This window comes from Salvelinus fontinalis, chromosome 18 (genome assembly GCF_029448725.1).
Source record: "Salvelinus fontinalis isolate EN_2023a chromosome 18, ASM2944872v1, whole genome shotgun sequence".
Classification (NCBI taxonomy): Eukaryota; Metazoa; Chordata; class Actinopteri; order Salmoniformes; family Salmonidae; genus Salvelinus; species Salvelinus fontinalis.
In genome coordinates this window covers 1,622,598-1,694,686 of record NC_074682.1, presented here as the reverse complement: position 1 = coordinate 1,694,686, position 72,089 = coordinate 1,622,598, and the positions used below count along the sequence as shown (strand labels likewise).

Sequence of the window (72,089 nt, the reverse complement as noted above, 5' to 3'; positions counted from 1 at the left end):
TACTTCTAATAATGTACAGCCATATTATTTGGGAAAGTGTCAGAGATTTCTCTCTGTGTTTTTTGTTACAATATACAGAATTTTTGCTGTATGGTCCTACACCTTTAACAATAAGCTGACAGTATTTGGCCACATACATGGTCACAGTCTTTGGCCCCTCTCGTCAATAGTAATGGTCTTACCAGCCACCACTTCAGGGCCAGGGGGTCCATGTTGTTGTCTCCGTCTGTGAGGAAGGGCTGCTGCTGGGGGTCGTAGTGCTGAGCGAACCACGCAGAAACCTTCATGTCCGCTATGCAGGACTGGCACCCGCATATCCTGTCTGGACTGGGTGTTGCCCGTGTTCGGTTAACAGCGGTGCCTGGCACAGTCCTGGAGTTGGTATGGGTCTGCGTCAAAGTCATAGACAGGATGTTGTTCTTCTGAATGGTGATCATGACAAAGAGAATCCCACCGACCAGAGAAAACAAGCACAACTTCCTCTTGAAGAGCATGACTGGATGTTATGAGGTAGGTCGATTGGTGTACAGTCAGTGCCCTGGGGAAAAGGCAGTCCGGTGATAGGCGTCAGCACCAGGAGTTTCAGTGGTGGAACCCAACTTAGGCAGTCCAGTGTTATTGTCTTGGCTTATATACTTAGTGGTTCTGGATTGAAAGGCAAGAACCAGAAACATTCAGCAACTACTTTCTGATGTTCTATCTTCCTGCTGTTCCAGCCAGAGAAATGGCACACTTCTTAAAATCACAGGTAACACAAACATGCAGAAGAATTGGTTGATACCTGAGTTTATAAAGGAAAGACGGTGTTAGCTGGATTGTGACTCTGGCCTGATGTGTCCTAGTTTGATCGAGGAGAATAAGTCCCATGAAACAATTCGACCCAAAAAATGTTGTCTGCCGCTTACGAGGGAGACTGCCTTGCTCTGCTCAAGGCAATCGGCGAGGAAATATAAAAGAGGAAGGAAATAATATAGCTTTCGGTTTCCAAATTCCCTACCCAAGCCTAAGAAGGCCTCTCATTGGTAAAACCTCCATGTTTCTCTCCAGAGCTCCGGTCTGAAAGCGCTGCACAGCTTCCTGCTTCTAGAATACACAAACACACAGAGATATCAGCATCAATGCAACGATTCAGAAAACAAAATCAACATCAACCAAGCTGCTTACGTAACAAATAGGAGATGGGGAGAGAAATCAATACTCCAAGAGCCACATACTGAACAGTCAAAGGCAGCTTTTGATAAACTGCCCATCAATGTAGGGCTAAATACATACCGTATCTTGAAAACATCCATCAAAATGATACTGTGTGGATGGCCATCTGGTATTTACAGTATTTGCACTGAATATATGCGCTCAGTACTAACTCCACTTTTTATCAGCACGATCGATAACAAAGCTTGCACAAATGTAACAGAGTTACCCTATTGGCTGTGAAACTTCCTACGTTAGCACCCCTCTTTCCTGTGTGTGCAGAAAGAGGAAATCCTGCAGAACTGATAACGTGCAGCCTTTTTTTTTCACCTTGAGTTCTCAGAGCATAACACTACAATCGCAGGAGTGGAAAGCCAAAACAACTGTTGCCTCTCGCAGAGGCATACAACTGAGCATGAGCGTCCACTCTGCAACACACAAGTTTAAAAATAAAGTCACACGCTGGCTCTGCATTACTGCATCTCCCATAGATACAGTGCCTGCATAAACACACATAGACACACATCGCCTGTGTCGAGAGACCATTGAGCGAGGCTTTCAAATTGAGGGATGTCAAACATACCATCCAATACCCCCTCACCCCCTTTGGGGCCAGACTCAGTGACACCAGAGATGCTGAATCACTTGCATTGAAATCACTTGCATTGAATAAGCCACCCTGCTGACTTCCCTCACTGGGATCCTGCTAGCAACAGAGACTCCCAAAAGCCACAGTGGATAAAGGATCCCGAGAGAGGAGGGGGTGGATGGGAGAATTCCCAGGGATCAGCTGATCGTCAGCTGATGGAGTGGAAGAGTTCTTTTAGATGAGAACGAGATCATATCGGTGTATCCCTGCCTGCTTGTCTGTCTGCCTCTCTGGTCCTGGTGCAGAACAAACATCCCTGCATCTTATCCTCAGACCAGCGCAACAAAAGACCCAGGCCCAACCGACAGGCCAAGGCCCAGACACTTCACATTCATTATTCAATCAAATGAAGCCAGGGAATCGTGAATTAAAATGGCAGGGCAAGAGAGAGAACACCCACATAGGGATACACACAGGGCATCACAGCAGAGTTGGCTTTGTAGGTGCCAAGGCATGTACCGTACACATATGCTTAAAAGGAGGAGCTACAGTGCCTTCAGAAAGTATTCATAACTTGTGACTTACTCCACACTTTGTTGAGTTACAGCCTGAATTCAAAATGGTTAAATGTTTCTGCACACAATACCCCATATAATGGGTCAATACTTTGTAGAAGCACTTTTGGCAGTGATTACAGCATTGAGTCTTTCTAGGTAAGCCTGTAAGAGTTTCCACTCCTGGACTGTGCGAAACATTAGCCCATTAGTCTTTGCAAAATTCTTAAAGATCATTTTCAGGTCATGCCATAGATTTTAAAGTAGATTTAAGGTGCTGTGGCAAAGTATTTGCCCTCTTCCTGATTGTATCTAATTTTGGGCATATTTTTATACTGAATGTTATCAAATCTTCAACCAAAACCTAATATTAGATATGGGGAACCTGAGTTAACAAATAACAAAAAATATATAATTATTTTATTTATTGAATTAACAAAGTTATGCAGCACTCAATTACCATGTGTGAAAATGTAATTGCCTGCTTACACTTAAGTGGTAGTCCCACCTTTAGCTGCAATGATTGCAACCAAATACTTCCACATCCCTGGGTTGCTCCTCATTTCAGTTCGCTGCAGCTAGCGACTGAATTGAGCTGCAACAAACACTCAAGCTGCACAGTTTTATCTCAATCTCTTCATTCAAAGACTCAATCATGGACACTCTTATTGACAGTTGTGGCTGCTTTGTGTGATGTATTGTTGTCTCTACCTTCTTGCTCTTTGTGCTGTTGTCTGTGCCCAATAATGTTTGTACCATCTTTTGTGCTGCTACTATGTTGTGTTGCTACCATGCTGTGTTGTCATGTGTTGCTGCCTTGCTATGTTGTTGTCTTAGGTCTCTCTTTATGTAGTGTTGTGTTGTCTCTCTTGCTGTGATGTGTGTTTTGTCCTATATTTATATGTATTTATTGATTGATTTATTTTAATCCCAGGCCCCCATCCCCGCAGGAGGCCTTCTGCCTTTTGGTAGTCTGTCATTGTAAATGAGAATTTGTTCTTAACTGACTTGCCTAGTTAAATAAAGGTTAAATAAAATAAAATAAATAAAGTTGTTGGTCAGTCTCTCACATCGCTCTGGAGGAATTTTGGCCCACTTTTGCATGCAGAACTGCTTTAACTCAGTGACATTTGTGGGTTTTCAAGCATGACTGCTTGTTTCAAGTCCTGCCACAACATTATTGTTGTCTATCAACAATGACAAGCCACCGGGGTCTGACAATCTGGATGGAAAATTACTGAGGATAATAGTGGACGATATTGCCGCTCCTATTTGCCACATCTTCAATTTAAGCCTACTAGAAAGTGTGTGCCCACAGGCCTGGAAGCTAAAGTCATTCTGCTACCCAAGAATAGTAAAGTCCCCTTTACTGCCTCAAATAGCCGACCAATCAGCCTGTTACCAACCCGTAGCAAACTTCTGGAAAAAAACTGTGTTTGACAAGATACAATGCTATTTCACAGTAAACAAATTGACAAAAGACTTTCAACACGCATATAGAAAAGGACACTCAACAAGCACAGCACTTACACAAATGACTGAAGATTGTCTGAGAGAAATGTATGATAAAATGATTGTGGGGGCTTGTTAGACTTCAACGCAGCTTTTGACATTATCCATCATAGTCTGCTGCTGGAATAACTGATGTGTTATGGCTTTACACCGCCTGCTATAATGTGGTTAAAGAGTTATATGTCTAACACAGAGGGTGTTCTTTAATGGAAGCCTCTCAAATATAATCCAGGTAGAAGCAGGAATTCCCCAGGGTAGCTGTTTAGGCCCCTTGCCATGACTACATGGAACTCTATTCTACATTATGTAACTGATGCAAAGCAGTAGAATCAGATTTAAAAAGCAGGTAAAAATACATCTTATGGAACATCGGGGACTGTGAAGTAACACAAACATAGACACATGTACACACACACACACACACGATAACATGTGCACTATTGTAACGGTCGTCTTTCGGTGAGAGAGTGGACCAAGGCGCAGCGGGTGATGAATACATAATGATTTATTTGACAAGACGAACACTGACACGAAATACACTTGATAATTTACAAAATAACAAACGCACGTAGACAGACCTGAACTAACGAACTTACATAAACACGAAGAACGCATGAAACAGGTACAGACTACATAAACGAACGAACAAACCAAAACAATCCCGTGTGGTGCAACATACACAGACACAGGAGACAACCACCCACAACAAACAATGTGAAACAACCTCCCTATATATGGTTCTCAATCAGAGGAAAACGTAAAACACCTGCCTCTGATTGAGAGCCATACAAGGTCAATTAAACCTGACACTTAACATAGAACAAACAACACAGACTGCCCACCCAGCTCACGTCCTGACCCACTAAACACAACTATACAAAAGGAAAACAAGGTCAGGAACGTGACAACTATACACACAAGTACACATGGATTTTGTATTGTAGATATGTGGTAGTGGAGTATGGGCCTGAGGGCACACACTTAGTGTGTTTTGTGAATTCTGTAATGAATGTATTGTAATGGTTTTAAAATTGTATACCTGTCTTAAATCTGCTAGACCCCAGGAAGAATAGCTGCTGCCTTGGGGATCCATAATAAATACAAAAATACAACATCTAAAGGGGACTTTGACTCGGCCATTCCAAAACGTAAAATGTGTTGCATTTTAACTATTTTCATGGAGACTTGATTGTGTGTTTTGGATCATTGTCTTGCTGCATTACCCATCTGCTCTTCAGCTTCAGCTCACACATGGATGACCTGACATTCTCCTGTATAATTTTCTGATACAGATCAGAATTCATTGTTAGGCAAAAAAATAAAATAAAATGTGGCTAATCCTTAATAGAAGTATTAAGGATTAGCCACACTTTATTACATTTTTTTGCCTAAAATGACATACACAAATCAAACTGCCTGTAGCTCAGGCCCTGAAGCAAGGCTATGCATATTGTTGGTACCATTTGAAAGGAAACACTTCGAAGTTTATGGTAATGTGAAAGGAATGTAGTAGAATATAACACATTAGATCTGGTAAAAGATAGTACAAAGAAAAAACCAACTGTTATTTTGTATTTTTTTGTACTATCATCTTTGAAATGCAAGTGAAAGGCCATAATGTATTATTATAGCCCAGGTGCAATTTAGATTTTGGCCACTAGATGGATTCAGTGTATCTGCAAAGTTTTAGACTGATCAAATGAACCATTGCATTTCTGTTCAAGACTGCCCAAATGTGCATAATTTGTTTACTAATAACTTTTCATGTTCAAAATTGTGCACTCTCTTCAAACAATAGCATGGTATTCTTTCACTGTAATAGCTACTTAAAATGGCACTGGAAGAAATGGCAGCAGTTTTACGGGCGTCCAACCAATTGTGCTATGTGTTTTTTTTTCGCGTTATTTTGTACATAATGTTTCTGCAACCGTATCTTATGGCAAAAAAGAGCTTCTGGATATCAGGACAGCGATCACTCACCTCGTATTAGACAAAAACAAAATCTTCAACAAGCAGAAAGCACAGGACATTCTCCAAACACCCGACAGGGCCAACATCCCTGTTATTTGCAAGAGGAGAAGACGCAGGTATAGAGGACACAGAACGGGATGCCTCGTGAGGACCCGCAGGAGGCGAGTGGGAAAGCTGTTACCGTCAAAATTACTCGTCAATGTGCAATCATTGGACAACAAATTAGACGAGGTACGATTACGATGTAGGGGGATATAGGCTGCACCAGCAACATAGAACAGCACACTTCGGTAAGATGGGGGGGGGGGGTCTGTGCATATTTGTAAACAACAGCTGGTGCATGAAATCTAAGGAAGTGTCTAGATTTTGCTCACCTGAAGTAGAGTATATTGTGATAAATTGCAGGCCACACTACTTGCCTAGAGAATTTTCAGCTATACTTTTCGTGGCTGTTTATTTACCACCACAGACAGATGCTGGCACTAAGACCGCACTCAGTCAACTGTATAAGGAAATAAGCAAACAGAAAACCACTCACCCAGAGGCGGTGCTCCTAGTGGCCAGAGACCTTAATGCAGGGAAACTTAAATAAGTTCTACCAAATTTCTATCAACAGGTTAAATGTGCAACCAGAGGGAAAACAATTCCAGATAACCTGTACTCCACACACAGACGCGTACAAAGATCTCCCTCGCCCTCCATTTGGTAAATCCGACCAAAACTCCATCCTCCTGATTCCTGCTTACAAGCAAAAATTATAGTAGGAAGCACCAATCACTCGGCCTATAAAAAAGTGGTCAGATGAAGCAGATGTTAAACTACAGGACTGTTTCGCTATCACAGACTGGAACATGTTCCTGGGTTCTTCAGATGGCATTGAGGAGTACATCACATCAGTCACTGGCTTTATCAATAAGTGCATCGAGGACGTCGTCCCCACAGTGACTGTATGTAGATACCCCAACCAGAAGCCATGGATTACAGGCAACATTCACACTGGGCTAAAGGGAAGAGCTGCCACTTTCAAGGTGCGGGACTCTAACCCGGAAGCATAAGAAATCCTGCTACGCCCTGCGACAAACCATCAAAAAGACAAAGAGTCAATACAGGGCTAAGATTGAATCATACAACACCGGCTACGATGCTCGTCTGATTTGGCAGGGCTTGCAAACTATTACAGACTACAAAGGGAAGCACAGCCACGAGCTGCCCAGTGACACGAGCCTACCAGATGAGCTAAATCCCTTCTATGCTCGCTTCGAGGCAATCAACACTGAGGCTTGAATGAGAGCATCAGCTGTTCTGGACGACTGTGTGATCACGCTCTCCATAGCCGACGTGAGTAAGACTTTTAAAAAGGTCAACATACACAAGGTTGCGGGGCCAGAAGGATTACCAGGACCTGTGCTCCGGGCATGTGCTGACCAACTGGCAGGTGTCTTCACTGACATTTTCAACATGTCCCTGATTGAGTCTGTAATACCAACATGTTTCAAGCAGACCACCATAGTCCCTGTACCCAAGAACACGACGGCAACCTGCCTAAATGACTCCAATTTGCATACCATCCAAACAGATCCACAGATGATGCAATCTCTATTGCACTCCACAATGCCCTTTCCCACCTGGACAAAAGGAACACCTATGTGAGAATGCTATTCATTGACTACAGCTCAGAGTTCAACACCATAGCACCCTCAAAGCTCATCACTGAGACTAAACACCTCCCTCTGCAACTGGATACTGGACTTCCTGAAGGGCCGCCCCCAGGTGGTGAGGGTAGGTAGCAACACATCTGCCACGCTGATCCTCAACACTGGAGCTCCCCAGGGGTGCGTGCTCAGTCCCCTCCTGTACTCCCTGTTCACCCACGACTGCATGGCCAGGCACGACTCCAACACCATCATTAAGTTTGCAGACAACACAAGGTCACCGACAACGATTAGACAGCCTATAGTGAGGAGGTCAGAAACCTGGCCGGGTGGTGCCAGAATAACAACCTATCCCTCAACGTAACCAAGACTAAGGAGATGTTTGTGGACACCAGGAAAAGGAGGACTGAGCACGCCCCCATTCTCATCGACGGGGCTGTAGTGGAGCAGGTTGAGAGCTTCAAGTTACTTGGTGTCCACATCACCAACAAACTAGAATGGTCCAAACACACCAAGACGGTTGTGAAAAGGGCACGACAAAGCCTGTACCCGCTCAGGAAACTAAAAAGATTTAGCATGGGTCCTTAGATCCTCAAAAGGTTCTACAGCTGCAACATAGAGAGCATCCTGACTGGTTGCATCACTGCCTGGTATGGCAATTGCCTGGTATGGCAATTGCTCTGCCTTCGACCCCAAGGCACTACAGAGGGTAGTGCGTACGGCCCAGTACATCACTGGGGCTAAACTGCCTGCCATCCAGGACCTCTACACCAGGCGGTGTTCAGAGGAAGGCACTAAAAATGGTCAAAGACCACAGCCACCCCAGTCAGAGACTGTTCTCTCTAGTACCGCATTGCACTCGCTACCGGAGTGCCAAGTCTAGGACAAAAATAATTTTCCTAGAGGAAAGTTACACCCCTCGGGGGCGGCTTTACTCCCTGTCAGGGCCGGACACCAAGGCTATGGGGGACTACATTGAGAACTAACTTGTTGCAGGGAGTATTCGCCCATTGGCCTCCCCTGTCGGCGCAGGGTTCTTTGTGGAGAAGAAGGACCAAACCCTGTGCCAGTGTATCGACTATAAGGGCCTTAATTCTTGCAACTATAGGGGGTGCTGTTTCGCATTAGCATAATTTGCTCTACAGATTAAACTGCCTAGTACTCAATTCTTGCTCGTACAATATGCATATTATTATTATTATTGGATAGTAAACACTCTCTAGTTTCTATAGCCGTTGGAATTTTGTCTCTGAGTGAAACAGAACTCAATCTACAGCACTTTTCATGATAGGGAGTCAGATTTCAGACATCTTGGCCCCTGATCTGGAGTCAGTTTAAAGGTCCGTGTAAATGCTATGGAGAAACAGACACTTCTTACGTCTTCCCCTGGATGTCAGTACGTGATCACGCTTTGAATGGAGTCGATTGCGCAATCAGTGCCTCTATAAATCACCAAATACCGGAAGTAACTTTCTTTGGCTGCCTGCGCCTGGCGCGCGAAGGATGTCGGACTCGCCTCCTTCCAAGCTGTTGTTTAGCCAGTAATATTTCTCCGGTCATATTTTTACTCGTTATAGGTGTTAACAACATCATAAGGTAGTTAATTTGAACCGTTTTATAGCAATTTATATTCGTTTAGTGCGATTTTGAGGCATTGCTTTGTTGTGCACTTTGAAGCGCCGGGCACGTTTCGGGGTCCCAGTCGAATGTTAGTGGGCATTTCGACAGACAAGAGGACATCTTTCGACCAAAAGAAGATTAGACCCAAGAAAGGATACATTGCCCAAGATTCTGATGGAAGATCACCTCATAGTAAGAAATATTTAAGATGATAAATCGTTGTTCTGTAGAAAAATGTTAAACGCACGTTCCGCCATTTTGTTAGGTGTAGCTTCGCTTGGCGCAACCTGTATTGAAAAGTAAGGATAATTTAAAAAATGTAATTCCGCGATTGTATTAAGAATTAAATTGTCTATCAATCGCTGTCCACCCTATATTTTTTAGTCAAGTTTATGAGTATTTATGTATAAGACTAGATCACTGTCTAATATGGCGCACGACATTTTCTGACCAGCTGGGCTACTTTTATCATTGTCTAACCATGATTTTGGTGGCTAAATATGCACATTTTCGAACAAACTCTATATGTATGTTGTAATATGATGTTACAGGAGTGTCATCGGAAGAACTCTGAGACGGTTAGTGAAAAAATTAATGTATTTTGGCGATGATAACGATATCGCTCTCTTTGGCTTGAATCAGTGCTCGGGTAACGTTTGCATATGTGGTATGCTAATATAACGATTTATTGTGTTTTCGCCGTAAAACACTTAGAAAATCTGAAATGTTGTCTGAATTCACAAGATCTGTGTCTTTCCATTGCTATGTGCTGTGTATTTTTAAGAAATGTTTTATGATGAGTAAATTGGTAATACAAGTTGCTCTCTGTAGTAATTCTAGTCGCTTTGGTGAGATTTGTGATGGTGGCTGCAATGGCAAACTATGATTTATACCTGAAATATGCACATTTTTCTAACAAAACCTATCCTATACCATAAATATGTTATCAGACTGTCATCTGATGAGGTTTTTTCTTGGTTAGTGGCTATCAATATCTTAGTTAAGCCAAATTGGTGATCGCTACTGGTGGAGAGAAAAAATGGTGGACAAAGAAAAAGGGTGTCTTTTGCTAACGTGTTTAGCTAATAGATTTACATATTGTGTCTTCCCTGTAAAACATTTTAAAAATCTGAAATGGTGGCTTTATTCACAAGATCTGTATCTTTCATTAGGTGTCTTGGACTTGTGATTTAATGATATTTAGATGCTTCTATTTAATTGTGACGCTATGCTAGCGATGCTAATCAGTGTGGGGGGGGGGGGTGGGGGGTGCTCCCGGACCCGGGGTAGAGGCTCGTGAAAGGTTAATGACATCAAGGTCAAAAAACATTACCCTTTACCCATCATCTCCTCGGCTTTCGAACCACTTCAGGGAGCGACCATCTTCTCCAAGTGGGACCTTCGGAACGCCTACCATCTGGTTCGGATACAGGAAGGAGATGAATGGAAGACTGCCTTTAACATGGCTAGCGGGCACTATGAGTACTGAGTTATGCCATTCGGGCTGACCAACGCTCCTGCTGTGTTCCAGGCCCTGGTCAATGATGTGCTCCGGGACTGCTGAACCGGTTCGCGTTTGTGTACCTCGACAACATCCTGGCAATTTCCCGGTCAGCTCAAGAACACTTCCAACAAGTCCTTCATCGTCTCCTGGAGAACAAGCTTTTCGTTAAAGCGGAGAAGTGTGAGTTCCATCGCTCCACTATCTCCTTACTTGGATACGTTGTCACTGCATGGACATATACAGATGAATCCAAACAAGGTGAGATCGGTGGTGGATTGGCCTCAACCCACATCCAGAGTGCAGCTGCAACATTCCCTGGGGTTTGCTAACTTCTACCGCGCTTCATCTGGGGTTACAGCATCCTGGCTTCCCCCCTCTCAGCACTCACCACTCCCAAGGTTCCCTTCACATGGTCGCCAGCAGCTGACCAGGCATTCTCGGACCTCAAACGTCGATTCACTTCAGCCCCCATCTTGGTCCATCCAGACCCGTCAGTTTGTGGTGGAGGTCGACGTCTCGGATGTCGGAGTGGGGGCCGTCCTGTCCCAGCATTATGCCCAGGACCAAAAGCTGCACCCCTGCGCTTTCCTCTCCCATCGTCTTACCCCTGTTGAGGAGAACTATTATGTGGGAAATTGAGAACTCCTCGCCGTCAAGATGGCGTTGGAGGAGTGGAGGCACTGGTTGGAAGGGGCGGAAGTGTGGACTGACCATAAGAACCTGGAATATCTCTGCACCACCAAGTGCCTCAACTCTAGGCAGGCTCGTTGGGCTCTGTTATTCACCCGGTTCAATTTCACTATCTCCTACCGCCCAGGGTCCAAGAACGTGAAACCGGACGCACTCTCATGGTTGTATTGACCCGCTGCTACTCTGTCTGACCCCGAGACCATCCTCCCTACCTCCTGTCTAGCGGCTGCAGTCGTCTGGGGTATAGAGAGCCTGGTCCGTAAGGAGCAGTGTTCTCAGCCAGAAACCGGATGTTTGTCCCAGACTCTGTCCATTCCCGGTCATTGACACACATTCCTCCAGACTGACCTCTCATCCATTCTCCCGTCGGACTTCCATGGTGCCGGATGTTTGCGCATTCGTCACTGCCTGCACGGTATGTGCACAAAATAAGACTCTGTGGCAAGCTCCGACTGGCCTTCTCCAACCACTCCCTATTCCTCACTGCCCCTGGTCCCATATATCCCTGGACTTTGTTACTGGGCTTCCCCTGTCAGACGGCGGTGGTGCATAGGTTTTCTAAAACCGGCCATTTTGTTCCCCTTCCCAAGTTCCCCTCAGCCAAGGAGACGGTTCAGCTCATGGTGCAGCACGTCTTCCGGATCCATGGACTTCCGGTCGACATGGTCTCCGATCGGGGTCCCCAGTTCTTGTCCCAGTTCTGGAAGGTGTTCTGCACCCTCATTGAGTTGTCGGCCAGCCTGTTCTCTGGTTTCCACCCCCAATCTAACGGCCAGTTGGAGCGAGCCAATCAGGACCTGGAGTCGGCCCTTCGTTGCCTCGTCTCCCCCAACCCCACCACCTGGAGCCAGCAACTCATGTGGGTGGAATGCGCCCGCAACACCCTTCCTTGCTCGGCCACTGGTCTCTCGAGTGTTCCTTGGGATATCAGCCCCCGCTCTTCCCCTAGCAAGAGGAAGAAGTCAGCATACCCTCTGCCCAAATGTTCATGTGCCGCTGTCACCATACCTGGAAGAGAGCCCGGGCCTCTCTTTTGAAGACCACATCCAGGTATCGGCGACAAGCAGATCGCCACCGGACCCCTGCTCCCCTCTATCGGCTCGGGCAGAAGATACGGCTCTCCACTCGGGACCTGCTCCTCCGGGTGGAGCCCCGTAAACTTTCCCCGTTTCATCGGCCTGTTCCCCATCTCTAAAATCCTTAGCCCCTCTGCTGTTCACCTTCTGTTGCCCCGCACCCTCCGTATCCATCCTACGTTTCTTGTGTCCAAGATAAAACATGTGTCTCACTGTCCTTTGTCTTCTGTTTTTTTTGTTAGGTTTAACTTATAACCAGAGAGTGTCCCAAGACCTTGCAGCATGTCCAAGAGATAGGGTATAGACTCCACAGGGTTAGAAATGTATAAAAGAAGACTGTCTGCATATAAAGACACCTTGTGAGTTATGTCATCCCTTAGTCTTCCCTCAATCCTCTCCTCCGCCCGCAGGGCAACAGCAAGAGGCTCAATAGCCATATCAAATTGGAAAGGGGATAAACAGCAACTCTGCCTGGCCCCCTTTGAAGAGGGAAGTAGCTGGAGGTAACATTGTTGGTGCGAACAGAAGATACTGGGGACGAGTACAAAATCTCAATCCAGGAAAGGAATGATGGGACAAACCCAAATCTCTCTAGTACTATAAATATATATTCCAGAATAAAGAACATTAAATAGCCGGTGCATATTTCAATTTTTAATAACGACATGCCACTAACTTTGAGTAAAGCCAGAGTGTCTATGAATGCGGATGACTCAACACTATACACGTCAACTACTACAGCGACTGAAATGACAGCAACACTCAACAAAGAGCTGCAGTTAGTTTCAGAGTGGGTTGCAAGGAATAAGTTAGCCCTAAATATTTCTAAAACTAAAAGCATTTTATTTGGAACAAAACACTCACTAAACCCTAAACCTCAACTAAATCTTGTAATAAATAATGTGGAAATTGAGCATGTTGAGATGACCAAACTGTTTGGAGTAACCCTAGATTGTAAACTTTCATAGTCAAAACATATTGATGCAGTAGTAGCTAAGATAGGGAGAAGTTTGTCTATAATAAAGCGATGCTCTGCCTTGTTAACAACTCTGTCAACAAGGCAGGTCCTACAGGCCCTAGTTTTGTCGCACCTTGACTACTGTTCAGTCGTGTGCTCAGGTGCCACAAAAAAGGACCTTTGAAAATTGCATTTGGCTCAGAACAGGGCAGCATGGCTAAAATTAATAATATGCACATCAATCTCTCCTGGCTGAAAGTGGAGGAGAGATTGACTTCATCGGTACTTTATTTATGAGAGGTATTGACATGTTGAATGCACCGAGCTGTCTGTCTAAACTACTGGCACACAGCTCGGACAGCCATGCATACCCCACAAGACATGCCACAAGAGGTCTCTTCACAGTGCCAAAGTCCAGAACAAACTATGGGAGGCACACAGTACTACATAGTGCCATGACTACATGGAACTCTATTCCACATCAAATAACTCATGCCAGAAGTAAAATTACATGTAAAAAAACGATTAAAAAAACACCTTATGGAACAGCGGGGACCGTGAAGCAACACAAACATTGGCAAAGACACATGCATACACACACACACACACACACACGATAACATACATACACATGGATTTAGTACTATAGATATGTGGTAGTGGTGGAGTAGGGGCCTGAGGGCACACAGTGTGTTGTGAAATCTGTGAATGTATTGTAATGTTTTTAAAATTGTATAAACTGCCTGTGGCTCATAGTCGCTTGGGTAATTGTCTGTGGCAGTTTCTGTCTCGAAAGGATTTCATTGTACATTGAGCTGAGGATAGGGGATAGTTTAGAGGAGAATGCTTTATAAAATTCAATAGGGAAGCCATCAGGCCCAGGGGCTTTACTGCTCTGCATGGACTGGATTGCCAGAGTAGCTTTATCATCACTTATTGAGGCATCCATGATGGTTTGATCATCTGAATTTAGACAGGGGATGTCCAGATTGTCTAGAAATGCATGCATACGAGATGTGCCTCTGACGAGTAAAGAGCAGAGTAGAATTGCTTAAATTGATTTCTTTGTGATGGGTAGAAGTCGAATCAGCTGCAACACAGGTATGGTGCTGCTGGCAGCGGATTGTCGAAGCTGGTGAGATAACATTCCGATTGGTGTAGCAGTCTCTCTTTGTAGAGTTCAGGAGTCGGAGAAGAGGCATATCTGTTGTCCACGTCTAGAATCAGTTGAGAGGGGATAGTTTAGAGGAGAATGCTATCGTGCTGCAGGCAGCGGCTTGTCGAAGCTGGTGAGATAACAACTTGCCAGCTTTCTCTCCGTGTTCATAAAATGTCTGCCTCGACTTAAACAGAAGCTGCTCCGTTTGTTTAGTGGAGAGATTGTCAAAATCCAATTGGTGTAGCAGTCTCTCTTTGTAGAGTTCAGGAGAAGAGGCATATCTGTTGACCACATCTAGAATGAGTTGAGATAGCTCCGATAAGCGTTTAGTGCACTGTTTGTTGTCGTACGCTGTGTATGAAATAAGTTGGGACCTTAGATAGTGGGTCAGTGAGTAGTGGGTCATGTCGCCACGCGCGTTGTGACAGTACTGTCTGGAAAGCAGATATCCAGCTGGACAGGGCTATGGTCTGAGATAACCATGCTGTAATATTGGCTATTCGTTACAAAAGGAATAATTCTATTGTCCAGCAGTAAAAAGTCAATACTAGAGTATGAGCGGTGGACTGGAGAAAAAAAGGGTACTGTTTAGCTCCTCCTCCATGGATCAGACAAATTATAGGATTCTAGAAATGAGCTGATTACTGCACCTGATTTAGAAATGACATTGTTGGGCTTCGGTCTGGATCTGTCTAGACTTGGATGCAATACACAATTGAAATCTCCGCCCACTATCAAGTGATGAGAGTTAAGGTCGGGAAGTACTGCAGTGAAGTCAGAAAAAAAATTCAGCGTCATCCCAATTAGGACCATAGAGGTTAGCCAGAATAACCTGTGTGCTAAACAATTTCCCCATCACTATAATATATCTGCCATTAGTATCTGAAATGACTTTGGAGGAGACAAACAGGGTGCCTTTTCTGATAAGGATGGTTGCCCCTCTGGCCTTAGCATCAACTTTTGTATGAAATATTTGGTCTACCCGTCCTCTCTTTAGTTTATTATGGTCGCTGGACCGGGAGGTGGATCTCTTGGAGAAAAAAAATGTCCGGACTTAAAGACTTGAAGATGAGCAAACACTCGGCTACGCTACCACATGGGTAATTCCTTTTAAATTCCCGCTGTCAAAGCAAGTGGAGCCTAGAGTAGGTGAATTAGGCAAAGTAATTAGAAATGAATGTTAGTACAATCACATGGCCAGTGTGCTGAAAGGTCAGAGTAATAAATATAAAGAAAAAAACTGCTAAAAACAATAAAATACCCAGAAGAAAAACTTGGACCCCTATGCTGGCCTTCCCCCTGTTGGAAGGCTGCATCTACCTCTCCTAGACTACAGCAAAATACTACCATGTTAAACCGAACCTCAGTAGTACTCTTTCCCAGGGTGAACATAATCAAGTTTACACATAGCGAAGGGATTCAGGAGGGAACCACCTCAGTCCTCCAATGTATCTTATGCAATATGTATATTTGAAGGATAGTAAAACAATATACAAAAAAGGAGGTACACTACCGGTCAAAAGTTTTAGAACACGTACTCATACAAGGGTTTTCTTTATTTTTTACTATTTTCTACATTGTAGAATAATGGTGAATACATCACAACCATGAAATAACACATATGGAATCATGTAGTAACCAAAAAAAGTGTTAAACAAATCCAAATATATTTTATATTTGAGATTCTTCAAATAGACACCCTTTGCCTTGATGACAGCTTTACATACTTTAGTTTGGGGGGGCATAGCGGGATTTCTTGTAAGCTTCTGGGTTAGAGTCCCACTCCTTGAAAGTGGCAGCTCTAGCCTTTAGCTCAGTGTGGATGTTGCCTGCAATCCATGGCTTCTGGTTGGGTTATGTGCGTACAGTCACTGTGGGGACGACGTCATTGATGCACTTATTGATGAAACCAATGACTGATATGGTGTACTCATCAGTGCCATAGGAAGAATCCCGGAATATATTCCAGTCTGTGCTAGCAAAACAATACTGTAGCTTAGCATCTGCTTCATCTGACCACTTTTTTATTGGACGACTCACTGGTGCTTGCTCCTCTTAGTGCCAGCATCGATCTGTGGTGGTATGTAGACAGCTACGAAAAATACACATGAAAACTCTTTAGGTAGATAGGGTGGTCTACAGCTTATCATGAGATACTCTACCTCAGGCGAGCAAAACCTCAAGACTTCCTTAGATATCATGCACCAGCTGTTGTTTACATGTATGCATAGTCCGCCACCCCTTGTCTTACCAGACGCCGCCATTCTATCCTTCCGATACAGCGTATAACCAGCCAGCTGTATGTTGATAATGTCGTCGTTCAGTCACGACTCCGTGAAGCATAAGATATTACAGTTTTTAATGTCCCGTTGGTAGTTTAATCTTCCTCGTAGGTCGTCAATTTTATTTTCCAATGATTGCACGTTAGCTTCTCAGAAGTCAGCTTGACCTCCATCCTCCTTTTCTCCGTCGTCTCTTCACGCAAATGACAGGGATTTGGGCCTGTTCCCGGGAAAGCAGTATGTCGTTCACGTCGAACTCGTTAAAGGAAAAAAACGTTTCTGCCAGTTCGTGGTAAGTAATCGCTGTTCTGATGTCCAGAAGTATTTTCAGTCATAAGAGACGTAGCAGCAACATTATATACAAAATAAGTAAAAAAATAAAGTTACAAACATCACAAAAAAACGAACATAAAAACACAATTGGTTAGGAGCAAGTAAAACGTCAGCCATCTTCTCCGGCTCTGTCTAATCAATAAGTTATCACTTGGCTCGTGTAAATAATTCTGTAGTTGTCCCTTTAAACATCCTAAGGTCAACATCTCCATAGTGTTCACATTTCTCTCATGTAAATGTTGTAGCTACATAATAAGATTAAACAATTTATTTTGGAAATATCCAGTCTTTGCTATTTTCTTCATTACCATGCTGATGATTTCAAGTTGTATTGGATTTATTTTTTGTCTGGTAAAGACATAGAGTACATGTTGTTTAGTATATTTACTACATTTAGTGTGTTGAATTTTTTTCTGAAGTAAGTTAATTTAAAGTTATGTGATTTGATTTATGTAAATACATTTAAATGTTGTTTCACACACAGTAACCAAAAACCGGATTTAATTTATATATTCATACTGAGTTTGCAGCAAACAGAATGTTCGTAAGAAGTTTCCCAGAATTGTTTGCCAGAAGTTCACAATTTGCCAGAAATTTACCAGAACATTTTGCCACAAAACTAATTTGCATGTGAAAATATGCGGCAAATTGGCCAAAGATTTTTTTGGTAAGGTTTGATATGATTCTCAATGTTCAAATAGCTAGCAATAATGACAAGAATCTGCCATGTGGGAAATCGTAGGTGGCTCGTTTCAGCGTGTTGTATCTTGTTATTGATACCATGTCTTGTTTTGAGGTGTTTTGACTGAAGTCATGTCAATGCTAATTCAGCTGAAATTCGCCTGTTAGCTAACCAACAACTGTAACGATGTATTTGAGAGACAAGTGTTCATTGTGAAAATGTATTTGTTTTCAATAAACATTGAGACTAAATATAGTTTTCATGTTGTCAGCAGTTGCGCACGCTTTTGTTGCTAAACAACCAACCCGTGTATGGAGAAAGGATTTCTTTCGAAAAAAATCCTAACACCAAAGTAAATATTGTTCCACTTGGAACCGATAGGTTGCACGACCTTATTCATAATTTCATCACGAGTAAAATTGGTGGAATTATGAAGGAATTTAGTCAAGGTCAGAATACGCACCTTCATTTGTTTGATTTTCACCCCAAACGAATAGCGGGTGAAGAGCATGATATTCTCATGCTTAAGTTCAAGGTCAGAATACGCATAGAAAGTATTCACACCCCTTGACTTTTTCCTAATTTTGTTGTGTTACAGCCTGAATTTAAAATTGATTAAATGTTGATTTTAAAAAATTCACTGGCGTACACACAATACCCCATAATGTCAAAGTGGAATTATATTTTTCGAAATGTTTACAAATTAATAAAAAAACTGAAAAGCTGAAATATCTTGAGTCAATAACTATTTAACTCCTTTGTTATGGCAAGAGTAAATAATTCAGGAGACATTTTTTGCTAAACAAGTCACATAAGTTGCATGGATGCCCTCTGTGTGCAATAATAGTGATTATCATGATTTTTTGAACGGCTACTTCATTTCTATACCACACACATACAATTATTAGGTTTTCCAATGCTTCCAAAGAAGGCCACCTATTGGTCGATGGGTAAAATAAAAAAAAGTAGACATTGAATATCGCTTTGAGCATGGTGAAGTTATTAATTACACTTTGGATGGTGTATCTATACACCCAGTCACTACAAAGATACAGGCGTCCTTCCTAACTCAGTTGCCGGAGAGGAAGGAAACCGCTCAGGGATTTCACCATGAGGCCAATGGTGACTTTTAAACAATTTGCAACAAGGCACTAAAATAATACTGCAAAACATGTGTCAAAGGAATTAACTTTTTATCCTGAATACAAAGTGTTATGTTTGGGGAAAATCCAATAAGGACATTACTGAGTACCATTCTCCAGCTTTTCAAGCATAGGGGTGGCTGTATCATGTTATGGGTATGCTTGTAATCGTTAAGTACTGGTAAGCTTTTCAGGATAAAAAAAATGGAATGGAGCTAAGCACAGGCAAAATCATAGAGGAAAAACTGGTTCAGTCTGCTTTTCAACTGTGAATGTTCCTGAGTGGCCGAGTTACAGTTTTGACTTAAATCTACTTGACAATCTATGGCAAGACATGATCAACAACATTTTTGACAGAGCTTGAAGAATTTTGAAAATAATAAGTGGCAAATGTTACACAATCAAGGTGTGGAAAGCACTTAGTCTTACCCAGAAAGACTCACAGCTGTAATCACTGTCAATGGTGCTTCTACAAAGTATTGACTCAGGGATGTGAATACTTATGTAAATGTATTATTTCTGTATTTAATTTTCAATACATTGGCATGTTTTCATTGGCATTATAGGGCATTGTGTGTGGAAGGGTGAGATTTTTATTTATTTAATCCATTTTGAATTCATGCTGTAACACAACAACATGTGGAATAAGTCAAGGCATATGAATACTTTCTGAAGGCACTGTATCCCAGTTTGCTTTCAGAATTAAGAACCATGGAAAGTGAGGTCATTTCCTGCCGTATTCAGTTGTCAGTCCAAGTGCAATACTTTCTTGGCAGGCCTTCTCCATATGTTTTTGAGGTCACACAGTCATACTGTAGGATGGGCCCATCGGGTTACTGGAAATACTGATCTATAAATCAGCAGGCAAAAGACATCAAAACCTAATGGTGCTTATCTCCTTGCTTGGCTTCCTTCCTGTGTCTGGTTTGTGTAGTGCCCAGATAACAATCCATTAAATGTAGAGGTACTGTTCTAAGTGCAAGGGTTACCCAAAATGAATTAGCTTGACGTTAATTTGAAAGATAAACTGACTGCATAGAGAAGTACACAGGGCCTTGTCTGACCAATACATCTTCTCCGTAATGAAGTACCATGCCATACAGTTTGGGGAACATAGGGGTTTGTATTACATTTTTGGGACATCATATACTGTTCTCTGTATTTAACTTTGTATTTGCATACAACTGTTACACACTGTTGAACAGGATGTGTTCTATCTGATGAACTGTGCTTTCTCACAGCTTTATGATTAGAAAGAAACAGATCTAATAGAGCTCAGATCCCACTAGCATTTCCTGTTTGCTGTCCAAATTATATTTTTGAACCCCTGCCCTTTCACTTTGTTCTCTTAATACAAAGAAAGAACCATTTTAAGATTGGATGGGACACTTTGAAAACGTTCAAATTACAGTTGAAGTCGGAAGTTTACATACACCTTAGCCAAATACATTTAAACTCAGTTTTTCACAATTCCTGACATTTAATCCTAGTAGAAATTCCCTGTCTTAGGTCAGTTAGGATCACCACTTTATTTTAAGATTGTGAAATGTCAGAATAATAGTAGAGAGTGATTTATTTCAGCTTTTATTTCTTTCATCACATTCCCAGTGGGTCAGAAGTTTACATACACTCAATTAGTATTTGGTAGTATTGCCTTTAAATTGTTAAACTTGGATCAAACGTTTCGGGTAGCCTTCCACAAGCTTCGCACAATAAGTTGGGTGAATTTTGGCCCATTCCTCCTGACAGAGCTGGTGTAACCGAGTCAGGTTTGTAGGCTTCCTTGCTCGCACATGCTTTTTCAGTTCTGGCCCACAAATTGTCTATATGATTGAGGTCAGGGCTTTGTGATGGCCACTCCAATACCTTGACTTTGTTGTCCTTAAGCCATTTTGCCACAACTTTAGAAGTATGCTTGGGGTCATTGTCCAATTGGAAGACCCATTTGCGACCAAGCTTTAACTTCCTGACTGATGTCTTTCAATGTTGCTTCAATATATTCACATAATTTTTTTTCTGAGGTCTTGGCTGATTTCTTTTTATTTTCCCAAGATGTCAAGCAAAGAGGCACCGAGTTTGAAGGTAGGCCTTGAAATACATCCACAGGTGCACCTGCAATTTACTCAAATGATGTCAATTAGCCGATCAGAAGCTTCTAAAGCCATGACATCATTTTCTGGAGTTTTCCAAGCTGTTTAAAGGCACAGTCAACTTAGTGTATGTAAACTTTTGACCCACTGGAATTGTGATACAGTGAATTATAAGTGAAATAATCTATCTGTAAACAATTGTTGGAAACATTACTTGTGTCATGCACAAAGTAGATGTTCTAACCGACTTGCCAAAACTATAGTTTGTTAACAAGAAATTTGTGGAGTGGTTGAAAAACGAGTTTGAATTACTCCAATTAAACTTCCGACTTCAACTGTAGATAAATGACTACCTAGGGATAACACTGTTATGTGTCGTCCACACTTGGCACCTGTTTTGATTGACAATGATAAAGTGAACGAATATGATGATAATCATTGTCCATTTTCTGTGTTGAGTAACTTAGTCACACAATCCAAATAAGTCCTAATAATATTCATCATATTACAATCAAAATGCCAGCTTCACCATAATAGAAATGGAAACAGTTGAGAATACACCATCTAATAGAGATTTTGTCTTTCTCCCCCTTGGCAAGAAATAGCAGCTGAACCAAAACCTCTGTGTACTTCTATGATGAAACTTTGGGTGGTTTGCCTGCTATTCCCAAGAAGAAAGCAACACACAGGAAATTACTCATGTTCAAAATTCACAGACATGCTTTTTAGTCAGTTTGTCTGAGTGAGAGAGAGAGAATGTGAAAGTATGACTCATTCTAATCAACTTGAATATATGTATAGAATGTCAAAAGAAAGAAAAAGAACTGTTCTTTTTGTTTGAGAAAGAGAGAAAAAGAGAGGCATGGTTACCTTGTTTGATGCCTGATAATGGGAGTCCTGGCTGTAGCTCCAGTCTGGCTGTATGTCCCATTCCTTGCGCTGTGGGGGAGTGTAATCTGCACAAAATGGTTTAGATTATGACGTGAGGGGGCATGTCAGTATGTGAGAGGCTCTTTTTTCTATACAAAGAAGTGGAGCAGAGCATTTTTTGTCCACTTCAGTTCACTTTCAAAAGACTAATGCACGTCCCAGTCCCAAGCTTCATTCATACCTGGTTCTAATATGTGTCCTGTGTCCTGATCCTGTCCACATTCTAATTGTTCCCACATTTTCAGACATGCGGCTACTCATGGTATTAAAATGTGTCTCTTATCCGTCCATTGTGACCAGATTTCCTGGTCCCTCCCTGTACGCAAATCATTTGACAGGTATTCTTTCAAAATAATATTGATTTTGACACATATTGATGCCATAAATTAAATGGTGCCACCTGTCAATGATTTTAGATGGTGGAATTATGATTAAAATGGTTTTACTGTGCAGATCCGTCTACACTTGTAAGATATCCAGACAATGTGTGCCTGACTACCTCGAGAGGTGGGCAGGAAGAACTGATCACAATCAGATTCCAATTTGTCTTTTGGTTGTCTACACCTGTCTAAAAATGTCAATTCAAATTCCCTGAGGGAACATTTTGTGTGGTGCCGAATTGGTCTATACAAGACACATTGGGGCGGCAGGTAGCCTAGTGGTTAGAGCGTTGGACTAGTAACCGGAAGGTTAAAAGATCGAATCCCCGAGCTGACAAGGTAAAAATCTGTCGTTTTGCCCCTGAACAAGGCAGTTAACCCACTGTTCCTAGGCCGTCATTGAAAATAAGAATTTGTTCTTAAACTGACTTGCCTAGTTAAATAAAGGAAAAATAAAAATAATAACATAAAACATATGAGGTTCAAACTTAACTGCCCACGGTGTCAATGTGTTTTGGTGCAGAGATGGAGCGGTTTTAGGATTTGCCATCAGCCAGTGGAAGATGATAAGATGGAAGTGGTTATGGGTAAGATTTGTCGTTCTTTTGTGTGGAGAGACGGCAACGTGTACAGCCATGTCTGTGTCTCAGTCACGTCACATTACTCTAATACTGCTCTTTCTCTCCCTCCAGATCCATGGAGCCTTGACATGCTCTCTCCACTCTGGCACATTTAGGTTTGGCATTGAACATAAGAAAAACAGATTTGATCAATACTTAGGCTAATCATCTTTCAGTCAGATTTCTTGGCCAGAATGCAAAGACCCATACCCAATCCAGAGAGATGCCATGATAAATGAGTTCTCGTGTGTGTGTGTGCGAGTGCGTGCGTGCGTGCATGAGCATGTGCATGTGTCTAGTTTGTGAAAATTCTGGTACGGCCAAACAAAGAGCTTTCACATAGGAGTTGTAAAATGAACCATATATCAGTTTCCAGTAAACAAACATCGACATGTCTCGACAAATCTTGGCATCCAGTTGCATAACCAGAGGGAATTGGGATGATGTATTATATCTGGTATTGTGTCGTTAAATTAATGATAATAAGGATTGGGATGAATTCCTCATCAGTCATCCCATAGAGCACACAGGAAACATTGGTATGTTCCTCAAGGAATAACAACAGAGATATACAACGAGGGTGATGAATGATTCAAAACACATTGGAATGAGTTTGTAAAACTGAATTGTCATGCTGATTTACTGCTTGTATGTTTCTTTTCTTCCAAGAAAAAAGGGAAAATTCCACTTAAAACCCATAAGCTACAATTATGTGAAGTATAATGTACATGGATGTGAACCATGGTACACTTCCTCTAATTATTTCACAGAAAAGCCTAAGGCAAACATGAGCGTGTGATGTTGACTTGACATCATCAACTTTAATTCACTCTGAACTTTGTCTTCCTTCCTATTCAGTGTACAGTCAGTCGCCCATTGGTTACATGTCTTCAGATCGACCATGACTGTAATTGTTCTCTTCCATTTTGGAAGAGCTAATGTAACCCAGACAACTGTAAAATGCTACCCAGAGGAGGTGGAACGAGTGAGGGGGGGTCAATGAAGACTCTGCTTCAATGAGCACTGCTCTGTGGTATTTTTGTTATGTTTGGGAGTGAAGGTACCCGAGCCAAGAAAGCTCGAAAGATAGACATTATAACTGATATAACTATTGCGAGCGGACCAAGTAATTGGGCGTCACTCTAAAGCGGGAAGGTGGAACAAACGAGTCAGGAGTAGGTTTTCTTGATTGAACAAAGTTCTATATTGAGGGCATTTGGACAACACAAACACTCCAACAGAATCAATGAAACTCTCCAAAGGAAAAAACATATATCTTCTTCTCCAGAGCAAAACAGGAACACAATACGATTGTCTTTAAATTACCACAAAAAGTCACGACATTGTCACCTTCTTAATGGTTCTTCCTAGATAGCTCCTCTGTCTCGGTAGCCATCTTCCAGAGATAGTTCCCCCCCTTGCTGGTTCCATACTCTCTCTTATAGGGGAAGGAGAATATCTCATTAGTTGTGTCAGCTGTGCTTAATTGCCTCTGGTTCACCTGTCTCCCATGCCTTGTTGGGCTACCATCCGTGAGCCCAGCCTGCCCTCTGGTGGTCCTTCCACATACCTTCCCCCTCAGGACCGAACCGGAGGGTCGGGCGCCAGACGCACCGTCTTAGTCGCGTCGGGACAGCGCGTCTGCATTCCCGTTCCTCGATCCGGCCCTGTGGATGACATGGAAAGAGAACGGTTGTAAAGACAAAAACCATCTGGCTATTCTGTTGTTATTGTTTCTCTTACCAGCCATCCACGTGAGGGGCGCATGGTCCGTAACTAAAGCAAACCTCCGACCCAGTAGGTAGTACCGGAGATAATCGAGGGCCCACTTAATGGCTAAGGCCTCTTTCTCTACAGTAGCATACCTCTGTTCCCGATCGCTGAGCTTCCTACTTATGAAGAGAATCGGCTTCTCTGCTTCGCCTTTACCCTGAGCTAGTACGGCCCCGAGCCCTGTATCCGAGGCGTCGACCTGCACAATGAACTCTTGTGAGAAGTCCGGAGCCTGTAGGACGGGATCAGAACACAGGCCATCTTTTAGCGATTGAAAGGCCTCTTCCGTCTCGTCTTTCCACTCTACCTGGTTTGGCAAGTTTTTCTTGATGAGGTTTGTGAGGGGATTGGCATTCCCGCTTGGTCCGTGGTCGCGGCCAGTCCCGAATTGCCCTGGTCTTCTCTGCCTGTGGGCGTATTTTCCCATTCCCCACGGTGTACCCCAGGTATTCCACTTCGGACAGACCCAGGCAGCATTTATTTGGATTGGCCGTCAACCCTGTGGCTTCCAAACTCACGAGCACCGCCCGTAATCGCAGGAGGTGACTATCCCAGTCCTCGCTGTGGATAACCACATCGTCTATGTACGCCGCTGCATACTCTTGATGGGGCCGTAGAATGGCATCCATGAGGCGTTGGAAAGTTGCAGCGGCACCATGCAGTCCGAAGGGCATCCTCACATACTGGAAAAGCCCCTCTGGTGTGGCGAAGGCAGTCTTTGGGCGATCCTCCGGAGCCACCGGCACTTGCCAATATCCCTTCGTCAAATCCAGGGTGGTGATGAACTTGGCCTTTCCTAAGCGCTCCAAGAGTTCATCCACGCGGGGCATGGGATACGCATCGAATGTAGAGATGGCATTCACGGCCCTAAAATCGTTGCAGAGTCTCATACTACCATCGGATTTGGGGACCAGGACTATGGGACTGGACCACTCACTCGTCGATGGCTCGATCACACCCATCCTCAACATCTCCCTTACCTCGTTCTTAGCGATGACTCGGCGAGCCTCAGGAATCCTGTAAGGGCGGATATGCACCTTCTTGCCGGGTTCAGTGTGGATATGGTGGAACAGGACATCTGTTTGTCCTGGGAATGGAGAGAATATTCTACCGAAGTTCATAATCAGCTTGTCTAGCTGTCTTGACTGCTCCGGCAGAAGAGTTTGACCACGGCGCACCGGTGGTAGAGCCTCCTCTTTTCCTTTTCCCTCCAGGGCCATCAAAGCCACCTCCTCCTCTCTTCCATGGTACGGCTTTAACAGATTTATGTGATAGAGTTGGACCTTCTTCCTTCTATCAGGTTACTTGATGAGGTAATTGACCGGTGAGACCCTTTTCATTACCTCGTAGGGTCCCCTCCACTGTGCCAGCAAGCGATGTTCGGCCGTGGGCACGAGCACCATCACTTTCTCTCCCACGGTGAACTCACGGGGGGTCGCGGACTTATCATAGGCCCGGCCTTGGGTCCTTTGTGCCTTCTCCATATGCTCCTTGACTATGGGCCACACTGCTGACAGGCGGTCTCTCATCAGGGTAATATGTTCTATTGTGGATCGAAAGGGGCATGGTTGGGTCTCCCAGGTCTCCTTGGCTAAGTCGAGGATCCCTCGACAGGGTCTGCCATAGAGCAATTGAAACGGAGAGAATCCAGTGGATGCTTGGGGTACTTCTCGCAGGGCAAACATTAAGTGTGGGAGAAGCATGTCCCAGTTTTTCCCGTCTCGGGACACCACTCTTCTCAACATGCTTTTAATCGTTTTGTTCAAGCGTTCACACAACCCGTCTGTTTGAGGGTGAAATATGCTTGTACGTATCTGTTGAACCTGATACAACCGACACAAGTCCTTCATCAACCGCGACATGAATGGGGTTCCCTGATCAGTTAAGATCGTCTTGGGGAGGCCCACCCGAGAGAACATCATGAATAATTCCTTGGCAATTCCCTTTGACGACATGTTACGCAGGGGTATGGCCTCCGGGAACTTGGTAGCGTAATCTATGACCACTAGGATGTACTCGTGTCCTCTGGCGGATTTTGGGAGTGGTCCTACGAGGTCCATAGCTATGCGTTCAAAGGGAGTCTCTATGATGGGGAGAGGAATCAAAGGGTTACGCAGGTGTGGCCGTGGAGCTGTACGTTGACATTGATCACACGTCCTACAATACCTGGCCACATCCCGGGTGACCCGGGGCCAATAGAATCTCTGCATGATTCTGTCAATAGTCTTGTCTCGTGCCAGCTGTCCTCCTAGGACGTGGGAATGGGCTAACTGTAGAACTGTATCCCTGTATGGTCTAGGCACCATTAGTAATTCCTGGTTTTCCCCCCTTCGTCGTACGACCCAGTATAAGAGACCCCGCCTGATTGCATAGTAAGGAAGAGGGGGCTCACCTGATCCGTTGACGTTCCTCCCGTCGATCACCTTCACCTTCCTCATGGCCTCCCTTAGGTCTGGGTCTCTATGCTGCGAGGTGCCGAACTGTCCCTTTAATTCCTGGGGCAGATCAACCTCGGTAGAGGGATGTGGAGGATGTTCCCCATCCCCCTCAGGGGTGACCGATGAGAACCCCTTCCAGGTTCCCTCCTCGGATGAAGCTTCAAATATATCCCTTAACGTCTGGTTGCTCCTTCCTTCCTGTGTAGTGTATAACCCTTCACAGGTGTCTTCATCGGTGGTTTCCTGGAATATCTGTCGTAAACGTTGGGTTGCTATTTCTTCCTCTGCTGCAGAGGACGAGGACGTAGCTACGTCTCCTTGTAGGACTACTACCTCAGGCTTGGATTTTCTCTTCTTTCCTGTCCCCCTTCTTTCCACGCATAACGTTATCTGCCGAAGCTCCTTATATAGGGGACAGTCTCTCCCGTTCAATAATGGTACCTTCAGCTGGGGCACTTTCCCTGCCCTGACTGTACACCTTCCTTTTGGAGTGAGAATCGGCAGATTCACAGTGGGGTAATAGTGGGTGTCTCCATGGATACAGGATACGGCTACTTTGTCTGGTAGCAGTGTTGCGGAGGTCACCAGCCGCTCCTCTACTAACGTAACCATACTTCCCGAGTCGAGAATGGCTACCACATCTTGTCCTTCGACTCGAACTGGAATCTCTGGGGCTGGAGCAATTTCTGCTAACCAACAGTGTTGATCCAGCCCCCTCAAATCGAGATGTGTGGGGGTGGGCAGTGATGACTCTGTGACCATGGGCTCGTCCTTGCTAGGACATTGTGGGGCATAATGGTTGGGAGACTGACATTTACATTTACATTTAAGTCATTTAGCAGACGCTCTTCTCCAGAGCGACTTACAAATTGGAAAGTTCATACATATTCATCCTGGTCCCCCCGTGGGAATTGAACCCTGGTCCCCCTGTGGGAATTGAACCCGCAACCCTGGCGTTGCAAGCGCCATGCTCTACCAACTGAGCCACACGGGACCACATTTATAACACCGACCCTGCTGTGTGGGGGATGACTTCTCCCACCTCCGGAGGGGGTTTGGACGTTTCGGTGGCGGACGCGCCTGGGTGAGTCGGGGTACGGGATTGGAAGAATCCTTCCGTTCCTCCTTGTCATTTTTTAACAACTCCCCTGTAGACCGATATGTTTCCACCGCCTGTGCTATGTCGTCGGCTGACAACGGGTTGGCTTGCCCCACAACCCTTTTTAAGTCACTGGGTAATTCCCTCAATATCTTGTCCACTACAAGAGTCTCTATCACCTGTCCTACTCCCTTTTCAGGTTCTAGCCACTGTTTCGTCAGTCGTATTAACGCAAAAATCTGGGAACGGACGGGTTTGTCAGCTGTGTAGGTCCATTGATGGAACTTTACGGCCCTATCTCTGGCAGTCAGCTGGTACCGGGATAGGATCTCGGTTTTTAGTCGCCCATAGTCTGCAGCTTCGCGGGCATCCAGGTCAAAATAGGCTTCCTGAGCCACCCCGGTCAAAAGAGGGGGTAATGCGCTCGCCCATTCTGTGGGCGACCACTCTTCCAAGGTGGCCGTCCTTTCGAAGGTCATGAGGAAGGCCTCAATATCATCCTCCTTGGAGAGACGAGGTAAGATGGCGTGAGCAGCCGCTCTTGGCTTAACTCTAGGTTCTTCTCGCCGGCTCAGCTGTTGTTGCAGGAGTTCTATGGTTGTATGCTGTGCCGTGATCAATTGTTGTAGTAGGGCGTTATCCATCGTACTTGAATGGTTCCTCCTGGTCTACTGGAAGAATCTTGAATTACTCACTTATCCTCGTGTCACTCGTCCACCTAATGCCCATATTCTCCACCAATGTGAGCGGACCAAAGTAATTGGGCGTCACTCTAAAGCGGGAAGGAGGAACAAACGAGTCAGGAGTAGGTTTTCTTGATTGAACAAAGTTCTATATTGAGGGCATTTGGACAACACAAACACTCCAACAGAATCAATGAAACTCTCCAAAGGAAAAAACATATATCCTCTTCTCCAGAGGAAAACAGGAACACAATACGATTGTCTTTAAATTACCACAAAAAGTCACGACATTGTCACCTTCTTAATGGTTCTTCCTAGATAGCTCCTCTGTCTCGGTAGCCATCTTCCAGAGATAGTTCCCCCCCTTGCTGGTTCCATACTCTCTCTTATAGGGGAAGGAGAATATCTCATTAGTTGTGTCAGCTGTGCTTAATTGCCTCTGGTTCACCTGTCTCCCATGCCTTGTTGGGCTACCATACGTGAGCCCAGCCTGCCCTCAGGTGGTCCTTCCACACTATTTTTCCTAATGGTAATTACTATGTTGATAGGTGTAGAATCATTTCTGTTTCCTCATCAAAAAGTCATTGATCCTCCTTCAGTGGAAATGTAAAGAGGTTATTTGATAAAGTTTCCTAAATCAAACACAAAAAATAAAAAGAGAGAATGTCCAAGATGGTGCCGACCGAGATGGTCGCCCCGCTTCAGGTCCTTAGGAAACTATGCAGTTATTTGTTTTGTTTTTATGTATTATTTCTTACATTGTTAGCCCAGAAAACATCAAGTGTTATTACATACAGCCGGGAAGAACTATTGAATATAAAAGCGATGTCAACTTACCAACATTACGACCAGGAATACGTTTTTCCAGAAGCGGATCCTTTGTTTGAACCTCCACCCTGGACATGGGTTCTTAACCCAGAACCCGACCCAAAACAACGCGGTCGCCGTAGGAGAGGCAGATGGAGCGGCCTACTGGTCAGACTGAGAAGGCGAGCACACCATTCACCGCTCCCGAGCATATTACTCGCCAATGTCCAATTTCTAGATAACAAGGTGAACGAAATTAGGGCACAAGTTGCTTTCCAGAGAGACATCAGAGATTGTAACATTCTCTGTTTTACGGAAACATGGCTCACTTGGGAAATGTTGTCAGAGTCGGTACAGCCACTCGGTTTTTCCATGCATCGCTCCGACAGAAACAAACATCTCTCAGGTAAGAAGAAGGGCCTTATGATGCCTTATGATTAACGACTCATGGTGTAGTCGCAACAACATACAGGAACTCAAGTCCTTTTGTTCACCTAACCTAGAATTCCTTACAATCAAATAAAATTTAGCTTTTTGGCCATCAAGGAAAAAACTGTATTTCTCAAACACCTCTCATCACCTCGAGAACACCATACCCCCAGTGAAGCATGGTGGTGGCAGCATCATGCTGTGGGGATGTTTCTCATCATCTGGGACTGGGAAACTGGTCAGAATTGAAGGAATGATGGATAGCGCTAAATACAGGGAAATTCTTGAGGGAAACCTGTTTCAGTCAATCAGAGATTTGAGACTGAGACAGAGGTTCACCTTCCAGCAGGACAATGACCCTAAGCATACTGCAAAAGCAACACTCAAGTGGTTTAAGGGGAAACGTTTAAATGTCTTGGAATGACCTAGTCAAAGCCCAGACCTCAATCCAATTGAGAATCTATGGTATGACTTAAAGATTGCTGTATACCAGCAGAACCCATCCAACTTGAAAGAGCTGGAGCAGTTTTGCCTTGAGGAATGGGCAAAAATCCCAGTGGCTAGATGTGCCAAGCTTATAGAGACATACCCCAAGAGACTTGCAGCTGCAATTGCTGCAAAAGGTGGCTCCACAAAGTAGTGACTTTGGGGGGGTGAATAGTTATGCATGCTCACGTTTAATTTTTTTTGTCTTATTTCTTGTTTGTTTCACACAAAAAAAAGTGCATCTTAAAAGTGGTAGGCATGTTGTGTAAATCAAATGATGCAAACCCCCCAAAAATATATTTTAATTCCAGGTTGTAAGGTAACAAAATAGGAAAAATGCCAAAGGGGTGAATACTTTCTCAAGCCACTATTACTGTGGGTTAAATATTGAGGATATTGAGACATGCAGAGAGTGAGTGATGATATACTGACGAAGAGGGAGAGGTAGAATCCTAGGGATTTCATGAGAGCCCTAGTGAGCTGGGTGGATGGGAAGGAAGCAAAGTTAGGAAAATTGCCACATAAACCACAAACTGAGTCTTGGTGACCAGACACATGGGTGGAGAGGCTGAGTCTGTCAATTATATTTTAACTCAATTTATCTTATTTTTCATTTGGGTGGATCAAGTTTGGGAAATCAGAACCGACAGAGAACATGCAGACATGAGTAATTGCTCATAAATAAACCATACGTGGACAAATTGAAAAAATTGTAAGGGGATAGCTTATATGGAACTCACAGTGGGAAGGCTACACTGATAAAGCAGCCTGCAGCTTGAGGGGCAAGTAGCCTAGCGGTTAGAGTGTTGGGCCAGTAACCGAAAGATCACTGGTTTGAATCCTAAAGCCGACAAGGTGAAAAATCTGTTGATGTGCTCTTACTCCAGGGTCACTGTTGATAATGGCAGATCTTGGCCGTGACCCCTCCCTCTTTGAGGGTGTCTCAGGGGGATTTGGCAAATTGTTTCCAATTATCACCATGTATTAATACACACGTATACATGTGTAGAATTGGACAAATATAGCACCTAATTATAGATTGAGGGAAATATATCACACAGTATCCAGAATTTAGGACTGGCACCCTGTCATTACCATTGGTTGGTGTACCACACTGCATAGGCCTACGCCTTAGATAGTTTGCTCCAGTAGGTGGCAACCAAAATCAAATGAAAGACTGATATAAAATTAATACAACAGATACAACATCAAGTAAGTTCTTATGAGTCTCTTTATATAAAATAAAACAATACAATTTTACAATGAGAAAGCAACAAAAAAAAAATTGCATAAATGTTGTGGGATGTACCCATTGAATTTCACCTAGATGGCAGAGGGAATCATAATGGAAATGGTTGTCGAATTTGAAACGAGAAGTGGAGTTGGAGAAGATGAATGAACATAAGTAGCGTCTAAGAATGGAATGGAATTCTTGGGATGCGATTTTTGAATATCAAAGTTTGGATGACCGTTGTAGGAGGTACCCATTGAATTTCACCCGGATGGCAGTGGGAATCATAATTGAAGTGGATGTTAAATCTGAAACGAGAAGTGGCGTTGGAGAAGATAAATGGACATCAATAGTGTCTAAGAATGTAATGAAAAATAAAAAAGTATTGAAAGTGTATGTCAGACAAGGATTTGTTTCTTCTTGGGATGCAAATTTTTTAATAAGTATGTTTATATGGGAGATCCGTTTGGGGTCTGGAAGAGGGTGAATCGTTTACTGGGAAAAGTGAAATCCATTAGAGAGACCAGGAGTGAGCTTGTCCTGATTAACTGTGTCTGAGGAATAGAGGAAGAAGACAGTGGACCTCAAAAGAAATGTGTCATCTGAAGTATTGTGCTTCGAACTCATGAGTAGGGCACCTGTTAAAAGATCCCGGGGTTGGGTTTCTACTAAGCTAACATAAGGAATTGTTTTAAGATGGTCATACCAAGGATCATTGGTGGGGGGAGGGACGAATCCTTTGTCCTCTCAGTGTGGTGGATTGGAATGTATGGTGGGCCTATGGAGAATCTACCTCAGAACAGAAACATGCAATAAATGGACGTTGGAACATTATATTTCATCAGCCAAAATGGTGGTAACAATGATAGATGGAATATGAAAATGAATGTTTTTGTTATGTTATTAAAAGTTAAATGATAATGTTACAACGAAAACATTGTAACTTGAAGCGTTTCATAATATGTACATGAAGCTTACATACTGTGCGTTGTGTAGAAAATAACCAGATCAAAGAGAATGTTTTTGTAACAATTAACTATGATTTTAGTTGTCTAACGAGATCGTAGTACATTGTGATACCTTGCCTCGTAACTAGATATGCCCCAGAGAACTTGCCATAAAGACGGAAACGCCCCTTTGTGACCCGGGGGTATAAAACATTGTTAATTAAGAATTGACATATCAGACTAAAACGGACCCAGCTGCAGCGTGATCTAAGATTAGCCTCCTCAGAAGTCCACTCTTACAAAACGAGCGCAAGGGAACAGACCCCTAAGAGAAAGGACACTGACATCGTGTGGACAATCAGAGACTTACACCCAGTAACGAAGGAGGTGATGCCATCGGAGTAGAAGGTCATGGCTAAACCTCCTAAGCGGGAACTCGGTCCACGAAGAGATACCCAATGGAGATCTGCAACAAGTAATTACATCATTATAGTTCTGACACATAAGAGCGGCCATTCGGGGCAAGGTGTTAGGGCTAAATTAAGCATACTTTACAAATGTATCCAAGAGTGTTTTTCTCTCGTGCACTCTCTCTTGCCCTCTTTCTAAATCCCCATCTTGTGTAACACGTGTCATATTGTGTTGGTCCGCTAGGGACCTGTTTCATTGTACTACGCTCTAATCAATAGCCTAGACTGTGTGTTTGTTTATGTTTATCTTATATTATCATTTAGCTTGTTAGTAAATAAATAATCAACTCAATTGGTGTGGTATGGAATGTTTTCGTGAGACCCGGGTTTGCACAGATTTACAAATTATTCTACGTTCAGGATGAGACTGTAGAGGAAATTAATTAATTTGCGACTGCTGTAAAATCAATATTCTGATATTCTTTGAATTCATTTGGGAAACGGAAACTCATTAAACAAACTTTTCCCATGGTTCCCCAGGTTACTGAGTTAATGATTACCTGATTAATCTAATCACGTAATTATAAACATAGTTAATTATTCGATAAACAGCAGTCGTCACAATAACGATATAAAGTCACGATACCATGCAAAAACAGATATCTCTAGCTTACACAGACGGATTTTGATGTGGATTTTTTTGAATGCTAATTAGATTTCAGTGGGGAGGCGAGGGGTTAAGGGAGTCATCTCCAGGGTGTCGATGGAAGTTAAGGAGGATAAATCCGCAGCGAGAATCCCAGGTATGGTAAGTGCCCTTCACCTGACCCGCTTGACGGAAGATCAGATTGAAGAACAGCCGTGCTGCAGTTGTGGTGGGGATTATGACCCAGAGTTTGTGGGGTGCCCTGTAAGGGTGAAGAAGGTTGATGTGGCAGTCCATCAAATCTCCTATGGGGAGGTAATCAAAATAATTGAGAGAGCAAGTGACACAAGTGTTGAAGAGATGGTAGTGTGGGGCACAGCCCATAGTGAATATTTGTCAACCAAGAGAACCAGATACGCTGTATGTAAAGAAAATTTATTTTTTTCGTGTTCATTGCAACTGTGATAAACTGCAAGGCTCAAGTAGCAAGGTAGTCAAATAAATTGGACATCATTGTGGGTGCGGCAGGAAAGTGTCTGGGTCTTCAGGAATTCAGTGGAAGATTTGATAGAGTTTTTGATGATGGAAGAAGTGCTTCCCTCCCAGGCTCCTGAGGGATGAGGCATGGATTAAAGAGACCATTTTGTTTTTGTTTTTGTTTTACGTTGTTTGGAATATTATGAGTGTGTTTTTCACCCTTCCCCTTTTTGCCTTATTTTGACGTTAAAGCTTCCCAGTTTTCACCACACCATGTAGGAGGCGGAAATAGACAATAATAGGGTGTAGTCCGCCATAAAACCCCACAGAAGAAGAACATGACCGGTTGGGGAATTGTCTGATATCACAACTTGTGCCGCTCCATTTTGGGGACACCAACCCAGTTAGCAATGAGCATTCGGTAGGCAGGCGTCCCGCCAGGGTGATAGAGTGCTCTGCGACAGCTTTTTTGCCCATCGGCCTCACTCACGGGCATAGCTGCGGGGAGTAAGGGTGCTGCAGCACCCCTAAAAAATAATTAAAAACAATATTCTTAATACATGTTTTATAATGTGCATTGAGTTACGTGCATTGGGCCTTTACTAGTACTAGCAGTCTTCTCCTCTTCATCTACACTGATTGTATTTGTATTTATTAGGGATCCCCATTAGCTGCGGGTCCAAACGGCACTTACAGTTGAAGTCGGAAGACCTGAGCCAAATACATTTAAACTCAGTTTTTCACAATTCCTTACATATAATCCTAGTCAAAATTCCCTGTTTTAGGGCAGTTAGGATCACCACATTATTTTAAGAATATGAAATGTCAAAATAATAGTAGAGAGAACGATTTATTTCAGCTTTTATTTCTTTCATCACATTCCCAGTGGGTCAGAAGTTTACGTACACTCAATTAGTATTTGGTAGGATTGCCTTTAAATTGTTTAACTTTGGTCAAATGTTTGGGTGAATTTTGGCCCATTCCTCCCCACAGAGCTGTTGTAACTGAATCAGGTTTGTAGGCCTCCTTGCTCGCACACACTTTTCCAGTTCTGGCCCACAAATTGTCTATAGGATTGAGGTCAGGGCTTACAGTGTGCTGCAAAAATTAACCGTGTCGTTTATTTCTGCAGGCTATAGGTTGCTTGCATGAGATTAAATGTTTTGCTCTATTGAATAAGTTATTATTCAATTTACATCTCAATTAGACCGATCAGGTTGAATAAAGTTAAAATTCCAGGGTAAATAAAAAATGATTAACCTGGTTAAATAAAACTAAAGTTTAAATTGGTCTTTGCATGCAACAAACCTATAGGCATATGCGTTTTCATTACAAAAAAAATATGTTTTTTTACTGTGTAAAATGAACTTGCACTCCAAAAAAATCCCATTCTAACAAAAACAAGTTTAAATGCCTTTATTATACTGTATATATATATATATATATATATATATATATATATATATATATATATTTATATATATATATATATATATATAAAGACTTATTTTTATTAATCAGCTCGCCGGCACACAACACACACCCGTGGCCCAAACTGGGGAGAGGAGAGGAACTTTAACAATAAATTTGAGCAAGTAAGACTGATTTTATAGCCTAGAATATAATGACCAGTTGTCAGTCTGACCACCGGCTTCTGCCCGCAGCATGAAAAATGCAGACCATGCTGCAATGTTCTCTGTCGGGCCCATGGTCCCGTGAGCATCCTGCAGTAAATGCAGCCCTTCTACCCCAATGCAATGGCCAAGCTACCCCATAGCTATCCCAGTGAAACTTTCATAATGCCGCCACTGAGCAGGACTGTGGGGTTCTAAGGGCTCAAACACAACAATAGCTTTTGCTGGCCAAGAGATAGGCTAATGGATTTGCTCATTGGTAGTGTGTTAAGACAATAAGAAATACTGTGCTATCAAACATCCCATATTTTATAGATTTGAAGAAATTGACAAAACTCATAATGATATAAAATAAATAAAAACTCCTTGATTACAAGAACAGGCTGGCAGTTTGAATAGCATTAACATAAATTACCATAAATATTGTAGCCTAGATTTAAAAAATGGGGATTAATGGTGAACATTTACTGGTGATACAATCAGTGTTTGACGTGGACTGAAATAGGTGCCAGTAACCTGTTCATTTTGGTTGCTGGTAGGCTACTGTTTATACACAATACCTTTGAGCTAATATTCTATATGAGGAACAGGAGCTCAGTAGAACATTTGAGGTGCCGGTAGGCTACTCAGCTCTGGTGAACTCCTGCCCAAGTCAAGCACTGGATATACAATGCATACGTAAAGATAAAGACCACTTTACTTTTTCCACATGTTGTTACGTTACAGCCTTATTTTAAAATGGATTAAATCGTGTTTTCCACCTCATCAATCTACACACAATACCCCATAATGACAAAGCAAAAACAGGTTTAACGTTTTTTTTTCAAATGTATTGAAAATAAAAAACTTACATATCACATTTACATAATTATTCAGACACTTTACTCAGTGCTTTGTTGAAGCACCTGTCATGGAAATTCTTACACAGGGACACTAGAAGGCGATCTTAAATTAATCATTGTTTATTGTCAGTGCACCGTAGAGGTTCCAACAACTCAATGCACGACAGTACACATCAATCAGGAGCTCTGCCTGGGCAGTCTCAGCAGTTGTCTTATATACGACTATACACAGACAAGTTATATTTGCATGATTTAGCATAATTAATCAATCATTACCGTTTTGTTTCATTCATGTGACAGACCAATACTGTTCCATAACATGTGACAGACCAACACCTCACGGGGCTTCTTCTCCCTAAGCTGAGACCTTGAAACTGAGATATCTTTCGTTCATTCTCAAAACAAGGTCTGGGCGTACTGCCAAATTGCAGCTACTGATAGTGAGAATTTGTACAGTCAGCCACTTGCAAGAACACAGACATTGGTTTATAGAAGAACACATGATTAGAACACAGAAAATAGTTATAAGAAAAGCACAAAACATTAAAATTCCATTACACACCTTTGGCAGCGATTACAGCCTTGCGTCTTCTTGGGTACGACACTACAAGCTAGGCACACCTGTATTCGGGGAATTTCTCCCATTCTTCTTTGCAGATCCTCTCAAGCCCTGTCAGATTGGATGGGGACCGTCGCTGCACAGATATTTTCAGGTCTCTCCAGATATGTTCGATTGGGTTCAAGTCTGGGTGGGCCACTCAAGTTAATTCAGAGACTTGTTCGGAAGCCACTCCTGCGTTGTCTTGGCTGTATGCTTAGAGTTGTTGTTCTGTTGGAAGGTGAACCTTCGCCCCAATCTGAGATACTTATGACTCTGGTGCAGGTTTTCATCAAGGATCTCTCTGTACTTTGCTCCGTTCATCTTTCCCTCGATCCTGACTAGTCTCCCAGTCCCTGCTGCTGAAAAACCTCCCCACAGCATGATACTGACACCACCATGCTTCATCATAGGGATGGTGCCAGGTTTCCTCCAGACGTGACGCTTGGCATTCAGGCCAGAGAGTTTAATCTTGGTTTCATCAGACCAGATAATCTTGTTTCTCATGGTCTGAGTCCTTTAGGTGCCCTTTGGCAAACTTCATGCGGGCTGTCATTTGCCTTTTACTGAGGAGTGGCTTCAGTCTAGCCACTCGACCATAAAGGCCTGATTGGTGAAGCGCTGCAGAGATGGTTGTCCTTCTGGAAGGTTCTCCCATCTCCACAAAGGAACTCTGGAGCTCTGTCAGAGTGACCATCAGGTTCTTGGTCACCTCCCTGACCAAGGCCCTTCTTCCCCGATGGCTCAGTTTGGTGTGGTAGTTCCAAACTTCTTCCATTTAAGAATGTTTTATTTAACTAGGCAAGTCAGTTAAAGAACAAGTTCTTATTTACACTGACGGCCTAGGAACAGTGGGTTAACTGCCTTGTTCAGAGGCAGAACGACAGATTTTTACCTTGTCAGCTTGGGGATTCGATCTAGCAACCCTTCGGTTTCTGAACCAACTCTCTAATGTGAACGCTGCGTGTAACACATCCGGTGTCAGGATAAATAAAAACCCAGGTCTGCTAACTTTCTTTAATTATGTTTAATTACCGCAAACAATGAATGGCAAATGCAATTTTCGTATATACGGGTTCGCTGTATCACCACGCAGGGTTAACAGGGAACTGGCAGGAAGTACGTAAACAGCTGTTCTTATACCGTGATGACGTAGTTTCAACGTGTCTGTTGGCCTATCACAGTAGAGGCTGGGCGTGGTTTAGACTTTGCCCCCCTCGGATTTGTCCAAGCCCCTTGGCGCGTTCCTTTTGTCCACATCTGGTTGCTGGGTAGATTAGATCCGTCTTGTGTCTGTCGATTCTACACTGAAACAGTTCCTAATATGGTATTGTCCAGTATTCTAAACTCCTGGTTGGTCTAGAGAGATGCACCCCTCCCCTCTCCAGACTGTCCACAGCTTTTATGGCCTGTGTTGGTCAGTCCTTACACCTACACACACACACACCCCTCTGTATTGTTTGTGTGTGTGTGTAACAAAACAATATTCCTCTTCAACCAATATGCTAACAGCCTATAGTGCATAAACATAAATCCTAACACTAACCACTAGGCTACCTGCCGCCCCCAAATGGAACATTATGGAGGCCACTGTGTTCTTGAGGACATTCAATGCTGCAGAAATATTTTGGTACCCTTGCACAGATCTGTGCCTCGACACAATCCTGTCTTGGCGCTCTAAGGACAATTCCTTCGACCTCATGGCTTGGTTTTTGCTCTGACATAAACTGTCAACTGTCAGACCTTATATAGACAGGTGTGTGCCTTTCCAAATCATGTCCAATCAATTGAATTTAGCACAGGTGGACTCCAATCAAGTTGTAAAAACATCTCATGGAAACAGAATGCACCTGAGCTCAATTTCGAGTCTCATAGCAAAGGGTCTGAATACTTATGTAAATAAGGTATTTAAAAATTGATATTATAAATTTGCAAAAATGTCTAAAAACCTGTTTTTGCTTTGACATTATGGGGTATTGTGCGTAGATTGATGAGGGAAATTATTTATTTAATACATTTTTAAATAAGGCCATAACGTATCAAAATGTAAAAAGTGGAGGGGTCTGATTAGTTTCCGAATGCACTGTTAATGATCAGGCTAAGTAACAGGGAATTGATACAGTTGAGGATGGGGGCGCTGTTGAGACTATTTATGCTAATTGGGTGATTTTTGAAACGGCTTCCCACAAAATCCTTGATCGTACAATATGCATATTATTATTATTATTGGATAGAAAACAGTCTATAGTTTCTATAGGAGTTGAAATTTTGTCTCTAAGTGGAACAGAGCCCATTCTACAGCAATTTCCCTGACATGGATTCAGATTTCAGAAATGTTGGCCACTGTTCTGAAGTCAGTTAAAAGGGCACTGTTATTGCTATGACTGTACGGACACTTCTTACGTCTTCCCCTGGATGCCTTTACGTGATGACGATTCCAATGGGGTCGATTGCGCGTTCACAGGCCCTATAAATCAAAAAACCCTGTAGCTAGCAAGTCTTTTCTTGGTGCGTCACGCGCGTGGAGGACACCGACCCTCTCCTGTTCCAAGCGTTAGTTTAGCCTGTTATATTTCTCCGGTCATCTTTTCACTTGTTATAGGAGTTAAAAACATCATAAGGTAGTTAATTTAAAGCGTTTTATAGCAATTTATATCCGTTTAGTGCGATTTTGGGACATTTATTTCTTTAACGCTGTGAATAGCTGGGCACGCTTTCAGTTCATCCCGAACGCAGTTGGCATTTCCACATGGCAAGAGGACAGCTTTCCACCAAAAGACGATTACTCCCAAGAAAGGATCCTTTGCCCAAGATACTGATGGAAGAACAGCTCAAGGTAGGACATTTTTATTATGATAAATCGTGTTTCTGTCACGATCGTGTGGGGGATTAACGGACCAAAATGCAGCAGTTGGAAAATAAGCCATCTTCTTTATTAACACCACGAAGATGAACACGACACAAAACTCTATACAAACTAACAAAACAACAAAACGACCGTGAAGCTACAAACGTTGTGCACATACATACAGGCTACAAACGTTTTACATAGACAATTACCCACAACCAATGAGAGCCTATGGCTACCCTAAATAAGGCTCCCAATCAGAGACAACCGAAATCAGCTGTCTCTAATTGGGAACTCATTCAGGTAACCATAGACTCTCCTAGATAACTAACCAACATAGACAACGCTAGACATCTACACTCAACACAAAACCATATACTACACCCCATAACCCCTTTACCATATAAACACCCAACACCAACAAAACATAAACATTCCCCATGTCACACCCTGACCTAACTAAAATAATAAAGAAAACAAAGAATACTAAGGCCAGGGCGTGACATAACCCCCCCCTTGAGGCGCGAACTCCGGGCGCACCATACACAGTCTAGGGGAGGGTCTGGGTGGGCTTCCCTCCACGGTGGCGGCTCCGGCTCTGGTCGCGGTCCCCACGTCACCACAGTACCTAACCACCTCCTAGGCTTCCTCCAAACGACCCCCCTCCACATTAACCCCATTGTATTAATGGGCAGTTCCGGACTAAGGGACAGCTCCGGACTAAGGTCCAGTACCAGGGTAAGGGGCAGTACCAGGATCAGGGGCAGTACCAGGATCAGGGGCAGTACCAGGGTAAGGGGCAGCACCAGGGTAAGGGGCAGCACCAGGGTAAGGGGCAGCACCAGGGTAAGGGGCAGCACCAGGGTAAGGGGCAGCACCAGGGTAAGGGGCAGCTCCGGACTGATGAATGGCAGCTCCGGACTGAGGGACTGCAGCTCCGGACTGAGGGACTGCAGCTCCGGACTGAGGGACTGCAGCTCCGGACTGAGGGACTGCAGCTCCGGACTGAGGGACGGCCCATGGCTGGCTGACAGATCTGGCTGCTCATGGCTGGCTAACGGATCTGGCTGCTCATGGCTGGCTAACGGATCTGGCTGCTCATGGCTGGCTAACTGATCTGGCTGCTCATGGCTGGCTGACGGATCTGGCTGCTCATGGCTGGCTGACGGATCTGGCTGCTCATGGCTAGCTAACGGATCTGGCTGCTCATGGCTAGCTGACGGATCTGGCTGCTCATGGCTAGCTGACGGATCTGGCTGCTCATGGCTAGCTGACGGATCTGGCTGCTCATGGCTAGCTGACGGATCTGGCTGCTCATGGCTAGCTGACGGATCTGGCTGCTCATGGCTAGCTGACGGATCTGGCTGCTCATGGCTAGCTGACGGATCTGGCTGCTCATGGCTAGCTGACGGATCTGGCTGCTCATGGCTAGCTGACGGATCTGGCTGCTCATGGCTAGCTGACGGACCTGGCTGCTCATGGCTGGCTGACGGATCTGGCTGCTTATGGCTGGCTGACTGATCTGGCTGCTCCTGTCTGGTTGGCGGCTCTGGCAGATCCTGTCTGGTTGGCGGCTCCGGCAGATCCTGTCTGATGGACGGCTCTAGCGGCTCCTGTCTGGCTGGCGGCTCTAGCGGCTCCTGTCTGGCTGGCGGCTCAGTGGGCTCATGGCAGACGGGCGGCTTTGCAGGCTCATGGCAGACGGGCGGCTTTGCAGGCTCATTGCAGACGGATGGCTCAGATGGCGCTGGGGAGACGGATGGCTCAGATGGCGCTGGGGAGACGGATGGCTCAGATGGCGCTTGGCAGACGGGCAGTTCAGTCATTGCTGTGCAGACGGCAGACTCCTGCCGGCTGAGGCGCACTGTAGGCCTGGTGCGTGGTGCCGGGACTGGTGGCACCGGGCTGGGGACACGCATCTCAGGGCTAGTGCGGGGAGCAGCAACAGGACGCACAGGACTCTGGGGACACACAGGAGGCTTGGTGCGTGGTTTAGACACTGGTGGTAAAGGGCTGGAGACACGCACCATATAGCTAGTGCGTGGAGGAGGCACTGGTGGTACTGGGTTGGGGCGGGGAGGTGGCGCCGGAAATACCGGACCGTGCAGGCGTACTGGCTCCCTTGAACGCCGAGCCTGCCCAACCTTACCTGGTTCTATGCTCCCCGTCGCCTGACCAGTGCGGGGAGGTGGAATAACCCGCACCGGCCTATGTAGGCGAACCGGGGACACCATGCGTAAGGCTGGTGCCATGTACGCCGGCCCGAGGAGACGCACTGGTGACCAGATGCGTTGGGCCGGCTTCATGACATACGGCTCAACGCTCAGTCTAGCCCGGCCGATACGTGGAGCTGAAATGTACCGAACCGGGCTATGCACGCGTACAGGAGACACCGTGCGCTCTACTGCGTAACACGGTGTCTGCCCGTACTCTCGCTCTCCACGGTAAGTACAGGGAGTAGGCGCAGGTTTCCTACCTGACTTCGCCACACTCCCTTTAAGGCCCCCCCCAAGAAATTTTGGGGTTGTACTCACGGGTTTCCAGCCTTGTCTCCGTGCTGCCTCCTCATATCGCCTCCTCTCGGCTTTAGCTGCCTCCAGCTCTTCACGAGGAAGGCGATATTCTCCCGGTTGAACCCACGGCCCCTTACCATCCAGTATCTCCTCCCATGTCCATGAATCCTGTGTAGGTAGGTCCTGTTGCCGCTTTCCATGCCGCTTGGTCCTATGGTGGGTAATTCTGTCACGATCGTGTGGGGGATTAACGGACCAAAATGCAGCAGTTGGAAAATAAGCCATCTTCTTTATTAACACCACGAAGATGAACACGACACAAAACTCTATACAAACTAACAAAACAACAAAACGACCGTGAAGCTACAAACGTTGTGCACATACATACAGGCTACAAACGTTTTACATAGACAATTACCCACAACCAATGAGAGCCTATGGCTACCCTAAATAAGGCTCCCAATCAGAGACAACCGAAATCAGCTGTCTCTAATTGGGAACTCATTCAGGTAACCATAGACTCTCCTAGATAACTAACCAACATAGACAACGCTAGACATCTACACTCAACACAAAACCATATACTACACCCCATAACCCCTTTACCATATAAACACCCAACACCAACAAAACATAAACATTCCCCATGTCACACCCTGACCTAACTAAAATAATAAAGAAAACAAAGAATACTAAGGCCAGGGCGTGACAGTTTCTGTCTAAACATTTTAGTGGCTTAGGACGCCATGTTTTTTGACGTAGCTTCGCTTGGCGCAAACTGTATTGAAAAGTAAGGATAAATTAAAAAATGTAATTCCGCAATTGTATTAAGAATTAAATTGTCTATCAATCCCTGTCCACCCTATATTTTTTAGTCACGTTTATGAGTATTTATGTATAAGAGTAGATCACTGTCTAAGTGGCGCAAGGACATTTTCTGACCAGCTTGTCTACATTTCACATTGTCTAACCATGATTTTGGTGGCTAAATATAAACATTTGCGATCAAACTCTATATGGATTGTGTAATATGATGTTACAGGAGTGTCATCGGAAGAATTCTGAGAAGGTTAGTGAAAAAATTAATATCTTTTGGCGATGTTGACTTTTATCGCTCACTTTGGCTAGAATCAATGCTGGGCTGCTATGTGCTATGTGCTATGCTAATATAACGATTTATTGTGTTTTCGCTGTAAGACACTTAGAAAATCTGAAATATTGTCTGTATTCACAGGATCTGTGTCTTTCGATTCGTGTATGCTGTGTATTTTTACGAAATGTTTGATGATTAGTAAGTAGGTAAACACGTTGCTCTAAGTAGTTTTTCTATTCCATTTGTGACGGTGGGTGCAATTGTAACCTATGCCATCTACCTGAAATATGCACTTTTTTCTAACAAAACCTATCCCATACCATAAATATGTTATCAGACTGTCATCTAATGAGTTTTTTTGTTGGTTAGGGGCTATACATATCTTAGTTTAGCCGAATTGGTGATGGCTACTGGTGTTGGTGGACAAATAAAAGATGGTGGATTATGCTAATGTATTTTTAGGTAATAGATATACATCTTTACATATTGTGTCTTCCCTGTAAAACATTTTAAAAATCGGACATGTTGACTGGATTCACAAGATCTGTGTCTTTCATTAGCTGTATTGGACTTTAATGTGTGAAAGTTAAATATTTTAAAAAAATATATTTTTTGAATTTCGCGGCACTGGTTTTTCAGTGGGGGGGGGGGGGGGGGTGTGCTGCTAGCGCCACGCTGATCCTAGACAGGTTTTAACAAAGGAAGGTAGTTGAAAAAACGATTAAAACAATGAAACAACAAATGTGCACAAATATTATCAGTAGAAAGACAGAATTTATAAGCCTAGTATTGGCCTATCCCACTGGGCACAGACGTCTGTCTGTTCAACATCTAGTTTGGTTTTACATTTGGGTGAGTTGTCAATTAACGTGAATTCAAAGTGATCAGTTAGTCGGTAATAGCCTCCACTGTCGGAAGGGAGAACGACTGCCCATTCTCATTGAAGCCACGAAATTCAACCCCGACAGTGAAAATGCAGGCAATGTTTACAGAAAACAACCACATAACAGCCTTCCATCTTTAGGACATATATTCCATTGTTTGAGCGGTCACACTCGACTATCTTGTCAATGTAAAAAAAAACAAAAAAAACATTTGAGCCTGTGACGCGACTTCCGCTTTTGGATGTCAAAAAGGGCTTGTTCGACATTGAAGCCGACAGTCAGTAGGCAGGTTTCAAACTTTCTTTATTGCAGAAAATTATGATGGAAACGGTGTTTTTCTAATAAATTATGATTGACAAATCATTTTGAAGTTACGTGGGGCAAGTGATTGTCACCGCATAACTATAAAGCTCTACTCCACATTTAATTCTAAATGCCTACTGCTTACAAAATACAACATTTCAACTTCAAAAACGATGTTTCATTGCAGGACAAGGATTGTCCTGACTTTCAAGAACGCCTGGATTGCTTCGCCTTGCTTTTCTGGTTGGCTGGCAAGTTTCCCCATCCAATTAGTTCAGCTCTCCAGGAGTGCACGTTTCTCCATGGCACGGACCGTTGCGATACGTTGGTACATGAGAATTATTAGAATGTGGCAAATATGACTAAATTATTGCATTCTATACATGCTGGCTTTCGCGGGCTACCTGATACATGAAAAAGATAGGTGGGAGGACATACATGCTGTCGCCAATGGGTCATGTAAACACTTCAACCAATACATTTTTATTCAACACTAGGTTTTTGCTAAAAATATATATATTTTTTTAGGTGTGACATAATTACGTCCAGCTGTTTTGATCAACACAAGATTGTTAAATGGAAATGCACCCTAGCAGGCAATTGTCACATCTGCAGTATTTTCTATGCAAACTTTCCAAATGTCGGGCAAGTTAATGACTGCGGTCAGCCTTGAATTTGATCGGTTCAATGAATGGGGTAGTAGTTCTCCCCTGCCGACAGTGGAGGCCACTGCCGACTGACTGATCTACAAATCACCTTGCATCATAAATAAATATGATAAACAACTTCTCATTATTCCTTGTAGATCAGTCAAGTTACCATTTACCCACAATGCACCATGGGTTTGGTAACTAGTGACAACCCTTGAACACTGACAACGTGACACTCCATTTGAACTCCTCCTCCACATTTACTAGATCGGGAGAACAGTGCAGAAGATAGCCTCCCCCATCTCTCGTCCGGACTAAAAAGGAAAGGCTTGCTACGTTAGCTAGTTTATTCCAAACCAACGCTGTTTTTGTAGCAACAGTGAGCACGGACTTGACAGACAAGCAAGGGACAGCATTTGTTGAGAATTCCATAAACAACTTGAGATATTTACTGGTATATTATCTCATTTATAAGCCACAGCGTAATCTACAGTGATGCCATCCGATAGACCGTTCAAACAAAGAAGGTCATTCGGTAAGTAACGTCAGCTGTTAACAGTTGCTAACCACAGATCTTTGAGCTAACCTTAGCTAGCTAGGCATATTCTTTACTGGACAGGCAATATTGTATTGTTGAAAACAGCTCAACAGTGTTCTCAGTATTCGTCATTATGAATGTAAGTGTAATGGTAGCTAATGGTAGCCAACGCCAGAGAGGCCTTAACTTTGATACTGACGTTAGCATGCTTAAGCTAACTAGGCTAGTTGATAAGCTAACAACGTCAATAATAAAGGCATCCGCATGCTTCCCGAAACAGTATGGTTGAATTCGTACATATAGTGTGACGTATTTGTACTTCGGTGAATGTTTTTTCGGCTGTTAGACCACATTTTTTTAGGAGGCAAGCCATAGTTTAGAGCCGACGTCTTCGCCCCTTCGTCACTGATTGGTCAACAGTAGGGCATCTTAAATAAAGTATTTGTTGTCATTCAAGGAGAGACAACTCGTTTTCATGCAATTATTTTCATTGAGAAATACTGCAAACAAAATTAGATGTACAATTGTGCGACTAAGATCTCTTCAGCAAAAACGTCAATTAATGAGATTTTTTTTTGGGGGGGGGGGGGTTAGATTCATTCTGACTTTTGAGGAAGTGTAAACTGACTACGGCGTCTAAAAATGGATAACAGGTACTATTGCCTTCAATTCAAGGCGGCGTACAATTCCGGGCGTTCCTTTCCCCTTGAGTATCCTGTTGGTTACAGCCCCCTCGCACAGTGTCCTTTGCTCCAGCATGCCGAATACCTGCTGCTGTTAACATAACTGCGGAAAAACAATGCCCGACAGGCGGGGTTGAAATACACCGTCTACCATTGTGTTGGCTAGCTACCTATCCCACCTGCTGTGTGCCACCAGAGTCCTAGCAGTGTCCTTCGCTCCCGCCTGCCGAACAACTGCCCTCGCCATCATTAACATAACTGCTGGAAAGTAGTGCTCTAGCCAGCTACAGTCAAAGACAACTCTGTGCTGCCTTTTATTGCCGCCGCCTCCTCTTCTTCTGTGGGGTTTATCAACGGTTGGCAGCATCCAACGTTATGATGCTCATCGCTGTATCCTGTGTCAAAGGGTTTGCTGGACTTCGCTAAAGATCCGTAGATTTCTACATTACTCCCTATTTGTTTACAAGGGCCTACTTCATAAACTTCCGTTTGAGTTTCCTAGTCCCCATAGAGCTAGGTAAATCTGCTTTTGGTTTTAATGCACCGTATTGCTGGAACAAGATTCAAAATACATTTAATCTTGATGTTCTGGAGCTGTTCATGAATTTAATGTGGGGATTTAGGATGTGTACTGTTACTTCATGCGTTGTATGCGTGTGCTTACTGTGACTGTCACCCTGATATTGGCTACTAGGTAGCTACTTCCCACGCCTTTGCCAGACATTTGTGCTTGTCAGGCAGGCTCGAAGGCCAATGTGTCCCGGTTCATGCCCTCCCCATTGGGTAGTAGTCTGTATCTAGGCTATGTATAAAGGTGACATCTAGATGGTTATCAATATTAAATATTTATTGTGTAGGCTGCTATCCTGTTTGAAATAAAATTGTGTGAGAGAGAAAAAAATGGCCACGTTAGCTACCGCCAGTGACACAACTGTGATACCCAGTAGGAACCACTTATCGACTTGTAGTCCAGTCAGACACACAACTTTCTTGAGTGCCAATAAATCTGCCCAATTAGCTGATTGGCTTTCCATACGCCCACTCCCATACTCCGTCGCCATAATGGGCTGCAGCTACCCATACTTAAGTTCCACTGCATTTTTTCATTGCTCCTCTCTAATCGGGGACTGATTTAGACCTGGGACACCAGGTGGGTACAATTAATTAGAACAGAAAACCTATCAGGTAGAAAAGAAAACCTATCAAGCTCCGGACCTCGTAGGGTGAATCCTCCTGGTGTAGGCTATGAGTTTGAAAGTGGTTACATTTGCCAAGCCCCATCCCTGAGCTTTATTACCAAGTAGTGGGATTACAGTTGGGCTGAAACACAAACTCTGGATTGTGCATGGGTGCCATACAAGATTGCATGATGTGTGTATTTGTGTCAGGCCATTCTAAATTATTACCCTGTGCAGTGCAACACAATTGATAGAGCAATCACATGTCCTCAATGTCTGCTGATGTAGGCTAATTTGGGTTTGACTACTGCAGGGCTCTACGCTAATGTTTTTTCCCAAGGAGTACATGCGCTCCTAAATGTAGGGGCACACAAAGAAATTTAGGAGCACAGTGAAAATTGTAACAGAGTTTATTAACAATTTATTACATACATTTATACTGCGTGTGTGTACTAAGGGACACATCTGTGGAACAGCACATACCACCAAAATCACACATTGACCCATGCCTACTAGACGCAAAGAATATCAGTTGTCCAGCTGCTTTTGTATGTTGGCCGTCTGGCACGCTAAGAGGTCAGCCAGCTGTCCACGGCAGGAGTGGTATCGATCTCCTCGACAGAAGACCCCTCCAGGCTGATCCTCATCAGGTCTTCGGTGGTGGAGACCCCAAGGCAGCTTCTTGTCGAATTCTTAATCTGGTTGTGCGCATAGAAGCCTCGCACACTGGGCGGCTGAAATGGGCAGCACCAGCATAAGCTGCACCAACTCCAGCATGTTCTAGGGAAAATATGATATCTTTCAAATTCATTTAAACTCTTACCATTAATTTATCAAAACCAACCATAGGATACCATGCATAACCACGCAGGACTGTTAGCCTACCATGTAATCGTGCCTGTAGGGGTCCTTTGTCAACATGGTCTCCCACAGGCCACTGTAGGACTTGTCCTTGAAATTGTGGCTGACCAGGATTTTCAGGCCCTTTCACTCATCCTGGATTGCAGCCATGTTGCACCCTGATCTGCAGGATTGAACAGAGCAAGTGAGTTTGCAAATATGCAAAAATAACATTGTCTTCAATGGCAGTGCAGTGTCAAATAAATTTTTGCCTCTAGAGGCTCCTTGAAATGCCTCATCAGGTATGCCACACCATCATCGCCAAAGGTGAGAAGGCTGGCCTGGTCATGTGTCAGGGTTTAGCACTCTGAAAGACTCCACTGGGGTCTGGACACCCTCATCCTTCAGCAAACCACCGAACCTGGTTATGAGATCATCCACGCCGATGTTGATGGCCGCCTCCATGTGTTGCTTCAGCTGGGGATTGGTGATGGTCCGTAAAGCCTTTCAGATTCCCCTTTAGTGATATTCAATTTTAACAGAAATAACACACACACACCAACACACAATGAAATGTCTGGCCATTTGTCTGTCTCCCATTAAAAAAAAAAAAAAAAAAAAAGTAAAGACTTCTCCACTGCATTTCCCTCCTTATCCTCAAATTGTTCTACTGTGCAACGAATACACTGAGAATCTATCTTAATCATCGATTTTAATCATCAATTTCTCTTACATTTTAACAAGCTCTCATCCTAACACACCTGGAATCTCTTCTCATCACCCTGCTGCTGAGCAAGCATGGTCTGGATATTCTCCAGCATGCCTCCTGCCTTTGCCCTAAGCTTTAGTGCTTACAGTCTGGTCACTGTCTTCCTCAACTCTGTGGCTTGGGGGAGGATCAGGTCATTCCTTTGCATTGTGAGGATAGCTCCTCGAACATGTCTGAAAGAAAATGGCAGAATACACGAGTGCATTCTCCATTTCCCGCTTTATCTGTTAAGTAGTCAGTAAATAAACGGTCACCTGTCAATTACTTGATTCTGAAAGTTCATTTGAGTCTTGAACCTATTTTTTTTTTTTTTTTTTTTTTTACTAGTGTGGTATTACATTTCCTGTGTAAAACTGACCTTCTTTGCACGCCCTTGAACTTCCGCTGTTGTTGATGCTACGGCCAGGTGCTGCAGAACAAGGTCCTTGTCTTGTCCATGCCGTAGGAACACTTTGAGGGCTCTGTGGACATGGGAGATCCAGCGAGTTCCCTTGACGCTAGACAGTGTGCAAATAGCCACACCGAGCTCTTGCCCGAGAACATAGAGCTCTCGTTTGGATTTTCCGCTGAAGTGATACGCCTTCATATCAGATTCAGATTCAGTACACGACCGACACATTTGGCTCTTTCTTCTGAATGGTCAGTATTGCCAGCTCTAGTCTGTGGAAGTCAGAACAGAATCTTCCAAACAATTCACCGTCTCCTTCCCCCCCTGTCTCTTGTGCCAACAGAAAACAATAATTCTGTGGTATTTACAATTCCAGCACTTAGCACAGACACACACAGTATTGTTTAACATTCTCTGCTAGCAAATAAAACTAAATCATATAGGATTTATTAGTTACAAACCTATGTGGCATACAGTGGATTGGGATTATATGCCCCCCTGCCTCACTCCCCCACGGTGGCCCATGTTCACGGAGGCACCATCTGCCCCGAAGGAGATATACCTCTTCCATGATCCTTCTCTGGGCAAACAACACAAAATGTGGCATCCAAAACACCTCGAAGGACAACACCAGAAAACAATTATACCAAATTGTTTCTGACAAACTAAATTATCTCCATTATGAATAATGATGAAACTTGACACAAGAATACAGCATATAAAGAGGAACTACTTACCAATGGCATGAGAGTGCTCAAGGGTCTGTTGTCCGACCAGGAGATTGACTGGCTTCCCATCCTCCAATAACATAGACAATCTCGCATTCGGTGTTGGATATACCAATGTCTCCGTCTATTAGAATGGCAGGATATTTCGCGGCTTTCAGCTTCGCTGACAGGCTCTCGTTATGTCAACAATTTGACCGATCATCTCCACACGTCTTACATCATTGTCGTATGTGGGATTAATGTCAAGTCCGTTTTTGTGGTGGAGTCTAAGCGGCCCAAATTTGACGAAAGGTTCTTCTTCTTTCGCAATGAAGCATGCGACGTTTATCTTTATTTTCATCTGCATCTTCTCCTCAGACAGCAGCACTTGCCTCCTCAAGGCTGCTGACACCGTGCCTGATGGCTTCTACCTGTCTCGACAAGTACAGATCTCTGCACTGGATATGCCGCCGCGAGATGTTATGTTTCGCTACACTATCTCTTTTCAGATGCGGGTTTCCTGACACGAAGGACAAGTTGCCCGCTTGTTTCTGCCCTCTACAATATTTGCAGAACATGATGTTGTTTTCCAACTCTAGCCATGGGAACATTTTGAGCCAATTCGCATTGAATCTATATGTTCTCCCTCCACCGGCTAGTGACCACGGGGGTCACGATAGCTTCGCTTAATGTTGTTTTCAGCATCCCTAACGTTAGCCGCCATGTCAACGTTAGCCTCCTCAGGTAAACCTTGTGAAGAGGCTTCATTAGTTGCGAATCCCCCTCGCCGGATTCCTCTTTCTCCTCGTCTCTCTTTTGCTTGAAATAAAATTTAATGGGCTTCATTTTTAGCGATGTCTGCACGTTAATTAACCTCTCTAGGGTATGTGGGACGATAGCGTCCCACCTCGTCAACAGCCAGTGAAACTGCAGGGCGCCAAATTCAAAACAGAAATCCCATAATTTAAATTCCTCAAACATACAAGTATTTTACACCATTTTAAAGCTACACTTGTTGTAAATCCAGCCAAAGTGTCAGATTTTCTAAAAGGTTTTATGATGAAAGCACACCAAACGATTATGTTAGGTATGAGCCAAGTCACAGAAAAAGACAGCCATTTTTCCAGCTAAAGAGAGCAGTAACTAAAAGCAGAAATAGAGAAAATTAATCACTAACCTTTGATAATCTTCATCAGATGACACTCATAGGACTTCATGTTACACAATACATGTATTTTTTGTTTGGTAAAGTTCATATTTATATCCAAAAATCTGAGTTTAGGCAAGACGCTACTGTATCACTTGGCAAAAAGCCTGAGAAAATGCAGAGCGCCAAATTAACATTACTTACTATAAAATGAAACTTTCTTTAAATCACACATGAAAGATACCAAATTAAAGCTACAGTGGTTGTGAATCCAGCCAACATGTCAGAATTCAAATAGGCTTTTCAGCGAAAGCATACGATGCTAATATCTGAGCATAGCACCATAGAAAACAAAAGAGAGAACATTTCAACCCTGCAGGCACGACACAAAACGCAGAAATAAAAATATAATTCATGCCTTTGCGAGCTTCTGTTGTTGGCACTCCAATATGTCCCATCAACATCACAAATGGTCCTTTTGTTCGATTAATTCCGTCTATATATCCAAAATGTTCATTTATTTGGCGCGTTTGATCCAGAAAAACACCAGTTCCAACTTGCTCAAACGCGACGACAAATTATCTCAAAGGTTACCTGTAAACTTTGCCAAAAAATGTCAAACTACTTTTGTAATAACTTTAGGTATTTTTTACCGTTAATTGATAAAATTGAAGACTGGATAATATGTGTTCAATACAGGATTAAAAAGAAATGTTGCATGCCTTCTGTTTGATTGAAGCGCATGTCCAGGACACCTGGAGTGCCTCGACTTCAAGATGGCCGTATTTCTTCATTACACAAAGGAATAACCTCAACCTATTTCTCAGGACTGTTGACATCTAGTGGAAGCCGTAGGAACTGCAAGCAATTCGCTTAGAAATCTGGTTTCCCAATGAAAACTCATTGAAAAGACAGTGACCTAAAAAAAAAAAAAAAAATCTGAATGGTTTGTCCTCGGGTTTCGCCTGCTAAATAAGTTCTGTTATACTCAGACATGATTCAAACAGTTTTAGAAACTTCAGAGTTTTCTATCCAAATCTACTAACAATATGCATATATTATCTTCTAGGGATGAGTAGCTGGCAGTTGAATTTTGGTATGCTTTTCATCCAAACGTGAAAATGCTGCCCCCTACCCTAGAGAAGTTAACTTTATAGCCTATACTGATACTATTTTCCAGTTCACCTTTCTCTGACTGGTCTGCGTCATCACAGAAAACTCTACTGTGGTTGGCGCATGCCGCTTGTGGAATGTGGGACTTGTAGTTTTTAAACAATTAGCAGCAGGGGAAAAATAGATTACGGTAGGTTGTAATCTTTAATTGCACACTGTGCTCGTTAAGAATTTTTCCAGTTCCCACAAATCTATTTTTAGGGGCAAATGCGAGTGAAATACTCACACTGTAGAGCCCTGGACTACTGTGGACAACAATTGGCATTACTGAAACCAGTATGCCTATTTTGAGAACTCTGACTGTTTAAGTCATAGCCTATGATTTTCTATGTTGATCATGTTTGCAGTTGCACACCCCATATCAAGGAGACATACTTTTGGCTAGATCAGGAGTCTCCAACCTTTTTCTAGCATGAGAGCTACTTTTTAAAAAAAATTACATGTCCTGAGCTACTCAGTTTTTAAATAGCTTTTAAATAGGCAAATTCTTCTTCTCTATCCTGCAACTCGTCCTTGGTGTACACTATATGTCAATATTCCTGACGAAATAATGGTTACTAAACAGTATTTGGCATGGCAGTTTTCTTCGTTTTTATTTTTCCTGGTTTAGGTTTTTACTCTCAATAGAACAATTAGTCATAGAGAAACAACAAATGAATTTTCTGAGCCCATGTCGATGCTGAAATCAGAAGACAGTAAATTATTTAGGTCTGGGGAAAAAACGAATAGATTTGGACATTCAAACACCTTTTTATTGCGCATCAAGCAAAGGGGGGTATGTGTTGGTCTAGCGATGTTTCTGTTAGGCCTACTGCTGCAGCACGTCATGATATTTAGTCAACTCCATGACAGTAGCTAAAGCAAGGGGCTATAGCAACACACAAGTAGCCTACAAATGCATGCTGTGCCGGGCATTCCCTGAGCTCCTAAAATGAGTGAAAATGGAGCGGGCGAGGCGGCCAACCCTCCAGCCTTTGGGAAACGGCTATGCTCCAGTGAAATTGGGGATGCTCCGCTCACATACTCTGATCATGATATAGTTATTTCAGGTAGGCCAACTTTGCAGTTAACATTTTATTGAGAAGGTTATTGGGGAAGGTATGTCTACCCACAAGTTAGCATTGCTAACTGTCTACATGGAATAATAAACAAATGCGCGCAAACAGACCGGGGCAATATTGATGGAAATTAATTGGCAGATAGGTACAGTTTACATTTGTCTTTTTAAGCCAATAGTGGCTAACCATGGGTGGGATAATGTCAATGTGGCTTTGATTGGATAGTAGCCGGGAACCTAATATTTTTGACAATTTGCGCTAAAATAAGTGGAAAAAATGTATGTACTTTCAGAATTGCTTGGCGAGCTACTCATAGGTGGGCTGCGAGGTACTTGTAGCTCACAATCTACCTTTTGGAGAGCCTGTAGGCTATTCTGTTTTATCTTCCAACTGATCAGAAAGACTTTTTCATTGATTGTCTCATCTCTATCAGTCGACGTTTCTTCTGTCCTAGACTATGGTGACATCATTTAGATGAATGCTGCTGCCACTTTTTTGAGGCTGTCAAAGGCCATAAAGCACTTAGTTTTATCACGGTTGACAGGTTTTGCGCTCATCGCTGCTTGCTCTATTGGAAAGTATGTTGACCTTCATTTGATGTTGCCTAGGTTAAAACATTGCATTTTATTCATTTATAAAAACCTATTGGAAAAACTCTTACATTACCTGACATCTTCACTTACCCATAGAAGTACGAGTTACCATACCCGATCACAGGGATGTTTAACTCTGGAAATTCCATCTGTTGCTACAGATCTAGGAAAAACAGCCTTTAGTTGCTATGCACCCCATGTGTGGACACATTGGTGCCTCTCGTGTGGTTCAAAATGTTGATCATAGATGTGTCTATAATTCTGTATTTTATATTCATATATTGTAAAATACAGTGCTCCATTGAGAAAGAGACCGTGACATCCCTGTGTAAATATGTACAAATTCTTATCTGCAGCTGATCGTTGCAAAGAGGTGCATCAAATCCGTGACCAGCACCCCAACAAAATCCCAGTAAGTTACTCTGACACTGCCCTCTATAGAACAGAATACACAATTATTGGTGCCCTTGATGATGAGCAAAAAAGACTAAAATAAATAATACAAATACTGAGGTATATTGTATGCTTTAAGAAAGGGGGAAATTATATTATTTTATACTAATACAATTTATCAGAGAAAGAATTTGTTTGACACGTAATACCTATAAAAAAAAATGCCTTTTCGCCAACTGCAGTTGTCTGACCTTATAACGGAACTAAAATGATTTATGAGATTGGAGAACACATTGGGAGGGATCTTAGACCATTCCTCCATACAGAATTTGTATTTTATTTGCTCATCTTTATCAAGGGTGCCAATAATTGTGGCTCTGACTACATTTATTTCCCTGCTCACCACACACAATGAAGAGCAACATTACACTTGTCTGCGTAGAATTCGGTTGTCTGGCTATTGTTCCTGAAAGCTCTCTTCATATATCAGTAAACTGATTACCGTAAGAGCCTTTCTTGATGTAGTTCACATGATACTCAGACATGCCAACTGCATGTCTGAGTTGAGAATTGTGAAGAAGTGGAAGGCTATAGCCAGGAAGCACACTGAATGTTATCTTTTTTTGATTAGTATATGAAATATTCATCCAACATATCTTATTTAGGGCCTTAATATATGTGATGTAATATATTCAGTATTAATTGGTGTTATGGTGATGGAATTACATCTTATAACTGTTTATCATTGCTTGGTGCTCCCCTACAGGTAATCATTGAGCGTTATAAGGGAGAGAAGCAGCTGCCTGTGTTGGACAAGACAAAGTTTCTTGTCCCTGACCATGTCAACATGAGCGAGTTAGTGAAGATAATCAGGTAAGAGTCATATAACCATTGAGTCATGACTTAATGAGGTTTGGATTTGATGACATGGTGGTAGTCCATGGGCAACAGAGACATGGACACTATACCCCACACTTTGAACCTGAATGTCCATTTAATGGTGAGATCATTTACAAAACACCTTAAACACTTTGCCTTTCTCTCCCATAATGTAAAGCAGTGTCCTTGAATGTTCAGTTAGAATGCGTTGACTAAAGAACACACTCTCAATGTCTGGAAGGGAACTGTGTACGTGCCTGTATCCCCAGTCTCATGTTGACCAGATTGTTTACTTGTCTGGAGTGTGTCACCCAGAGAGCGTGGCGAGCCGCAGTGTGCCAATAATTGGTGTACACACTGACCCCGACTTCCTCGGGACTTCTGCTGGAAACACTCTAGCACTGAAATACACCCTGTTATCATTGGGAGAGACTCTCTTCCTGTTTTGTGCTTGTCTCTTCATATTACAGCCATGTCAATGACACGTGGGGGGAGGGGGAGTAGACCTTAACTGTTTCAGCACTGCTCTGTGTGTCATCGACTATTGCAGGGAACTTCTTAACTAAACCTATGCCATGTTGTGTAGTATCAATAGTAACAAATTATTAATGTTGTAGTTTCCATGTTGAGTTGTTTAGTAGTCTCTCTAGACAGACTGGTTGCCTCCTCACAATGGTTACCTGTGCACAAAAGTACAATTGTTTTAAAATTCCTGCTATCTACACTGTTTCTTTAGTGAGTGTTCATTTTTATGAACAGAACATATATATTTTTCTTAGGTTCTGCCACAATAAATGATATTGAACTGGAGTACTTGAATGAAAAAATATATATACACTACCGTTCAAAAGTTTGGGGTCACTTAGAAATGTCCTTGTTTTTGAAAGAAAATCACTTTTTTTAAATCAAATTAATCGGAAATACAGTGTAGACATTGTTAATGTTGTAAATGACTATTGTAGCTGGAAACGGCTGATTAAAAAAAAAAGAAGAAAAAAAAGAGAAGGAATATCTACATAGGCGTACAGAGGCCTATTATCAGCAACCATCACTCCTGTGTTCCAATGGCACGTTGCGTTAGGCTAATTGATCATTCGAAAGCCCTTTTGCAATTATGTTAGCACAGCTGAAAACTATTGTGCTGATTTCATAGAAGCAATAAAACTGGCCTTTAGACTAGTTGAGTATCTGGAGCATCAGCATTTGTGGGTTCGATTACAGGCTCAAAATGGTTAGAAACAGAACTTTCTTCTGAAACTCGTCAGTCTATTCTTGTTCTGAGAAATGAAGGCTATTCCATGCGAGAGATTGCCAAGAAACTGAAGATCTCGTACAACGCTGTGTACTACTCCCTTCACAGAACAGTGCAAACTGGCACTAGCCAGAATAGAAAGAGTGGGAGGCCCCGGTGCACAACTGAGCAAGAGAACAAGCACATTGGTGTGTCTAGTTTGAGAAACAGTCAACTGGCAGCTTCATTAAATGGTACCCACAAAACACCAGTCTCAATGTCAACCGTGAAGAGGCGACTCTGGGATTCTGGTGTTTTGCGGGTACTGTGTAGATCTGGGGCTCCCGAGTGGCCTAAGGCACTGCATCTCAGTGCTAGAGACGTTGCTACAGACCCTGGTTCGATTCCAGGCTGTATCTCAACCGGCCGTGATTGGGAGTCCCATGGGGCAGCGCACAATAGGTCCACCGTCGTCTGGGTTAGGGTTTGGCCAGGGTAGGCCGTCATTGTAAATTTGACTTGCCTAGTTAAATAAAGGTAAAAATGGATTGAGGGGGAAAAACCGTATCAATTTCAGAATAAGGCTGTAATGTAACAAAATGTGGAAAAAGTCAAGGGGTCTGATAACTTTCCGAATGCATTTGACACTCACTGGACAATCTATTAGGACACTATCTAGTACCGGATCAGACCCCCCTTTGCATCCAGAACAGCCTGAATTCTTCAGGGCATGGATTCTACAAGGTGTTGGAAATGTTCCACAGCGGTGTTGGTCCATGCTGACGCTATGGCATCATTGCAGATTGGATGGTGGTACATTCATGCTCATATAATGCTCATATAATAGCTCATTCATCTCATCCCAAAGATGCTCTATTGGGTTTGGTCAGCAACAATGTTCAGATACGCTGTGGCGTTCAATTGGTATCAAGGGACCTAACGTGTGCCAGGAAAACATTTGCATTTTTAGCTGATAGGAGGTGAACCCGGTGTGGTCGTCTGTTGCAATAGCCCATCCGTGACAAGGATTGATGAGTTGTGCGTTCCGAGATGCTGTTCGGGGAAACCACTTGTACTGCGCTTTTTGTTGCCCACTTGTTAGCTTGCACGATTCTTGCCATTCTCCTTCAACATCTCATCAATGAGCTGTTCTCGCCCACAGCCCTACTGCTGACTGGATGTTTTTTTTAGACAATGTTGTGCTTGAAAAGCCCAGGATGGCGACCAGTTTCTGAGTTACTGGAACCGGCATGCCTGGCACCGACGATCATACCACGCTCAAAGGTCACTCATTTTGCCCATTCAAATGTTCAATCGAACAGTAACTGGATGTCTGTCTGCCTGCTTTATTTAGCAAGCCACGTAACTCACTGTCTGTAGGAGCAATCCATTTTCATGAAAGGGATGATTTCAGTCAAAAAAACAGGTGCCATTTAAGATTGATTTATTGAAATCGTAATATTATATCGTGGCACACAATCTTCAAGTAACCTCAGCAGTGGAGCTTGCTTGTAGAAGCCTATGGCTGTGCAATGGCATGGCCTTTTGTTCATTTAGCAAACAAGATATTCTTATTTCCAGAGCCTTTATTATAGTTTTTTTATTTAACATTTATTTAACCAGGCTAGTCAGTTAACAACAAATTCTTATTTACAATGACGGCCTAACAAAAGGCCTGCTGTGGGGAAGGGGGCTGAGATAGATAGATGAATGACTAAATAAATATTGGACAAAACACACATCACGACAGGAGCAGCACAAAACATGGTACAAACATTATTGGGCACAGACAACAGCACAAAGGACAAGAAGTTAGAGACAGTAGTACATCACGCGAAGCAGCCACAACTGTCAGTAAGTGTCCATGATTGAGTCTTTTGAATGAAGAGATTGAGAACTGCCCAGTTTGAGTGTTTGTTGCAGCTCGTTCCAGTCGCTAGCTGCAGCAAACTGAAAAGACGAGCGACCCAGGGATGTGTGCTTTAGGGACCTTTTAACAGAATGTGACTGGCAGAACGGGTTTTGTATGTGGAGGATGAGGGCTGCAGTAGATATCTCAGATAGGGGGGAGTGAGGCCTAAGAGGATTTCATAAATAAGCATCAACCAGTGGGTCTTGAGACTGGTTTACAGAGATGACCAGTTTAGAGGAGTATAAAGTGTAGTGATGTGTCCTATAAGGAGCATTGGTGGCAAACCTGATGGCTGAATGGTAAAGAACATCTAGCCGCTCGAGAGCACCCTTACCTGTCGATCTATAAATTACGTCTCCGTAATCTAGGATGGTCATCTGAATCAGGGTTAGTTTGGCAGCTGGGGTGAAAGAGGAGCGATTTACGATAGAGGAAACCAAGTCTAGATTTAACTTTAGCCTGCAGCTTTGATATGTGCTGGGAGAAGGACAGTGTACCATCTATCCATACACCCAAGTACTTGTATAAGGTGACTACCTCAAGCTCTAAACCCTCAGCGGTAGTACTCACACCTGTGGGGAGAGGGGCATTCTTCTTACCAAACCACATTACCTTTGTTTCGAAGGTATTCCGAACAAGGATTAGTTGGACACTAAGAAAGCTTTGTTGTAGAGCATTTAACCTGTCTAGGATCAGCGTGGCGCTAGCGGCACACCCCCCCCCCCCCCCACTGAAAAACCAGTGCCGCGAAATTCAAAAAAAATATTTTTTTTTAAATATTTAACTTTCACACATTAAAGTCCAATACAGCTAATGAAAGACACAGATCTTGTGAATCCAGTCAACATTTCCGATTTTTAAAATGTTTTACAGGGAAGACACAATATGTAAAGATGTACATCTATTACCTAAAAACACATTAGCATAATCCACCATCTTTTATTTGTCCACCAACACCAGTAGCCATCACCAATTCGGCTAAACTAAGATATTTATAGCCCCTAACCAACAAAAAAACTCATTAGATGACAGTCTGATAACATATTTATGGTATGGGATAGGTTTTGTTAGAAAAAAGTGCATATTTCAGGTAGATGGCATAGTTTACAATTGCACCCACCATCACAAATGGACTAGAATAATTACAATGAGCAACGTGTTTACCTAACTACTAATCATCAAACATTTCGTAAAAATACACAGCATACACGAATCGAAAGACACAGATCCTGTGAATACAGACAATATTTCAGATTTTCTAAGTGTCTTACAGCGAAAACACAATAAATCGTTATATTAGCTTAGCACATAGCAATTAGCAGCCCAGCATTGATTCTAGCCAAAGTGAGCGATAAAAGTCAACATCGCCAAAAGATATTAATTTTTTCACTAACCTTCTCAGAATTCTTCCGATGACACTCCTGTAACATCACATTACAACATGCATATACAGTTTGATCGAAAATGTTTATATTTAGCCACCAAAATCATGGTTAGACAATGTGAAATGTAGACAAGCTGGTAAAGAAAAAGTCCTTGCGCCACTTAGACAGTGATCTACTCTTATACATAAATACTCATAAACGTGACTAAAAAATACAGGGTGGACAGGGATTGATAGACAATTTAATTCTTAATACAATTGCGTTATTACATTTTTTAATTTATCCTTACTTTTCAATACAGTTTGCGCCAAGCGACGCTACGTCAAAAAACATGGCGTCCTAAGCCACTAAAATGTTTCGACAGAAACACGATTTATCATAATAAAAATGTCCTACCTTGAGCTGTTCTTCCATCAGTATCTTGGGCAAAGGATCCTTTCTTGGGAGAAATCGTCTTTTGGTGGAAAGCTGTCCTCTTGCCATGTGGAAATGTCAACTGCGTTCGGGATGAACTGAAAAGCGTGCCCAACTTTTCACATCGTTGCAAAAATAAATGTCCCAAAATCGCACTAAACGGATATAAATTGCTATAAAACGCTTTAAATTAACTACCTTATGATGTTTTTAACTCCTATAACGAGTGAAAAGATGACCGGAGAAATATAACAGGCTAAACTAACGCTTGGAACAGGTGCGCGCCGGTGTCCTCTAGGCTCATGACGCAGCTCCCAAAGAATGACTAGCTTCAGGGTTTTTTCATTTGTAGGGCCTGTGAACGCGCAATCGACCCCGTTGGAATCGTCATCACGTAAAGGCATCCAGGGGAAGACGTAAGAAGTGTCCGTATAGTCATAGCAACGACAGTGCCCTTTTAACTGACTTCAGAAGAGTGGCCAACATTTCTCAAATCTGACTCCATGTCAGGGAAATTGCTGTAGAATGGGCTCTGTTCCACTTAGAGACAAAATTTCAACTCCTATAGAAACTATAGACTGTTTTCTATCCAATAATAATATGCATATTGTACGATCAAGGATTTTGTGGGAAGCCGTTTAAAAAATTAGCCAAATTAGCATAAATAGTCTAAACAGCGCCCCCATCCCCAACAGGTTAACACAAAATCCAGGGAGGGGCCAGCTGAGTATAAGACTATCATCTGCATATAAATGGATGAGAGAGCTTCCTACTGCCTGAGCTATGTTGTTGATGTAAATTGAGAAGAGCGTGGGGCCTAGGATAGAGCCTTGGGGTACTCCCTTGGTGACAGGCAGTGGCTGAGACAGCAGATGTTTTGACTTTATACACTGCACTCTTTAGAGAGGTAGTTAGCAAACCAGGCCAATGGCCCCTCAGACACCAATACTACTTAGCCGGCCCACAAGAGTGGAATGGTCTACCGTATCAAAAGCTTTGGTCAAGTTAATAAAAATAGCAGACATTGCTTAGAATCAAGGGCAATGGTGACATCATTGAGGACCTTTTTTAAGGTTGCAGTGACACATCCAAAATCTGAGCGGAAACCAGATTGCATACCAGAGAGAATACTATACACATCAAGACAGCCAGTCAATTAATTATTGACATCCCCCCCCCCCCCCCCCCCTAACAGTTAGGATCAGTTTGATCTCCCCTTTAAATAAATAAAGGATGCACAGTGGCTGCCAATGGGAACCTCCCCATGGAGAGGGGGGAGAGGTTTGGCGATGATGGGGGCAGAAACCTTAAAGAAGGGTCTAAACCATCTGACCCAGATGCTTTTTTGGGGTCAGGGTTAAGGAGCTCCTTTAGCACCTGGGACTAAGTGACCGTCTGCGCGGGGAAAGGGAAAAAGAGGGAGGAGCATCAGGGCTAGTCGCAATTAGAAGGGGTGGGAGATGAGGAAATGTTGGATGGGCAAGTCAAATAGGAATCCTGACTTAATGAAATGGTGATTTTAAAGAGCTCAGCCATGTGCTCCTTGTCAGTAACAACTATATAATCAACATTAAGAGACATGGGCAACTGTGAGGAGGGTTTATTCTCCAGGTCTTTAACCGTTTTCCAGAACTTCTTGGGGTTAGACACACAGAGAACTGCTCCTTAAAGTAACTCACTTTGGCCTTCCGGATAACCTGAGTGCTCAGGCTTAGTGGCTCTTGTTCAGGCAAATGAGAAATAAATATTTCTCATTTGCCTGAACAAGAGCCACTAAGCCTGAGTATGTGTGCGCTAAGCCTTTCGCCAAATTGAATTCTTGAGGTGGAGCACCTCTACAAGATCACGGTCGAACCAGGGGCTGAACTGGTTTATAATTCTAATTTTCTTTACGGGGGTGTGTTTGTTAACAATACCACTTTTTAGAGGCCAGTTCATAAAGGAAGGCTTTGATCATTTGTGAGGATAACATCAAGAAGAGTAGCCTTTTCTGGGTGTTTGGAGTCATACCTTGTGGGACTGGTAATAATCTGAGAAAGATTTAGGGAGTCCCGTTGCTTTAGGACTTAGTCAGGTGGTTTAAGCATGTCGCAGTTTAGGGAACCTAGCAGGACAATTTCAGACTTTGTAAGGGGCCGGGAGAGAGCTTAGGGCATAGGCCGGTGCTGATGGAGGACGATAACAGCCAGCAACAGTCAACAAAGTGCTATTTGAAAGTTAATGCTTAAAACCAGCAAATCACCAAGTCTGTCCCTAAACAATTTGGAGACAACCGAGCACTGAAGGTGATCCTTAGTAAAGATTGCCACTCCACCACCTTTGGAAGATCTGTCTCGCCGAGAAAGGTTAACATCAATATTCGAAACTTTTCCTTACACTAGAGAGGTTATGTGGGACGGTAGCGTCTCACCTCGTCAACAGCCAGTGAAACTGCAGGGCGCCAAATTCAAAACAGAATTCAAATAGGCTTTTTGGCGAAAGCAAACGATGCTATTATCTGAGTTAGCACCATTGTAAACAAAGAGAGATAAGCATATTTCAACCCTGCAGGCACGACACAAAACGCAGAAATAAAAATATAATTCATGCCTTTGACGAGGTTCTGTTGTTGGCACTCCAATATGTCCCATAAACATCACAAATGGTCCTTTTGTTCGATTAATTCCGTCTATATATCCAAAATGTCAATTTATTTGGAGCGTTTGATCCAGAAAAACACCGGTTCCAACTCGTGAAACATGACTACAAAATATCTCTCAAGTTACCTGTAAACTTCGCCAAAACATTTCAAACTACTTTTGTAATACAACTTTAGGTATTTATTAACGTAAATAATCAATCAAATTGAAGACGGGATAATCTGTGTTCAATACAGGATTAAAACAATCTGTAGCTAGCTTTCTGGTCATGCGCCTCTAACAAACAGTCACAACAAGTGACCCTGATTTCAAAATGGCCGTATTTCTTCATTACACAAAGGGAAAAACCCTCAACCAATTTCTAAAGACTGTTGACATCCAGTGGAAGCGGTAGGAACTGCAAGAAGGTCAATTAGAAATCTGTATTCAATGAAAACTCATTGAAAAGAGAGTTTTAAAGATTGCTGTACACCAGCGAAACCCATCCAACTTGAAAGAGCTGGCGCAGTTTTGCCTTGAAGAATGGGCAAAAATCCCAGTGGATGTACCAAGCTTATAGAGACATACCCCAAGAGACTTGCAGCTGTAATTGCTGCAAAAGGTGGCTCTACAAAGTATTGACTTTGGGGGGGGGGGGGGGGGGGGGGGGGTAGTTGTGCACGCTCAAGTTTTCAGTTTTTTGTCTTATTTCTTGTTTGTTTCACAATAAAATGTTGTAAATCAAATGATACAAACCCCACCTCCAAAAAATAAATGTTTAACTCCAGGTTGTAAGGCAACAAAATAGGAAAAATGCCAAGGGGGTGAATACTTTTGCAAGTCACTGTATATAATTTACAAATGTATTCATACCAATGAGTCAACACTTTATGTAGACGCCTTTTGGTAGCCATTACAGCGTTAAGTTTTTCTGGGAAAAGTGCTTTTCACACCTGGATTATGCAATATTTGCCCTTTTTTTATGTCGGAATTCTTCGAGCTCTGTCAAATTGGGGGTTGATAATGGTTGTCTAGCAATTCTCAGGTCTTGCCTTAGATTTTCAAATGAATAGAAGTCAAAATGGTAAAACTCTGCCACATTCACTGTCTTCTTGGTAAGCAAGCGCCAGTAAAGATTTTGCCTTGTGTTTTAGGTTATTGTCCTGCTTAAAGGTGAATTAATCTCCTAGTGTCTGGTGGGAAAGACCAGGTTTTCCTGTAGGATTTTGCCTCTGCTTAGCTCAATTCTTGAAAAAAATATTTTTAAATCCTGAACAACTCCCCCAGTCCTTAACAATTACTGCACACTCATGACATGATTGTAATTTTCGATGCAGTCTGTCCACCCAAAAGGAAAAGCAGCCACTGCTGTCGGATATCTTCGTTTTTCGGAAAATAGTGTAATGTTAAATTAACAAAATGGCATCTAGTCACAACAGTGTGCTTTTACCGGCATGCCAGCTAAAAGTCACAACACCGCTGAAAAGGGGTTAGTTACCAGTATCGTTTTGCCACGTTCTACTTGAGTTTTCTTACAGTTTGTAAACAAAGCCGTATAATGCGCACATGTGATGACAGTTTTAAGGCATTACATACAGTGAACAAAAATATAAACGCAACATGTAAAGTGTTGGTCCCATGTTTCATGAGCTGAAATGCACAGAAAAAGCTTATCGCAAATGTTGTGCACAAATTTGTTTACTCTGGGTTTGCACAACCGAATAATTTCTGCACAAACTGTCAGAAACGGTCTCAGGGAAGCTCATCTGCGTGTTTGCCGTCCTCACCAAGGTCATGACTTGACTGCAGTTCGAGATCATAACCGACTTCACTGGGCAAATATGCTCACCTTCAATGGCCACTGGTACGCTGGAGAAGTGTCCTCTTCACGGATGAATCCCGGTTTTAACTGTACCGGGCAGATGGCAGTATGGCGTCATTTGGGCGAGTGGTTTGCTGATGTCAACTTTGAACAGAGTGCGCCTTATAGTATGGGCAGGCATAAGCTATGGACAACGGACACAATTGCATTTTATCAATGGTAATTTAAATATACAGAGAGCGTGACATTCATCCGCCGCCATCACCTCATGTTTCAGCATGATAATGCACGGCCCCATGTCGCAAGGGTCTGTGCATAATTCCTGGAAGCTGAAAATGTCCCAGTTCTTCCATGGCCTGCACACTCACCAGACATGTCACCCATTGAGCATGTTTGGGATGCTCTTGATCGAAGTGTATGACGGCGTGTTCCAGTTCCCGCCATTATCCAGCAACTTCGCACAGCCATTGAAGAGGAGTGGGACAACTTTCCACAGGCCACAATCAATAGCCTGATCAATTCAATGCGAAGGAGATGTGTTGCACTGCATGAAGTGGTTACCCCCAGATACTGACTGGTTTTCTGATCCACACCCCTACCTTTTTTTAAAGGTGTCTGGCCAACATATTCATATCTGATTAGATTAGGGCCTAATTTATTCATTTAAATTGACTGATTTTCTTATATGAACTGTAACTCACTAAAATAATTTCAAATTGTTTCATTTTGTGTTCAGTGCATCCCCCTCCCCCCATTTCGATCTTGTCTCATCGCTGCAACTCCACAACGGTCTCGAGAGTCACGCGTCCTCCGAAACATGAACCGCCTAACCGCGCTCCTTAACACCCTCCAGCTTATCCCGGAAGCCTGCCACACCAATGTGTCGGAGGAAACACCGTGCAGCTGGCGACCAGGGTCAGCCTGCAGGCACTCGGCACGCCACAAGTAGTCTCTAGGGCGCGATGAGCCAAGTAAAGCCCCCTGGCCAAACCCTCCCCTAACCCGGACGACACTGGGCCAATTGTGCGCTGTCCTATGGGACTGCTGGCCACGGCCTGTTGTGGCACAGCCCAGAAATGAACCCGGGTCTGTAGTAACGCCTCTAGCGCTGTTGTGCTGCGCCACTCAGGAGGCCCTCAGCTTTTCATTTTAAAAATTAAATTAGTAAAAATGTCAAACACAACTCCACTTTGACATGATGGGGTACTGCATGTAGGCCAGTGACAATCTCAATTTAATCATTTTTTAATTCGGTCTGTAACAACAAATTGTGGGAAAAGTCAAGGGGTGTGAATACTTTCTGAAGGCACTACAGTGGGGTCTGAAATTATGGCACCCTTGATACAGATCAGCAAAAATACTAAAATAAATACATACACTAGTTAAGTGTTCAATGCATAACAATTGCTCAGATAAAGATTACGTTTAATCTTTTTTTTAAAGATACCAATCAAAATTGCAATTGAAATAAATGAAATAAGCCCTAATCTATTGATTTCACATAACTGGGAATACAGATATGCATCTGTTGGTCACAGTTACCTTTTGCCTCATGCGGCATGACATCTCATTCAGTATTTGTGTTTTATTATGGATCCCCATTAGCTGATGGTGGGAACTGGAACACAGCTGGTCTCAGACAATCCCGCAAGGGAAGAAGCCTGATGTGGAGGTCCTGGGGTGGCAAGGTTACACATGGGCCGGTTGGACGTACTCCCAAATTCTCTATAATGACGTTGGTAGAGAAATGAACATTCAATTCTCTCGCAACAGCTCTGGTGGACATTCCTGCAGTCAGCATGCCAATTGCACGCTCCCTCAACTTGAGACATATGTGGGATTGTGTGTGACACAGTTTCTCATTTTAGAGTGGCCTTTTATTGTCCTAAGCACAAGGTTCACCTGTGTAATCATCATGCTGTTTTAATCAGCTTCTTGGTTTGCCACACCTGTCAGGTGGATGGATTATTTTGCCAAAAGAAAAATGCTCAGGGATGTAAACAAATTTGTGCACAACATTTGGGAAGTTTTTGGAACATTTCTGGAATCTTTTATTTTATTTCAGCTCATGAAACATGGGACCAACATGTTACATGTTGCGTTCATATTTTTGTTTAATACAGTTCATTCAAGTTTGTTTCAATATAATTCAAACTTTTGTTTTAGCAGTGTTGTGGACTCGAGTCACAAATTTGATGACTTGAGACTCCATTAGAAAATAAAATAACTTGAGACTTGGAGCCTCAACTCGGGAATTGACTGACATGAGACTGATGACTTGAAATTATCTGGCCAGGTTTTGTCATGTCATGTCGTCACTCATTTTGTGGTACATACAGAGCCTCAATGGATTTACTCTCCACGCAGCCAGAGACCGTAGCCGCAGCATCGCCCTTCCAAAGAAAAAAAAGATCCAACAGATTGGCTAGTGAAACGCACACTCGGCCCTCTGATTGGACCAGCAAACTGTCATTCAACACAGGTCGGGTGAGCTAGTGAACAGATTGCTGATTCGTTGCACAGCTATAGGATCAGGTGCATCACAAATGACAATGTAGGGAGAGAGGATTGCCATAATTAATAAATAAATATGCAGCTCCAAAAATGGTTTGGTGATCAAGAATATGAACTATTTACTTTGCCAACTCACCAGCAATGGGACACCAAGCAACAATTACCAGCATATGCCTACTGGTCTTTTGGTATGTCAAAATTACTTGAAATAATCATTCATAATTTATTTACTTATGAAGCTTGTATTTGGAAAGTAATTATTACTGTGGCGAAGACGCACCATAAAGGCATGTCGCTCTCCACTTGCGCTCTCCAAACTCCCGCCAGTGGAGAGTGCTTTGTTCTCTTGTTGAAATGTTTGCTGTTGATTTCCCACGTGTAAATGCATATGTGGTTAATCTATATTAATCTATATAATTGCTAGCGTTTCATCATTTCATTCGTAAACCGTTTATTGCAACACTTTTTTTTCTGTTTCCGTTTTTATTTAATTCAATGTATGGTTTCCTTTTGTTCATATTTCCTGGGTTATGTCGGAGTTCCGGCTCGGGGAACAAAACATCGATATTTTGAGTCCATGGCCAGGAAACTCCCCAGACCTTAATCCCATTGAGAACTTGTGGTCAATCCTCAAGAGGCGGGTGGACAAACAAAACCCCACAAATTCTAACAAACTCCAAGCATCGATTATGCAAGAATGGGCTGCCATCAGTCAGGATGTGGCCCAGAAGTTAATTGACAGCATGCCAGGGCGGATTGCATAGGCCTTGAAAAAGAAGGGTCAACTCTGCAAATATTGACTCTTTGCATCAACTTCATGTCAATAAAAGCCTTTGACACTTATGAAATGTTTGTAATTATAATTCAGTGTTCCATAGTAACTTCTGACACATATCTAAAGACACTGAAGCAGCAAACTTTGTGGAAATTAATATTTGTCATTCTCAAAACTTTTGGCCACGACTGTATATTTTGAATGATATGGAACTTTCACCATTGGGTCACCAAGACCTGTAACTAAATCTACACTCTGAGCACAACTTGCCTTGCTTTGTGCTGATTTCATGCCCGTTACAATTGCTACAATGTCCTTATTTTACAATTTACATAATCAAAATGTGTTGTAGACAAAATAATGAAAAGGTCTGTCTGGGAGCCTCAATAGACAGATTTGTTGTTGAACAAGTCATTACATGTATAGAATTTTTTTTTCTCCCATGGCTTGAACTTGACTCAAGACTCAACCCGTTCTACTTGAGACTCGAACCTTGTCACTTGACTTTCTTGTGACTCGAATAATAGAGACTGGGTCCCGCCTCCTTTTCTTCAGTCTGTTACACAAACTAACAATCACAGCTAACAGTGTCACCTAGCAAGTACCATTTATTTAATTCTGTGCATCCATTGCTAATTGTTGACTCCTCAAAGCGATGCCCGTTCTATGACCTGCCCCTGGACGGTAGACATTCAATCTGATGCCAATTATAGTAATGCTGCGTGTGGATTTTAAACTGGCTTGCATGAAATGCTTGCCTGTACTCCGAATACACAAACCATGCAACACCTCAAGGTGGTTCAAGCTAAAAGATGGGTCATATTCATTAGGCACCAAATGGACTGAAGCAGGGAAGGACTACCTGGACTCGCCAAATAACTGCTTGTTTTCATTTTACTACAGTGTGCCCTAATGATTGTGTCCGTTGTGTAGTGACCAGCCCTGACCCCTTGTATACCCATTCCCTTCCAGGCGCCGACTGCAGCTCAACCCCACGCAGGCCTTCTTCCTCCTGGTCAACCAGCACAGCATGGTGAGCGTGTCCACGCCCATCTCCGAGATCTACGAGCAGGAGCACGACGAGGACGGCTTCCTCTACATGGTTTACGCCTCTCAGGAGACTTTTGGATACTAGGGAGAGAGAGGGAAGTCTGGTCAAAGAGATGGGTGAGATGGGAGGCACAGGGGTACAGAGAGAGGTGAGGTTAGGTAGAGTTAGGTCAAACCCAGCTGTGTATGTTTCTATTTTGCCCCCCCCCCCCCCGGGATGATTGAGTTCCCTTAAGGGTAATTAAACAGACACCACCATGTCTTCTCATGACACTAGTAGGTAAACAGGAACGCTATGTGCAACCCCCCCCCCCCCCCCCCTTATTTAAACTATCATCCCCGTTGGAAGTACATTTCTATTGGTTGTCTTTTTTTCCTCTAGTCATAGGCTAGTGTGTTTGGCCCATTGGTTTTGATTTTATAGTTCATTATTTTATCTCCAATTGGAACCTGGTTTCTCAGATAGAGTAGAACACTATTAGTGTTTTGTTTTTTTAGGTTTTGTAACACCTTTTTACTTACGTGGTCGTAGGTGCTATTGCCTAAACCAATGGTTATTAATCTTGTCTAGAGTTTCACCAATATTGACACAGCTTACCTTTCTGGCACGTCTGCCAAAAGTGCAAGTGCATTAACTACACAACAAGACATGCAAAATTGCTAAGCCATCAATATCCCTGTACCTAAATCTACTAGAGCATTGGGTATCTTAGGTAGTTCTCTCCCTCCATTTAAGTATGGTTTAACAATCAATCAGATTAATCAAATGTGTTTGTCTGTCACCTTGAGCAGTTGACTGGTTCCATGAGCAAGATGACCATCCGTACAGTCATAACAGGTAGTGGTGGGTATGTGTGTTGTGATATATATAAGCTAGTACTTAGAATTGAGTAGTGGAAACAGATGTATAATGTAGAAATAAATACGCTTCTTTGCACATACCTTTATACTATTATAATAAGACTCAGTATTGAAAAGAAATAAGTGACATTTGATTCTTTTTGATATTCTGATATTCTCTCCTTTTAGAACACTGTTCTGTACGTATGCCTTTGGTAAAATGACTTTTGGAACTATGGGTTTGTGACGCACTACATACCTTGCATGTTTCTCATTGTTTTTTTGTATTGATTTTGGCAATAGATATAATTATTGTATTAAGTGTATTAACTTTTTCTTTTTAGAATTGTTTCCAAACCAAAAACTGAAAATGTATGTTAACAATTGTGTGCGTATAAACCATTAAAATACTGAAGTTGTGTTCATTTAAATGCCTCAATTGTAACCAATTCAAGTAGTATAGCATTGCGTCAAACTCATTTTAAGCATTCGCTAATAAAGCAATTAGAAATGTAAATTCATGGTTCTAGTAGTGGTTAACCAGTGTCAATGTTGAGTACAAATTAGGGACGAGCAATAACAGCCTTCGTATTACTGATAATCTGGTCAGATGTATACATTTGCATAAAAGCAGCACCATGACCACGGGCGGATTGTATGGTGAGCAGTCAGTCAAAATAATTGTTTATACTTGTGGAAAATAAAGTCAGATTTATTTACTTTTTCTTTCTTTTTTTGTTATATGGACATTCACTATTATTGCGAAGAATGCATTTTGTTCCAAATGTCAATATAGTGAGTGTCCTTCTTTTTTTTTTAAGACTCTTTAAATCCCATATGTGCATACTCACTAATTGCTTGGTGTTACGGATTGTGCTACATGTATAGGTAGCAAGGTACATACAATGCGTGCACAAACCATTAGGAACACCTGCTCTTTCCATGTGACTGACCAGGTGAAAGCTATGATCCCTTATTGAAGTCACTTGTTAAATCCACTTCAAACAGTTTAGATGAAGGGGAGGAGAAGGGTTAAATTATTTTTAAGCCTCGAGACAATTGAGAAATGGATTGTGTATGTGTGCCATTCAGAGGGTGAATGGGCAAGACAAAAGATCCTTTGAAAGGGGTATGGTAGTAAGTGCCAGACACGCTGGTTTGTGTCAAGAACTGCACCGCTGCTGGCTTTTTCACACTCAACAGTTTCCTGTGTTTATCAAGAATGGTCCACCACCCAAAGGACATCCAGCCAACTTGACACAACTGTGGAAGCATTGGCGTCAACATGGGCTGCTAGCTATACCTATGGAACACTTTCGACATCTTGTAGAGTCCATACCATGACGAATTGAGGCTGTTCCGGTGGCAAAAGGGGGTGCAACTCAATATTAGGAAGGTGCTTAAGTGTTCAGCTAATTATTTCATAGCGTTATCATATTTCTACAGATAACCATGT

At 43.0% G+C, this 72,089-nt stretch overlaps 2 protein-coding genes and 1 long non-coding RNA gene across 5 annotated transcripts in view; 1 reads left to right on the top strand and 2 right to left on the bottom strand.

Annotated features, from left to right (window-relative positions):
• LOC129814796 (CMP-N-acetylneuraminate-beta-galactosamide-alpha-2,3-sialyltransferase 2-like) overlaps nucleotides 1–21,955 on the bottom strand; it is a 32,823-nt gene extending 10,868 nt beyond the window's left edge. The window contains exons 1-2 of one of the 3 annotated variants that reach the window (XM_055867829.1): nucleotides 21,876–21,955; nucleotides 183–1,083 (exon numbers count right to left, since the gene is read on the bottom strand). In XM_055867829.1, the coding sequence (XP_055723804.1) occupies nucleotides 183–494 (312 nt within the window). In that variant the 5' untranslated portion in view covers nucleotides 495–1,083; nucleotides 21,876–21,955. Of the gene's footprint in view, nucleotides 1–182; nucleotides 1,084–1,272; nucleotides 1,922–21,875 lie in introns of those variants that run through there. The other 2 variants (XM_055867830.1, XM_055867828.1) reach the window with 2 other exon arrangements.
• A 24,003-nt stretch (nucleotides 21,956–45,958) lies between these two features.
• On the top strand, nucleotides 45,959–71,064 carry map1lc3a (microtubule-associated protein 1 light chain 3 alpha). The gene is made up of 4 exons (XM_055867832.1): nucleotides 45,959–46,261; nucleotides 55,157–55,212; nucleotides 55,960–56,066; nucleotides 69,716–71,064. The coding sequence occupies exons 1-4, from the start codon at nucleotides 46,222–46,224 to the stop codon at nucleotides 69,876–69,878; spliced, it is 366 nt and encodes a 121-aa protein (XP_055723807.1). The 5' UTR covers nucleotides 45,959–46,221; the 3' UTR covers nucleotides 69,879–71,064.
• On the bottom strand, nucleotides 48,518–55,966 carry LOC129814800 (uncharacterized). The gene is made up of 2 exons (XR_008753352.1): nucleotides 49,011–55,966; nucleotides 48,518–48,905 (listed from the first exon to the last, which is right to left on the bottom strand). It is a non-coding gene; the product is annotated as an uncharacterized LOC129814800 (long non-coding RNA).
• Nucleotides 71,065–72,089: the final 1,025 nt, after the last annotated feature.

Bases quoted from the DNA above. Each gene is read 5' to 3' on its own strand.
- map1lc3a (XM_055867832.1), top strand. From the start codon at position 46,222: ATGCCATCCGATAGACCGTTCAAACAAAGAAGGTCATTCG. The intron at 46,262-55,156 runs GTAAGTAACGTC...TCTTATCTGCAG, and splicing joins CAAACAAAGAAGGTCATTCG to CTGATCGTTGCAAAGAGGTG. The intron at 56,067-69,715 runs GTAAGAGTCATA...ATTCCCTTCCAG, and splicing joins GAGTTAGTGAAGATAATCAG to GCGCCGACTGCAGCTCAACC.